Below are 60,948 nucleotides of genomic sequence, written 5' to 3' on the forward strand. Positions count from 1 at the left end.
CGTGTGGAAAGGGGCGCGGGCATCTTCGGGGTGTACCCGCGAAGGGAGCCGCGCCCGTGTGCTTTTGTGGCTAGCTACTCCTAGCGGGCAGGCGCTCGGTCTGGCCGAGTGCGGAGGGAGTGACCGTTGAGAGCTAGTGCAAGGCGCGCCAGTTTGACTGTTGGGACGCGGTGTCCCTCGCCTCTGTGCAGGCGGTCGGCTAGGCCGGCCGCGGATAGTTGTGGACGTATACTGACGTTTGTTTGTACCCATCTGTAAATAGCCTGTATAAAAGTTCGTTTCTCACTAAATTGCTTCTCCTGCAAGTCATATCATCGAGAAGCCTTCAAGCGGTGCATCCAGATTCTGGAAATCACCGGAACAACACCACCGGCAAACTTTGCTCCCATCTTTCTTCTTTGTGTCATCTTCAAAACCAATCTTTTAGAATAATGGCTGAGTGGTTAGGGCGCTCGACTACTGATCCGGAGTTCCCGGGTTCGAACCCGACCGCGGCGGCTGCGTTTTTATGGAGGAAAAACGCTAAGGCGCCCGTGTGCTGTGCGATGTCAGTGCACGTTAAAGATCCCCAGGTGGTAGAAATTATTCCGGAGCCCTCCACTACGGCACCTCTCTCTTCCTTTCGTCTTTCACTCCCTCCTTTATCCCTTCCCTTACGACGCGGTTCAGGTGTCCAACGGTATATGAGACAGATACTGCGCCATCTCCTTTCCCCCAAAACCAATTATTATTATTATTATAATAATTACATTCAGCTCATACACCGCATCCAGTGCTCCCCTTTACCGCCGGCTCAATATCTTACTTCTCCTTTGTTCACTCCAACTGAAACTAGGTTTATTAATTTATCGCGCCCGTCACCTGTTGGTGTAACGCTTCCTGTTGGTGTAACGTTAATAATACTAGATTCGCTGAACAACATAATCTTTTGCTTCCGAAAGTCAAAACTAATTATGGCAAACAGACCGCTTTATTTTCAGCAATCACTGTCTGGAACTCGCTACCCGCAATCATTAAATCATTCCGCACCGAAGCACAATCCCATAAAAACTTGAAAAACTATATACTGCATAATTGCCTTCAATTGCCACGCCAATTAAACCTGTTAGTATTGTGTACGAATTCTATTGCCTGAGTGCTTGTTCTATGTTCTCTTTTTGTGTTTGCAAAATGTGTTTTTAAAATTTAGCATGTCTAAACTGTTAGTTCAGTTCTGAGTTTCCATTGCACCTGTTTTCCGCTATGTAATTGCTATCTGCCATATGTTTGTCCTACTTCAAATATGCAATTAATTACAGGAGGTCCCCCTGACAGTTTCCGCTTTGGGACCTCCTTCTGTAATAATCAATTTATGTACATCTTACCTATGCATCTTTTTCAATAAAACCGTTTAATCTCTAATAACCCTCACGTGGGTTCCTGGGCATGCCTCGATCCCCGGTAATAAGCGCGTTCATGCGCTGGCTCAAGAACTATCCTTCCGGGCCCCGAATGATGGGACACCCAGACCCACGCAGGGAACCTCGCGCGCTCTTCTCACGTATCATCAAATCACCACTTGTCAGAAAAGCAGCCGCTCGCGCTCCCACAGCCTCACCATGCACTAGATTAAAAATACGGTGCAGTCTGGCGGCAATGCAGACAAACTGCCACATCTCACCGTACCTCCTTCATCGCAACCACCCTACCCTGACCTTCCCACTCTGCTCAACACGTGGGACGCCCAAGGTCACCTTCATACACTACCCGTGGGAATGCCCCAACCTGTGGAAGTTCCTCCTATACCCAACCCATCCACCTCCTCACGTGATGCGCCTCTGCGAGTTGCTCAACCAGCTCGCCAAACATGGTAAGTGTACAGAGCTCTCCGTGAAGGCCAGGCCCCTGGACTCTTGTACAATTTGGAGCCCACCCTTGAAGACCTTTTGGCATTTTGCTAAAATAAAGTTGCCCCCCCCCCCCACCCCCACACGTGCCAAAGGCGATACGCTGGCCACGCCCCGGTAGCACTGAACATGAGAACAATCTATAAAAACGTTATGTAAGTTTAGTAACAGTGTTACATTGAAATGTTAAATTAACGTTGAATATTATTAAATAAAAGGCTATATGTTACATCTAAAAATGAGTTTAGCATTGAAAGTAAGTAAATATTCTAATACTGACTTTTAAATGTTGTTATAAAGTTAGAAAAGAACAAATAATGATATATTTTGTAGCATAAACATTCCTTTAACGTTCCATACAAGCAGATTTGATGATTGTTTCTAAACATTACCATGTTTCAATCATAACTATAAAACATTACAAATTTATTTCGAGCACTGTGTTCCAGAGGGCTGTCCACAAATTTTATAGTAAACAATTTTTTTCAGCTAGCAGTACTTCGCAACCAAATCTCAGATTATGCCCGCCATAGGTAACGTGCACATGCAACCCCATTACTTTGTTCGAAAACTTCGGTTATTACCCTTTCGCCACAATCACTCATAGCACAATCCTCTGCAATGGCCGTATAAGCGTGAGTCTATACTAGTCTCATGTTGTGGCGTGTTGTGGAAATGAAGTATCGCCATCGCTGCTGGCCCTTGCAAAGCGTGGTTTATGGGGGTTCAACGTCCCAAAGCGATTCAGGCTATGAGGGACGCCGTAGTGAAGGGCTCCAGAAATTTCGACCGCCTGGGATTCTTTAACGTGCACTAACATCGCACAGTACGCGGGCCTCTAGAATTTCGCCACCATCGAAATTCGACCGCCGCGACCGCGATCGAACCCACGTCTTTCGAGTCAGCAGCTGAGCGCCATAACCACTGAGCCACCGTGGCGTCCGCGATCCTTGCATAGAGTTGATAAAATTAATTGTCACACTAGTGGGCCTGCATGCTCGAGCAGGGTTGCTTCATTATTTTCGACAAATGTTACACTTGTGTTGTCTAAACGTCTACTTAATGTTAGGAGAAGGTTATTCGGACTTTTATCTGTAACGTGAAGAAAATGTTCGAAAAAATGACATTAAGAACACTCAAGATTTGGCCAAAACAAAAGTGTAACATTCTTGTAATCTTTCGGTGGTATACCTGGTCAGCAGTGGGAAGTGAGGGTGCGTTTTAAGACGCCACAGGTAATGGCGATCAAGTGCCTCGGTACGGATCTCTCTACTGCCGAAGCACTAACAAAAACTAACTTTTCGGAAAAGAGAAAACGTCACTGACATTCACCAGAACTGACAAGCCCCTGCGCGCAAGAAAATGTACTGAAGTTTGCAACGTGGCTCAGGACACAGTTATGTAACTGTGACAAAACGCAGGCAGGACTCTAAATGAGACTTCCAAAACAAACCATTTCTTGGGTGAATAAGCTTTTCCCTGGAAAGAGAACCGGCTCAGCAGCGACAGCGACTCGTTCACCAGTCAGTCATTAGTATCGAAGTAGACGAGGCTCTCAATCCCACGTTGTCCAAGCAAAACTCTGATCACTCTGACCATTGAAGTCATGAACGGACACCACGGCGCTCACTGTGACTTGAAATACACAAGTTATGGACGGAGCTCCAGTCACAGAGCAGCGGTCGCCCAGCGGTGGCAGAAAGTTATGCATGCAGCTAGCAATCGAAAGTGCATAGTCTTCTACGGTGTCCATCACGGCACATTAAAGCGACCGCGTAGCGCATACCGCTCCATGGTCGACGCCGAATGCACGCGCTGAACTGAATGCTGAGCACGATTGTATACAGACTGGCGATTTGCAAGTGATCACTTCAGGCCTAATTCAATCAAAATAAAGTACTCTGACGCTGCACAATACCCCAAGAAGGCTCAGTACAGCACACATCAGCACAGCTAGTCATTAGGCTTCTCAACCCTCCACCTCCATTTGTCATTGGCGAGTAAGCGAAATTTACACTAGCAAAAACTTCTTGGTGCATTGCGGCCTAAGCGACACTTAACCTTCATGTTGCGTTAGACTTGCAACCTCTGTCGGAAATAAACAGCCCAAAAAAGCTTGTTTCTGTGTCGTGTAGTGAGGCTGTCTATAGCGATCTGGGAAGTCCTGAATTTAGGGCAGGAGAAGAACTATACAGTTCGTCTCACAGTCGAGAGATTTGCACCGCCAAAGCGAGCCACAGCGCATGGCCCAGATTCGGACCCGGTATACGTACCGAGGCTGTATACGTACCGCGTGTTTCACCTAAGAAGTTTTGTGATCTTTGATAATGGGCTTTTTGAGTTAGAGTGCTTTTTCACTATAGCATTGTCAGCAGTGTAGCGCATTAGAATACTGCTAAGAGATACTAACTAGTAGGATGGGAACTGACATAAAATAACTTTTTAATTATTACTGTTGGTCTCCTTACTAGCTGAGAGGTCTGCGCTCCCCGTAAATAATATTCATATAAGTTTTTAGAACTTAGAAAACGCCGTTGCCTCTCCTCGGCACTGTGGCCCAACATATTTTGGCTACTTAGACGAGTTACGAACCCTGGAGGGGTTGCTTCGCCTGCAAGCTTATACAGGCAAAATTGTTGGGCCACAGAGCCGAGAGTGACTGCGGTATGGTCATTACTTACGAAGGTCCGCGCGCATCTCACTAAATAAGAAGCCTAAGAGTAATAATTACAAAGTTCAGTTAACCAGCCTACTAGTTAGCACGGTTTAGCTGTACTCTGATAAGCTGCACAGGTGACAATGGTATGCAGAAAAAATCGTTCTTCTAACTCAAAAAGCCTACTTTAAAGACTTGCAGAACATCTATAGGTGAAACACACATGATGTTTTTGACAAAGGCCGTATACATACATCTTCACAAACGGTTTCGAACATTGCGAAATCATATGCGAAAAATTGCCGAGGACATTTCAGCTCTGCCTTCAGCGTATGACGCGATAGCCTAGTGGCTTAGGCTTTCTGTTCTGAGCAGTTTGACAACTTGGATTGGATTCGATTTTGGGGCTTATTCCTTATAACGGGCGGACCTTACACCAAAGTCCTAGCCAACTTTGAGACGCTACCTTTGAACGCATTTTTATTATTTAATCGTTTCAATCAATTAGATGATCAATTACACACTCTAATTTTTCTTAACTAGCATATCACGAAGCATTAGCTTTTCATTTTGAGCATTTTGACACCTTTGAAACCCTCTTTTTCCAGTTTTTCCTTTAATTCAATTCACTACACTGACTTCATGAACTCGTCATCGCTTATCACACACTAATCAATCATCGATCACTACAGCCGAAAATTACCATACGATTTTTTTTACGCAGCCCCCCCCCCCCCCCCCCCTCCATTATTTCCGACACGCTGTGCCGACTACGCAGACGGCTTTGCGACCGAACGAGCTGTATACGCTATTGCGTAAAACCGACATTTTGCCAGCCTTCCAATCACTTCTGGCGCGCATGCGCGAGCCGTGGCGAAAATACGATGCTAAGGCCGCGCGTCGGCGGTGATGAACAAGAATGATGAGGGGAAAGATAATCGCGCAGAGTGTTATATAATAAGATAACCGAACGAATCCTGATAGCGTTGTAACTCGGCAGCGCATCGCGTCTGCGACAGCTTGCAAGGTAGATCCGCCTTGCAGCTTGCACGAATGTGGTCCCGCTTCTTGCTGTGGCCGATCAAAAAAGGATCAAAAATAAAAAGAACGCGACAATGCTTCCTAAACCGACGAGTTAATGCCGACCTGTGCGAGACGCGATAGGGTTATGTATGACAGAGCCGAATAGTTGGGAATTTCACGCCAAGTGCTTGCGACAACGTTGCGAAGGCTCTCTGGTTCTGTGTACTAATTGCGACTTATTAAAGCGGCGTGGGCTCAGTTGTCAAGCTGAGGAAGAAAAATGTCCTCCGCACACAGTTCATGTTAGTGCAAAAGTGTTAATGCAACTTGAAAGCCGCCGCGGTGGCTGAGTGGTTGTGACGCTGGGCTGCTGGCTCGAAATACGTGGGTTCTATCCCGGCCACGGCGGTCGAATTTCGATGGAGGCGAAATTCTAGAGGCCCGTGCACTGTGCGATGTCAGTGTACGTTAAAGAACCCCAGGTGGTCGAAATTTCCGGAGCCCTTCACTACGGCGCCTCTCATAGCCTGAGTCGCTTTTGGGACGTTAAGCCCCCATAAACCAAACCGACTACCAGGAAATTGAGTGCGCTGGAGTCTCCGCGAAACTCAGAACCTCCTCATAAACACATGCGTGCCAGTACAATCGATATGAAAGACGGAGCACTCGAAAGCGTGCCGATGCGAGCCAATAGCGTGCCTTCCCCTGACCCAAAAACCGAAGGCTTCTCTGATGTTATGAAGGGGAACGGCTTTTCATTCTTCAGAGAACACCGCACTACCGTTTCTCATACACCTTCATATCCTCACATCCATTTCCCCCAGTGCAGGGTATCGAACCGGTATCCTTCTCGCGGCTAACCTCCCTGTCTTTCGTTTCCTCTTTTACTGGTATATACTTGAACCCATTGGTACGAAGGTTGGTTCCCTGCGGTACCGGAAAGAACAGTGCTTCTAGTTCCTAAACCTGGAGCACTCGCTGTGCGACCACTTCGGTGCTTACTTCCCTCCCTGCTTTCTAGGGCAGACGATCGCGTCGGAGCGTGCCTTTAACAACTAATCACCTGTACGCTACACATCACCGCGTACTGTATATCATTGCTTGCAGCTGTGCCACCGCGACTATATCTCCTGGGGTAAATATAGGTCGTTAAGGTATCTTCGTATGTGCGTTCAACGCATTTTCCTCACTAACGAAACCTCGACTATTGCAAAACTCGCGAATTCAGAAGTGCGAGTTGCAGAACTGAGCGATTGTAATCGCACTTACCGTTCTAGTTGTCGCGGATGAAGCTTTGGGAAGGCATTGTCCATGCAAGCCGAGTCCACCCTTTGAAGAGGCGACGCCGAAAACACCACACTTCGACGACAAGCTGGCAGCAGTGTCACTTTGGCAGACGTGCTTTCTTTGTCAGGCTATAACTCGACGATAGTTCCAAGGCCCCAGCTAACACAGGGTTTCACGACATCACAGTTCGACGATGGATGCAGGAAGCGTCTCATTAGGTCATTCAGTCAAGCTCAGTTTCTAACGACGTCACGAAAATTAAGAAAATTACACCCGAGCACCACCGAAGGGACGAAGCCATGCTGCCGCTGCTTCACTGCTGTCCGATAGGCTTAGTAGGCCCAGTCTCGCCAACTCTCGCCCGTCGTGCCGAGAACAAGCTGCTGGCCTTATCTTCAATCTTACTTCGCACGTGTTCCAACTGAGGCTATTGCGAAACCTTTGTTTCTTTTCTTTTGTAGCGATATCAACATTACGGTAGCATTTCGAGCCTTCAGCGTGGCGGCGCCGCCACGTGGTTGGTCACGTGACCAAGTTCCTCTCAGCCAGCTGTAGTTATCGCGTCCCTCCAGGTTTAAAAAGAGATAAACCACCGCCAATTTTTTGGCGGCTAATCGCATTTTTTTTTCACCTAAGTTTCAGCCCCTCGCTCAATCGCGCTGGCTTGACTTTTTTCCATCGGCTGCATGCAAATGCCACGTCACCAGTTTAACGCGATAGGAGAGACGACAGCAGAGTATGGCTGGCTATCGCCGAAACCGCGCTCACGTACTTGACTGGGTGTCCTAGACCGCTACCATAACATCACAGCAGCAGGAACAGTGAAAGAAAGCTCGTTGCGAATATCTGTTTCGTCCCACTAATTAGTCCTCGCTGGCCCCTAGCAGTCGAACAACTCTTTTCTAGCTTGACGATCACTTTCCTTAAAGGGTACACCGATGTTTGCGGGAGGCACCAGCAATGTCTACGCATTTTGTTCGGCCTTCTGGCAGAAATGAATTGCGACTTAACGCATTATTCGAGTACGTTAAGCTGACATAGGAGAGAGAGAATTTTACAGTGGCCCAGCACCAAGTGTCGAGTATACCCTGCACAGGATTAACCCAGCGATCAGTTTCACATTGATGCTGTGTCTAAAATGTTCGCTGAAATCCTGCTTTCACTATGGTGCCGAGTCCTTTGCTCTACGACGAATTTCTAGGACGACCAGTACCGCGTTGTTCGAGAAGCGAAGTCTAGCACGGTGTCGACGTTCATCGAAAAGCTCCAAAGACGGACAAAGGACGTGCAAATTTTGAAAACAGATTTTCTTAATTAGCATCATCAAGCATTAGCATTTCATTCTGAGCATTTTGACACCTTTGAGCCCCCCTTTTCCAATTTCTCATTCATTAATTTAATTATTTAATTAATTACAATAATTTCATTAATTCGTCACCGCCTGTCACATACAAACCAATCATCAACCACTAGAACCAAAAATTACCATGATACGCTTTCTTTACGCAGTCCCCGGTTATAGGTCGCCGGTTCGAATCCCTGCCGCGAGCTAAGCACTAACTTAACACGTAAGTTTATGCTGCACGACACGCTGAATCGTACGACACCATCCGGAACGATTTTCGGCGAACGGTTGGCAATGTACGATGTTTTTACGCGGCCCCCGATTATTTCCGACACGCGGTGCCGACTACGCCGACTGCTTTTCGACCGAGTGGCATTGTTGGGGAGAGGGGGAGCCACTGCGCATGCGCAAGAGGGTTCCGGTAAACTGGTATACGTCTCCGGTATGCTAAAAACGTCTACTGTTTGGGCGTAGGCTCTTTTTTTTCATTTTTAATCGGCGGCGTAATATTTCTTCCTACGCCACTGGCAGTCCACCAATAGTCCACGCAACAAGTGTAGAGAGAGAGAGGGAATGGTAACCAGAAGATTATTCTGGTTAGTTACCCTTCACTGGGTGAAAGGGAATATGGGATGCGGAGCAAGGACATCAGATGCGTGCTGCCATATCCTAACCTATATATCGCACAAGCACGACGCCTCCAGGGACCGAAACAGCTAATGCTTTGTATGTTTTCAGGACTGCCGACCAGCGTGGCCGCAGAGTGTCCTTCTCTCCGTCAGAGGACGGATTGCGGCTGTCTATAGTGCCCAACACAGCGCTTTAAGCATGATATGCGTTTAGCTCCCGTTCTCGGCCAATTAAAGCGAACATGGTCGGGAAACCGCGGCGAGCCTTCATCGGAACCTTAGGGAGAATTTGAAGTCCACCTTGAGGGCGAACTTAACCGAAATATTCTGAAACGCACTGTCGGAATGTTAGCTGCAGCAGAGAAAAACTTCAGCCAGAGCAAAGCAGATGCTGCGCAAGCAAGGATGCTCCGAAGGAGTAGAAACCATGATTCCGCACTTGAAGTAAATGCTATCCAGCTTAGACCCAAAGGTTCACTAGGAGCTGACCGAAAGGGAAAGAGAGGCTAAGGAGAGGTGAAGATTACTGCAGCTGCATGGCGACGGTGTTCGCGTGCGATGGTGGTCCCAGTGTTGATCATATTGTTATTCTGCCGAATGTTCCGCGTAGCACCTGTTGGAGCCACCTCCTCTATCTACTTCGGCGTGTAGTCAGCGCTGGTCACGCGGGTCGCTACACACCAAAAGTTGCAAAGAAATCGAGCGCGTTATTCAGCTTGGAAAGGACCTCTCGCCATACCCTTCTCCTTGCACGGTAGCCATCCTCCCCCTCCTTTTTCCACAGTAACCAACCTCCGAACGGTTACCGTGGTAACCATGGATACCCCGGTTACGCATTCCTATGAGCCCTCGAGTGGTCCCCGTGGCTACCCCTCTCTAGTCAGAGGAACGCTAGTCGAAGAAAGAGTGTGCGGGAAACTAAAGTACACCCGCCGCGGTGGCTCAGTGATTAGGGCGCTCGGCTACTGATCTGGAGTTCCTGGGTTCGAGCCCGACCGCGGCGGCCGCGTTGCGATGGAGCCTTCCTCTTTTCCCCCCTCCCCTTACTTGGTTTGGTTCAAGTTGTCACCTACTTGCCTACACTGGCATTATTCATGGGTGTTTCCCGCGGCTGTTCCAGGTTGCCGGCAGTTGAAGTCTGCCAGCGACCTCTTGCGCTGTTGGCGCGGTCTTGGACTGTACGCCCTGGTCGGGGCTTGAGATAGCAGCTTCCCATGCTTTAGTAAAACGTGGTGCTGGGCTAGTTTAGACATTTCTTTGAAACAGGTTAGCGCGTGTCACCGTTCTCTCGCCTTGTGTTCGTGTTTTTTAGCGCTAACCTATTTACATATTTCAAAGAAATTCCTATGCTTCCCTTGAGCGAGCTATAACCAGGTCTGATGGAGGCGGATCCTCCGCGCAATCCCAAATTATGTGATCTAGCGTAGCTGGTTCACCGCAGAACTGGCAGTAAGGATTTACCAGATCCAAAAAATACTCACATTGAACCATGGATTTGGCGGCGACCGTGTTTAGTCGCCTCCACGTGGTGGCTTGATCGAGGCTGGGCGACGAATGCGGAGGCAGACTCGCCCTAAGATCTAATAACTCGTAATGGCCTGGTAGGTGCCCAGCCTCTCATTTGGCATGGCCCCCATGCGTCGGAGTCCTCCTCACCAGCTAGGCTGACAAAACCTCGAGCGTACTGGTGAGCGGCCGCGTTCCCGGGGACAGCCTCATAAGACCCAACCCATGTCAATCATGCCTGGCTTTTGGCATCCTGCTGAGAATTTTGTACTCGGTTGCGGAGAATCGCCCTCGCGCAATGTTGCGGAGAGCCGTTTTGGAATCGCCAAGAATGGTGCTGGTGCCTTCCTGAGTAATTCCTCAACCATGAACTCTGCTCCCGTAACTACCGAGGCTGCTACCTTGCGGGAAATGCTCACCGCACTCATAGCAAAGGCGTTTTCTATTGGTAGTCTGTATTCCGCTACATCCACAAGTACAACGCATCCGTCCGACGAGTATTTTTCTCTAAAGAGCTGCACCCTGGCCCTCCTCCGTCCATCATGACGACCCACCTGCACATTCTTAGGGGCTGGTCCGACTAATGCATTGACGCATTTCTACGGGCAAAACTACCCAGTCGATGGAGTTTCCGTCCCTAATCCCCAGGCTTTGTAGGATAGAGTCCCACTCATGTCATCTGGAGCCTCTGCTCCTGCGGCGCCAGCTGAGCATCGTGCCATGAATTCCTCTATCGTATTGTGCACCTGAGGTGCCGTAGTGGAGGGCTACGAATAATTTTGACCACCCGGGGATCTTTAATGTGCACTTACATAGCACAGCACACGAGCGCTCTGTGCATTTCGCCTGGTTCAAAACGCGGCTGCCCCGGTCTGGCTTGAACCAGAGTACTCAGGCTCGGTAGCCGAGTGCCTAACCACTGAGCCACCATGGAGGGTGAAATTAAGAAGCAGTCACTGACAAGGAAGAGGCATTCGGTGGATGTACAGCGGCAAATCGCTGCTCAGACTGAGAAAGATGTAATTCGTGCGGGGCCGACATGTCAGTTCGATTCGAGCAAGTCCGAAATGTCAATATTCTAATTCGAGTTCTCCTAAGGCAAATGAAGAAAATATTGGATGTAAGTACCGTGAGCTTGAGCTCCAGTTAATAACCAATTTTGCTTCTTGAAATGAACCAGGCTGTACACTTTCTATTCGCAGCTATTGTCTATTAAGAGCTTATACGCTCAAAAGTCATCCAGCAAATTGAAAAACAGAAAAAGAACAATCCACAAGGCCATTTCAAAAGGGGTGCTGTGGTGGAGACAGTACAAGTGTTCACAGTTAAGCATTCATGTTTATTGAATAAAAAAGAAATAAAACAAAAAGAATCCAGTCATAATGGAGTTATTTCGGCTTTGTCTCCTGATCAGTGACACGACGTACAAAGATGGCGTCGGGTGGTATGTTATCAATCTCGCCCTGTTCGTAGAGGTATGAGGAGCCGATGGCCAACAGCGAGCCATCATGGCTGAAGGCCAGGGACGCAATGCTTGATGGGTACTTGTGGAACTGACAGAGGCGCTTCTTGTTGAAGCCGTCCCAGATGTTGACGTGACCGTCACTGCCTCCTGTTGCAAATGTGTTGTACAAGTTGTGGAATGCAATGGCGTTCACAGGGTAGATGAGCTCAATGCCATTGCTGTCTTTGGCACGGTGACACTTGAAAGCGTACTTCTTCTTCTGCACTTCGGGGTTTGGATCCAAGTACTCAACAGCCACACGCCCTGTGGAGAACCACATAATTAGCAACTTGATGCAACAAGTAAAGGCAAGACAGACAGGAGGGACAACCACCAGAAGTACTATGAGGAGTGTCCATCCTGTTGTATTCATTCATTCTTCTCAATGGTGTAGATTTTCACTAAGAATTAACCTGGACAGTAGGGCATCCTCCAATGTCCACTGTCTAGCTTTGGAGCAGTCGTGCACAAGTAGCATGTACTTTCCCACGAGTTTACCGTGCTATCCTTCAATAACAAATAAGGAGATTTGGCGTAAACCCCACAGTTTCCATTTGCAAAGCCTTGACGCACAGTCTTTCTTTCTACCGAGTCAACCTGATAATTTGCAAAGAACATCGGCAGACAGTGAAGCAAGAGCCTTGCTTGAGCCATAACTGCAGCGCAAAAACCACGAACACATAAGGAAAAAACACCTATAGAAATGAACAATCACTGCACTTAGAGCTGATTTATTGCACCAAGGCAAGACAAATATAAAGGCTGCATCGCACATGCGCGCAGAATACATAAAGAAACACACGTGCCAACAACACATTGAAAGGTACATCTTATCTTGTGGCAAAAAAAAATTCGTACTTCGAACAAAGAATATTGTAGGAACACCTACGAAGTTCTTGCCCCTTTTCGTTGCATAGTAGGCCTCTAGAAGTTCGTGTATGGTCTGTATTCGTGTATGGTCTGTACTTTGCTTTTGCCTAGCATCTTCGCACTGTCAAAATGCAGCAAACATTGCTTGCAGGTCCTGCAATGCTCAACAAAGCGCATGTCCCCGTCATTGTCCACGCTCCCTTAACCAGTGGTTGACGCATCTGCCAATTGGGCTGCTATTGGTATAGGCTTTTCCGCACGACAAAGGTACTCCATAAACCCCTCCTGATTGGAACAGCACATAGGGCCTGGAATGCTTTTTTCCACATTCGCCTTTAGAGTGTTTCTCGTTGGAGATACGAGGGCAAAGTTTAGCAAGCTTTACCAGAGCCGAAAAAACGAGCGGTACCCAAACCTGTTCACAATCTTCTTCATGTTATGCAAAACTTTGTGCAGGTAAGGGGTAACTTCCGGTCCACAGGGTCCTTTCACCTTCCCTCGTCTTCAGGCACGTTGTGCACTTCCCTTTTTTCTGGAGGGCCTCGGCAACAGCCGTCACGACCGAGTGAGGTTAGCTCGAAGCTAAAAACTCTTATCAGTCGGTAATTAAGGCTGGCTTGCATTTCTTGTCCACATGATTTCACAAGTGCTGATTCCAGACCGTCAATGTTCCTTTGATACTGTTGTATAGTTCAGAGTATGATGTTTTTTCTGCCACAAGATAAGATGTACCTTTTGACGTGTCATTGAAAGGCAAGTACAATAAATCAGTTGTGAGAAAAGTGATTGTCCATGCCTGTAGGTTGTCCTTCCTTACATGTTCATGGCTTTCACGCTGCAGTTACCTATAGCTGAAGAAAGTCACCAACTTGTCCAAACAGTCGTTTTACAAGAGCTTTGCATTTTGAAATAAAAAATAACTCTCCAGTACAAGAATATCACAGAAGACTCCAGCTAAGATGAACCAAGTTATGATAAACTCTTTGATAAGATAAACAATTTGATATACTTTGGATGGTTCCCCATAGGATTAAACGTAAAGAAATCAGCTTAATAGTAGACTCCCCTTTACAGGAACTCTGTGAAGACAAATTCTCAGATGAGATAAACAATGTGAGACCATTTGGTTGGTTTCCCATAGGATTCAGTGTTAAAAAATGCACTTAAGATGAACTGTCTCACGCGTGATTCGGGTAAGATGGACTTTTGCAGCCACCGTTAACCACGCTGACCCTACGCAAAGGCAGTCACGTGCCGTCCACACAGCACTGTCGAAGAAAGGAAAATATAAAATGCTTCCATGCAAGAAAGCACTGCCCGAAGAGACAGCCTCCTTGCAAGTTCTCTGAATTGTGCAGGGATGTCGCCTTGTGGGGAAGCTTTCTTGCCGTTGTGGAAAAGGCACAGCATCTTCGCTCGTGCCTGCGCGCGGCACAGAGATGCTAGATCTCAGTACTGTGCACGTGTCATGTGCCATGCGTTGCCAGCGGTGGACTAAACACGCTGGTGTGCTGTGCAGCTGCCCGCTGACTTAAAAACAGCTGGCATCCTAATTTTCAACATGCGTTATCACTGCGCTGAGATGGCCACATATCAGCGCCATGCGGGCACTGCCTGCGATGGATGTTGAAGCGCATTGTGCACCTGCTTATAAAATTGATACCAGCTATATTGAGGAAGGAGCAAGATCTGAGAAAGGCTCACGGCTATTCTGATGGGCACCTTGAGAGCACTCGCAGCCTCAAAAAAGAAGTCAGGGACAAAAAAAAAAAAAACCACGAATAGCAGTCGCTGCGGAAAAGAGAGAGTGACAAAGAGACAGTGAAAAGAAGAAACTAGCCCAATGATGTTTTCAAGTGGGATGATGTGACTTTGTTTCGTGCCTTCATTGTTCAGCTCAATACATGCATAGTGCCACATATGCCACATTTTCAACTGTCCTTTAGCTGCAAGGTCACATCATCTTTTGTTTTCATGTGTACCAGTTCTGCCACATTTTTTTGCACGCTTGTGCCTGCATCGCTCAGAAGAAATTAATCAACCTCAGTCACGTCTATATCCTTGTGACCAAGGTCAGTCTTTATCAGTCCCTGTACTAGCCAAGCACCATCTTCGACAGTTCTGCCTGTCCCCCCCAAAAAATTTTCTGGTCCCTTCAAGTTCCTTTTAATGGGAGTCTACTGTATTGTAAATACGCAGCAGTACATCCATATAAGGACAGCATCAACATCCCATGACATTTTCAGTTTTCAACCTAGGTAAATTTTAGATGTGGTTGGGAGATGTGGTGTTGGCAAAGAAATGGACCTTAGCTTTGCAAAAAGTGGTCACTTTCTAGAGAAAAATTAATCATATATCACATGAGGTGAAAAATATCGCTTTTGCTATTTCAGTTTGGAGCCTTGCAGAACAAAATGCAAAATTTTGTGGACAGCTCAATCTAAGTGATGATACTGGTAAATCGTGACTTGAAGCAATTTTTGGAGCAGCAAAATTTCCAATTTGGAGCCCTTTCGAGCAGCGGAACATCAATTCAGGTGCAGTCTAGAGCACTAAAATATCCAATCTCGGGCACTCTTGAGCAATAAAACATTTGACTTAGAAGCCCATTGGAGCATGTTGCTTTTAGTTTCCAAATAATCTTAGGTTGACAAACAATGCTGGAAAAGTAGTGCAAAGATGCGATGGAAAGTTTGTCACGATTAGCACAAAATCTCACCTGACAGGTCAGTTCTTAGTTTTATGCTCTATAATTCAAGATAAGACATTTCTGCGAAATATGCCACAGAATGTTTATGTGAAGAGCACATACTTTGCCTCTACTTGCGAACACAGTGGCTCAAATGTACTGTGTGGCTCCACACTTTTTTTTTTAAACTTAAAACGCTTCGATAAATCTCACTTTAAAACCTCTTCGGTTCTTTATGTCAGCCAGTTCTGCCACGTTTTCTTGCATGCTCGTGCCTGCATTGCTCGTAAGAAATTAACCTCAGTCACCTCTATATCCTTGTGAGCAAGGGCAGTCTTTATCAGTCCCTGTGCAAGCCAAGCATCATCATCTACAGTTCTGTCTGGAGTGTGCATCCAGCCTGCCCTAATGCTGGCTGATGTACAGCACTTCATTTCTTAAATAAACTCCATTCAGTTGATCTGCACGGAGTTGCTGCAAAAACTGCAAGGCTCTCAGCCTACAGTGGACGGGTGGACTACACCTAGTAGCCATTTTTGCCATCGGCCACGCTGCCTGTGAGATTTTCACAAACGGATTTTACAACAGTAACTGTCATCTATTCAGTCCAAAAACTCTACTTGACAGCATGAAGCGTTGTTGACTTGTCACCGCAGAAACCACGTGCATACTATAGCATCGGTGCAGGCTCTTCCCACAAGCTGTCACTCACTGGCACTGAAATCGCCATATCTGTGCTACGTGAATTACATCACCAAATAATATTTACCTCATAATCAAGCTAAATCGCCAATGGTTAGACTCGCATTAGGCCTAATTGTCCTGCCACTTAGAATCATGCTGAAGAAAGATATATTATAAAGACACACAAGACTGTGGACATCGATCGGCCTCCACCTTGATGCATATCCTGCTTGTTTTCTTAAGCGAAAGAGCAGCAGACAGGGACTCTAAAACGTGCGCCAAAACTTTGCCAAACCGTAGGTCACTCACGCAACTGCCATGTCACTTTCAGCGGGACCTTGAACGCGTAACTAACTCGTGCACATCATGGCAAATGATTCTTAATGATGACAAACACAAAATCATGACAGTTCATCAAAACCATTCAAATTCACTATTGAATTATTCAATTAGCAGCACAGTGAAACCTCACGAACACGTCAAAAATTGTAAAATAGTTCTGATATATCCGAAATTCATAATATACAATTTAGTCAGAAACATATGCAAGAGACGCAATTTAGTCAGTGAAGAGATGGCAATTCAGGCGATCCTTAGTAGAGAAATAGACGTTTTCCCAGGTTTGGAAGCGTTTCAGATGCACTCATGGCTATTCCGGAGGCCGCAAAAAAAACGAACACCAGTTAGGTTGGTTTCTGTGCACATCATTGCAAGCACAAGTTAAGCACCAGCTACGGTAGTTTCCCCGCATCACAGCTGTGTTGCATGGAACGCGGTACACCAGAGCGAAAGCTATCGCCGTTCTCACCACCTCTGCGAGAGCTGACATGAGCGCAGGATTGTTACTGCAAGCTTACAACCACCCACACTGCTGCTTCCAGGGAACTTCAGATGGATGCCAGAGGCGTGAACACGTGATAACCGCCGGACTACAACCCTACACTATATAAAGTAGAAATTGCATGCCTCTATCAAAAATATTTACGAAGAGTTCAATACAGCCAATAATTCGTAATATCCTTGAACATTTATCGAGGTTTGACTGCATTACGCTAACCCACACATGTTCTTGTAAATGTGTAGGTCTTCATCTTACATGCATTCAAAACATGACCACCAAAGCATCGCATACAAATGGCTATCTGAAAACGAAATCTTTGTAGTGCACCCATTTCTACCCACAAGCTCACATAATTTTATCTCTCTTCAACAAGAATATGCTTCTGCAATCTAGTCACCACATCAGGCTTATCTAATTTATCCCCTGACGCACTTGAGAACCATGCAGCACGTTTCATTTCTCATGGTTACAACCTCCATTCCAGTGTCACAAGCATAACTTATTCTCATCGCTCACAAGTTTCAAGTCGCATAGGGATACCACATTTCTTCGCTTATTGCAAAAATAAATCTACAATCATCATGCATCAACACTGCCACTTACAAGACCAATTTGCACTCCGCACCATCTGCATAACAATCTAAGCTTCCAATGTGCATTTAGCCGAACACTCACGTTTAAAACTGTTCTACACTGCCACATGCTAAGAACTGCTGGAATAGTCTTCCGGAGTGTACAACTAACATACGCGACACATTAAGGCTTGAAAACGAATTGAGGACCTCCTTGCAGTCATAATATCTCATTGTATTGTGCGTTCACTATGTGCAAGTTCTGTCTGCGCAATGCCACTAACTACTGCATTCAGTTATTATTTTTGTGTCAATATGATATGTTTTTCTTACATGTTTATTAACTGGTTGCAGTGCAAAATGTACAATGTTTACTTTTGTGTTTTTATACCTTGTACCATCCACTTCACGTCTCAAAATTATACTGTAATGCCTCCGCCTCACACAATGTTCCAAGTTCGGAACCTGTGAAGTACTTGAATAAATAAATAAAGTACACAATCAAAGTCCGCGCTGCAACGTTCGTTTTCGTAAGCCTATTTACTGCAAACTTCAGAACATAAGGGATGAATGCCGTGTGATAGTCATGTTTGTTATAAGTGGGCTTTAACAGCCCTTGACAGCATGGTGGTGAGAATTAACACTACGTCTGCCTAGACAGCTGGCGCATGACCCCACTCAACTCAAAAGCAGCAAGTGTCACAGCTTTTATCAGGATGGTGGAGCGTATCTCGTTTGGCGCAGTCTGATGCATTTGGCACAAGGATGGCGTCACTGCAACCTTTTTTCAATAATTATATGCATGTGCCACACGTTCCACACTTGAAATTTCGCTGCAAAACAATCTCAAGCTCTGCTCTAAAAGCTGTTCCAAGGTAAGGAGCTAGTCAGGACCATCAGAGAACAAGATGGAGCGACAACTTGATGCAGAAACTTTTCCTCACTATTTTTCAGCCCTTTCTGCTATACTGTCAGGAAAAATTTTTACTTTTGACAAGCAAGTTTTTTTAATTGTGTCTTGAAATTTTCCAAAAAGGTATAAAATTAAATGCATAATGCAGACCATACAACCTTTGTCCATAAAGTTCTGAGACTGAGTCCATTAAAAAAAAATTCGTTCAACATTGAAATCATTTGTACACCACCCCTTCGAAATAGTCTCCCTTGCAGTCTATACACAGCTTCCAACGCTTCTTGAGGTCTTGGAAACAGTTGGAAATCGCTACTTTTGGCAGGGCTGTCAGCTCCTTTGACGTGACATCTTGAATGGCCTCCACGATCCCATCCAGCAACCTTTTAGGGCTCTCTTCACACGAGGAAACAGGAAAAAAATCGCATGGGAAGAGGTCAGGTGAGTATGGCGGATGAGGAATTACAGTAATGCTCTGGTCGGTGAGAAATTTTGTCACGCTGAGAGCAGTGTACGGCCTTGCGTTATCGTGGAGAAGGCTCCATTGTCTAGATGCCAACAAGTCAGGGCGAAGGCGTCGCTGTGCATCGTGCATGTTTTGGAGCACGCGGATATAAAACTCCTGATTCACCGCCTGCCCTTGTGGGATGAACTCGTGGTGTATGACACCTCTGGCATCGAAAAAAACTATCAGCATCGTCTTTGTTCTGGTCTTCTGTTGCCGCACCTTTCTCGACGCTGGAGAGCTTGTGGACCGCCATTCGGCGCTCTGCCTTTTTGTTTGAAGATCGTAATGAAAACACCACGTTGCTTCTTCAGCATGATGCTCTCGACGAATGCAGCATCCTTCTCTTCCTCGAAGAGCAAATCAGCTCTCACTGATGCCCACGTGTGTCCTTCTGGTCCTGTGTGAGGTAGTGTGGCAAAGTCTGGCATTCAGCTTTCGTTTCCCCAAGCTCTCACGCAAGATTAGGTTGCAAGTTGTCTTACTAATGTCAAGAGCATCTGATAGCATGCGGACTGTAATGGTGCAGTATTGCTGTACGATTTCCCTGATCCAAGCCACGTTGTTTTCATTCCGTGAGGTTGAAGGGCGCCCCTGCCTTGTGTCATCTTCCACCAATGTTCTCCCCAAAACGAACCTCTTGTGCCACTCGAAAACAAAAACTCGCGCCCGCGATAATGTCTCGTTGTCGTAAGCATCACGAAAGAGCTCATACGTCTGTGTGGCTGTCTTGCCAAGCTTCAAACAGAATTTTATGTTTACACGCTGTTCGAGGTGGACGTCCATCTCTCCACATTCACTCACAGTAGAATGCGCAGACAAGTGACAATGTATTTTTCTACATGTAGTGCCATCTAGCAGCCGCCACAGCAATCAATATAAATAGCTCAGGTTAGCCCAAAAAGATGGCAGTACACATACGCGCCAACATTTGTTTTGGAAAATCATTTTTAGACCAGAAAATAAATCAGTCTCGAAACTTTATGGACAAAGGTTGTATTTTGCTGCCTTGCCATTACCAAAAATTGTTCATTAAAAAAAGTAATGGACATGATTGAAAAGAATGAGCTCCGACAAAATATCAAGTTTTGTTCAGCACGGCTCAAAAGTTTCAATTCTGAGGAAAAATGAAAATTAAAATTGGTTTTTGGGAAAAGAAAATGGCGCGGTATCTGTCTCACATATCACCAGACACCTGACCTGTGCAGTAAGGGAAGGGATAAAGGAGGAAGTGAAAGAAGAAAGAGGCGGGAGGGCTCTGACCACCTGGGGATCTTTATCCAAACCACACAGGAATTGCAAAAACAACATTTTCCACCTCTCATAATTTTATTTTTTTTCCCTAGAAAATCAGAGCCTCATTTAAATAAAACTAAGGCTTATTCCTTTTTGTCGACCCGGTTGTCCTTCAATGTAAGTACACATCTTGGATTTCTCTAATATGGCAGTGCCAACTGATGCAATAGAAATGGGTGCCATAGTGTGCACACTGCATGCTCCAGCAACATGTGTTTAAAACGGTATGTGCAAATTATGTTTCCTTTCCTTGTTTTTATTTTTGTCTGGCTTTTGAGTGAGAAAAAGGAGTGAGAAATGCATTTTCTAGGTGTGTCAGGAAAAGATGGAAGTACGGGCAATAACTACGAATGCTCTTACCTTCGATGGAGCTCAGCACGAACCCCTGCTGGTTGGGGAAGCACCGGATGCACCGCGTCTGGTACTTGAGGTTGGACTCGCGCCTCTGCTTGACATACCCCATGTTGCGCAAGTCCCAGACAAGCACCTTTCGCTGAGAGGTGCCCACCACCAGCTTGTCCCCGCACACGGCCATGGTGTACACCTGCACACAACACCCAGGCAGCAGGTGAGCCACACAGGCTTAGCAAGCGAGGTGTAGTCAACACTTCCACAACACAGTTGAAAGATGTTTGCCAGGTGCATAAAGCAAAGCTGAACTGGTTTACAAGGATTGAACCAAATTCACAGATTCGGATACATATATGAAGCCTGTAGGTAAAGCAGCCAAAGGAAAGCGGAGAAGCTTGGTGATGACATCATCTGTGGTGACAAGTCAACTTTTTGCTGCCTTTGCCTGCACCCTGCTGTGCATCGTTGGATGTCACGACACAATGCTCCGCCAGCTTTTGCCTTTGGATTTCTTCCTTCAAGCCTTCAAGTGTGTCTACATTGAAAATGCGCCGTTGAATTAGATCATGTCAACACTGGGCCCCCTAACCAGCATCATGCACTGCAGAGAAGCTTGAACATCACCGCGGCTTTACTTAGGACTTGTGCCACCATTTCAAATGCTAGCACAAAAAGGTTCCACATTCTTAACCCACAAGTTTCACACATTTGATCAATTAGAGATCACTGACTTCTAAAACCTCTTCAGTTGCTCTTAAAGCTGTATGAATAATCTCATAAAGAAATGCTGTGCAAACAGAACCTTCACCTATAAAGCAGCGAAACAGAAGTGCACATTGTGGAGTAAATTACAACGGTGAGCTGCTTCCACGATTCTTGTACACAGTCAGTGTTCCATTGCTAATTCTTTGCCTTGGAAGAAGGCAAAAGGTCGGGAAGTCTTCCTATAAACCAACGCCGTGTTTGCAAACATAGGGGGCCCTCATGAATGCCAGAGGCCAGAGTTACTGTATAGGAAAGAGTTACGCACAAGGTCCGCAAAATTGCTCTTTCACGCATCCAAATTATGAGGGAAAGCCTCAACTTGGCGCAGTGGTTAGAGCAAGTGCAGGCTCAATCCGCTTGATTGTAGCTGTCAAACTAACAAAATACCTGCCATGAGGTGGGTGGCGCCATCTGTTGTAAGCGCCACAAATCACTAACGTTTTCTTTTTAACAATCAGCCAACACTTGTGATAAAATTGTCTGTTATTGATAAGAAAACATTGTTTACAGTGAATATGTGAATTTGGACAAAATAAAATTCCGCAAAACACGAGAACAGTAGGCGTACGAATGGACTGTCAGCAACAGTCTAGTGCTAAACAACGAAAAGAGTTGGCTTCTCTGCAATGCGTGGCTACTTTTAAACCATGTGGTCACGTTTAGGTAGTAGAGCCACAATCCATACAGAGAAAACAAACACGCAACTCTTGGAACCTCTATAGTAACTCTACCAGAGGCACCTGTGGGTCACCTGCACTGTTGTCTGTCTAGGTTGAATGACTGCAATTCAGAGCAAATGTAACGAATCACTATACTAAGTACATTTTTGTTTTATTTTGCACGTTGTGCATATTTCGTGCATATAACTTATGAACAGTTGACGAATGCAAGACACGTACAGGTACCTCTGCAATATGAAGCAATATGAAGGTTATGGCTGTAAGAAACAAAGAAGTGCTTCTCGCTGAATTTGGGTTGTGAGGACTGTAACTTGGCCAAGACTTTCATGGCAATACACTCTTGATGTATTTACTTACAATGCTCATGGTTTGTTCAAGGCTGTGCCAAGACGACTACAGTCTGCCAACCGATTTTTCGGAATCAAAGGGACCCGAAAAATGATCCGAATAATAGAACAGTCCGAAAAATTCGTGAAGTACAAAAAATCACTTCATTGAGATGAAATCAGCTCAAAAATGTCACTGATTTTACCTTGCGGAAAATTTCTCTTGCTGCCGACAATTTACGCCTGTATTTGCGCCAAAGTTATGCTTTCACTGTACACGCTACACAGCAAGGTCACGGCATTTAGTTAAATACTTCCCACGCTTCTTTGACGGACCCGGCGGCACCGGCGGGGTCATGTTGTCCACAACCCGAGTGTGCACCACACCTCTCGTCAAACACACGTAAAGACAAGGCACTTTTCGTTCAAAGCGGTGGAACCGCCGGACGCAATCACAAAACGGTGAACAGATGTAACTTCGTGAAGACGGAGCACCACTCGGTCGGAGAAACCGAAGTGACAAAACGGCGAATGGCACCGCGGTGGCTCAGTGGTTAGGGTGCTCGGCTATTGATACGGAGTACCCAGGTTTGAACCCGACCGCGTCGGCCGCGTTTCGATGGAGGCGAAACGCAAAGGCGCCCGTGTCCTGTGCGATGACGGTGCATGTTAAAGATCCCCAGGTGGTCGAAATTATTCCGGAGCCCTACACTACGGCACCTCTTTCTTCTCTCAGTCCCTTCTTTATCACTTCCCTTAATGCGCGGCTCTGGTGTCCACCGAGATGTGAGACAGATACTGCGCCATTTCCTTTCCCCAACAACCAATTTTCAATTATCAACTTATGAGGCAAGCGATAACTGCCCGTGAGCCCGCGACAACGTTCGCCAAAAGAAAGTTGAGGGCGATGACAATCTGACTGCCACCTCGAAGTGTCAGAGATCGCAGGGACCTCTATTGGCAAAAATGAGGTACCGAAAGTATCAGCCAATCCAACTGCAGAGTAAGGATGCCATTTCGTCTCTTCAGTTTGGCCCGAACTCGAACCAGTTTCTGTTGGTTTCTTCGTGGGACAAGACAGTGCGTCTTTACGATGTCAGCAGCAACACCGTGCGCCTCCAGTACAGCCACAAGGGACCAGTGCTAGACTGCTCATTTCAGGCAAGTGCAGAATGCGCTGCTCAGCATACAGCTTAGTTTTGTGTGCTTTGCTTGCAGGTTCATGTTGCCAGGTGTGCTGGCCCCATTTGTATTTTGAATGACAGACAGCCAGTGACGTCTGTTTCAACTTCAAGCTTTATCACTCGCTAGAGTTTGTTGGATTTAAAACATTTTACCAATTCTTAGTGCTTGTCACATGGCTTGGCAGACAGGGAAACATTGTTGAAAATTTATGAATACATCAACTTGTACTTGCATTAGTTTTCTCGAAATGCCCTTTCCTGGAGATCTTGAACCTCTGATTTTTTTTTTTTTACGATTTGTGAAAAGTGCTTGTCTCAATATCAGAAAACAATTTTAACGGGACTGCGTTAAAGGCTCCATAGTCCAGAAAATCCGGTGCCGGCATTATGAGTGAAAAATCACACAGGTGGTGTCTAGAAAGCAACCTAGGAGGCCTAAGTCATGGGACCTTGCAGCATAATCAAAACATGCTCACCAGATAGATAACTTCCCACAATGGTAGGTGGCAGTTAAATTAATGATTGGTTGCTCGGGAAGAGCAGTTTGGGCCGCACAAGTCCCACCGCTGGGAGCACCTGCCATCTCAGGGCAGTGGCACATTGCTGAACTGCGGCACCGCTGTGCCAGGAGTATTATGAAAACTCCCAGGGATCTATGAATGCAAAGTAGATGGTTTGTGTTTCATGGGGTTTAACGTCCCAAAGTGAATCAGGATATGAGGGATATCATAGTGGATGGCTCTTGAAATTTTATCCACCAGGGATTCTTTAACATGCGCCGACGTTTTACTACAGTACACGAGCCTCTAGCAGTTCGCCTCAGTCGAAATGTGACTGCCGCAGCCGGGATCAAACCTGGGTCTGACTGCCACCTCGAAGTGTCAGAGATCGCAGGGACCTCTATTGGCAAAAATGAGGTACCGAAAGTATCAGCCAATCCAACTGCAGAGTAAATCCACCTCAATCCAAGATGGCGCCTTTTGCGCCGGCGAAAAGCCGATAAGATGGCCGATTTTGGCCCGCAGACTGAAATTAGTCCGAAAAATCGAACTTTCGGACTTTTGAAGTCCGAAATATCCGTCGCGAATATGAATGCGCTTCTATGGGGTGACTGATGGTGCCTCATCGAAGTCCGAGATATCCTACAAGTCCGAATTATTGGAGTTCGAATTACCTGTCGGCTACTGTACTATCGATTAAGAGACTTAAAACGTACGAGTTCTATCACCTTTCAATGCCAGAACGAAAATGTTAACTACTGAGCCAACAGATTTGTCACACACAGTGATGTTAGAATGATACAGCATATGAGCAATGCACCAACCCGATACATGCCAACCATAAGTAGCAAGCAGAATAAGCAAAACACGATTCTGAAGTTCTACTACACAATAACTGAAATGCTGGCATTCTTGTTTTCTTCACATAACATACCTCAAAGAAGCCTAAAGCTACTGCATAATTAATCAAACGTCACTGTAAAGTAGGCATGTCGCATTTAATTTTTTACGGGCTACGTTACAGCGCAGAAGCATGCCTTAGCACCAACAGTAACTCCCTATTCTGCTTGCAATAACTGTTTCTAGTACTCTCTTTTTCCTAGCATTGTAAATTAATTGAATAAGCCTGACAACAATGTAATTTTACTGCCTTCTTTAAACTTTTTTCCTCACACTTTGATTCGCAGGTTTTAGTGTGACCGCATCCTGTTTTTTCATACTGGTACATTTTGTAGCATCTGATGCTTTGTGATGAGGTTTATTTGCTTTTTACTGTTTTCTTGGCACTTATCAAGCATTACGCACCATAATGTATTCCAACCAGCTAGAATCCCAGCAAAGATTGGAGTATTTCTAAAAAAAAAATTAATTATTCCTCATAGTTGCCTGCAGTACCTGTTGCATACGCCAGAGCCAGACTAAACTGAACAACAGAGGCTCACCTGTACAAAAAGAGAAAAGAGTCACTTCACCAGAGACATGCCGCTGACGAGAAGGATATGATGATATGACTATATGTCTGAATCTTCTTATTACTGTCAAGGTAAGTGCAGCAGAACACTGCCTGCAAGGATAATTTGAAACTGATGGAAATGAATTCCCCGTAGCTTTTAAAGCTCCATGCCAACCAACCCCTTCAGTTAATGTGTAATGCGGCAACTCACACATCGTTTTAAACATATTTCTCATCACTCTGAAAATGACACAGGTCTTCTTGTCAAATCTAGGCCAGGCACTTAGATATGCTGCTTCAGTCCAGTGCCAGTGTTTAAAGAATGAAACAGAAATGATAAACCAGCTTAAAATTGTTCGTACATGTAAATGATATCTAGAACAATGGTGTTTTTCGAGCGATCCCAGTTATCCCACATTGCCTACATGTTCTTTGTGCGCAAGAGATTCTTTGTGAAGAGTGTTATTTACTAAATTTTGCTGTACTGGCAGTTATCTTCTTGGCTGTTCTTATAATATTGCCCATTCTGCTTGGCCCTTGGGCTGCAGTATTTTGTAAAAATAAATGAAAGGCAATTACACTTACCAAAGGCATGTCCAATCACAGTTCAGCTATTGTTTGCAAACAAATAGAGGCATGCAACAAATAGGGCAGCATGAAATACCCTCTCAGCCTGAGAACTCGTGCCAACGCAAGTCGAAGCCCTCGGGTCCCACAGCTTGACAGTAGTGTCCCAGCTGCCGGAGATGATCACGTTGACGTCGGGGCAGTATTCAACACACCGCACTGGTTCAGCATGTTTGCCAATGACTGTCTCTGCACTACAGTTGAAATCAAAGGATTTGACTTCACAGTCGACACCTCCACTCCAAGCATGGACAGCATCCTGAAAGGAGAAATGGAAAAATGAGAGGAAACACTTAAGCGCCACCTTAAGGATGTGGTGCAATAGCATAACAGATTAATTCACATATATGCAGGTCATTCTCTACTTTGCATTCAGCCACAGCGGTGGCTTATAGGTTATGGTGCTTGTCTGCTGGCCCAAAAGACCCAGGTTTGATCCCGGCTGCGGCAGTCACATTTCGACTGAGGCGAACTGCTAGAGGCTCGTGTACTGTAGTAAAACGTCGGCGCATGTTAAAGAATCCCTGGTGGATAAAATTTCAAGAGCCATCCACTATGATATCCCTCATATCCTGATTCACTTTGGGACGTTAAACCCCATGAAACACAAACCATCTACTTTGCATTCATAGATCCCTGGGAGTTTTCATAATACTCCTGGCACAGCGGTGCCGCAGTTCAGCAATGTGCCACTGCCCTGAGATGGCAGGTGCTCCCAGCGGTGGGACTTGTGCGGCCCAAACTGCTCTTCCCGAGCAACCAATCATTAATTTAACTGCCACCTACCATTGTGGGAAGTTATCTCACTATCTGGTCGCCATGTTTTGATTACGCTGCAAGGTCACATGACCTAGGCCTCCTAGGTTGCGTTCTAGACACCACCTGTGTGATTTTTCACTCACAATGGCGGCACCGGATTTTCTGGACTATTCAGCCTTTTAACGCAGTCACATTAAAATTGTTTCCTGATATTGAGACGAGCACTTTTCACAAATAGTAAAAAAAAAAAAAAATCAAGAGGTTCAAGATCTCCAGAAAAGAACATTTCGAGAAAACTAATGCAACTACAAGTTGATGTATTCATAAATTTTCAACAATGTTTCCCTGTCTGCCAAGCCATGTGGCAAGCACTAAGTATTGGTAAAATGTTTTAAATCCAACAAACTCTAGCGAGTGACAAAGCTTGAAGTTGAAACAGACGTCACCGGCAGTCTGTCATGCAAAATACAAATGGGGCCAGCACACCTGGCAACATGAACCTGCAAGCAAAGCACACAAAACTAAGCTGTATGCTGAGCAGCGCATTCTGCACTTGCCTGAAATGAGCAGTCCAGCACTGGTCCCTTGTGGCTGTACTGGAGGCGCACGGTGTTGCTGCTGACATCGTAAAGACGCACTGTCTTGTCCCACGAAGAAACCAACAGAAACTGGTTCGAGTTCGGGCCAAACTGAAGAGACGAAATGGCATCCTTGGGAGCATTCTGGAGACGAAACTCGTTTGGTACTTCCGCCATGGTGGCTGGTACTGATCAGTCCTAAACAGAGAGAAAAAAAAAAAGAGTATCCGTATCTTATTCTACACATGATAGTGGTGCTCTCCGCTTAAAGTAATACAGCTTACACATCAATTTGACGTTAGACGTAACAAATCAGTCAGCCTCGATAGCCACTACATTCGAGAGCAACTAACTCTTGTCGAAGTTATTCGCAAGCGAAGCAGGCCACACTATGCTTTCACAACTCATGCCTCAGAACATCACGGCGACCTCTACTTCAGAGCTGTCGAAAGCAATGATCACCAAGGAATCATCACCAAGGAATCATCATAGCCCGTGGCGCGAGCGCGTCAATTTACATCACTGCAACCATTTTAAAGTTGGGAAAGTGTCAGAGAAGAAGACGCTATTGGCAACGTAGCTTGCGCTCATTAGTGCGCTTGTATTAGATGATTCTGCGATGCGTCAATGAAAGAGAATCAATTCAAATCATCTCAACCACATACGTCACTGCCTTTCAGTCGCACAACTTTGTGTTCGCGGCGTGGCTCGGATCAGAAAGCACCAACTATACGGCAGCCGCGGCACTCAGTCACTTAAATTCAAGGATGAAACACGTTTAAGCTCACAGTCACATCAGGAATAACATTCAGCATATTCAATTCGAGGCGCTGGCACAACGCGCCTTCTTAGCAACACTGTAGACAACGGCCGCCGGCAAACACACTGCAGAGCGAGCCTAACACTAGTTGCGAAGCCCTCCGCAAGTTTGAACCTCCATTCAGCAACAGAGGATTAGCTCAAAGCTAAAATGTACATACAATTTGTCGAGTTTACCGTGGACGGAAAATACTCTGCTTCTGAACTTAAAATTCTTTGAAAATCGTTTCGCCAACGAACACATGCGAATTGTAGTTCTTCTGCTAGCATCAAACAAATTAAAGAATTACTGCAAGTTTAAATATAGAGGAATATAACATTTTTAAGTATTGCGCGGCATTATTCAAGTCTTATGCTGTTTTATGCAGTTTAAGCAATTTGTTGGCTCCGTAAAGTCTCGCTTGTATGCGCTGCGTTCGCTTTCAAAGCGCCAAATTCAAAAATAGGACTCGGCTGGATAAGGGCGGCTTGCAAGGTTTCTTTCAGGCCGCACGAGCAATCACTCCGGCACGGACGGGACGCTTTGCGAAACCCCTCTCCCTTGGGGGCCCCCTAGGGCTGACTGAGGGAGCGGAGGGGCATCTACATCGACGGCAATAAAGTGAACTTGGCGGCTTGCAAAAGGGGTGCCATAGATAGTGTTTGGTCTGCGTGAGGTGGGATTAAATACCTACTTCCCCAATAATTGTACGTCAGGAAGGCCCAGCATTAGGTCAGGGAACATGCTGTACACATTTGAACAGTTTGAACCCGGCAGGTATCCAGCAAGAGCATGTATCGAACCCGGCACCTCCCGCATATGAGGCGAAGCTGGAACCATTATGGCAACGCTGCAATGCTGCCTGAACGAAAGCCCTACGTAGGAAACGATATGTTTACATCACAGATGCTCTTTCGGAAAGCGTCCGTAAAGCATGCCAATGCGGAAAATCCGCCAGCTGGTGCGACAGTTCTGCATGTTGAAAAGGCTGTGGCCTGTATTAATGGATATGATACCTTCCGAAACTGCCCTTTAGGGAAGATCAGGTGGGGGCACGGGACAGAAAAACCTGTACATGTGCTACAGGCATGAACAGTTTCTCCTGTGGTCGCTCGCTTCAAAAATACAGTGGTTCGCATCCACTATGGGGTCTTTGCCGAGTATTGAGCAGCTATCAAATAAGGCACAGTAAAGAATAGGCGCCATAAAAATTGTAACGCCTGAAAAATAAAGACGACGGCAGACCCGCCTAGACGATGTATTTTCGGCCTCCACCGGGCGAGCGTTCTTTTTGCCTTTATGACCGACAGGAACCACCTGACACCCACGAGAGACTCGAGCTAAGCTCAGCTGCGCTTCGTCGTCGTCTGCTGTGTAAGGCCGGCGGTGCTGCTGCAAAATAATATCAAAATTCGCACAGACCACAAAAATCGGAGGTCCAGGCACCGAAGTTGCCAGTCAGATCTGACAGAATTGCCCCCATCTTCCACCATGGCATGCAATGGCTAGCGCCGCCCCATAATTTGGTGCGTCAAGTCAGTGATGATGTTCTCGGGCGATGAACGTTCCGAGCCCCACACACATTTCTTGTTGTGCCCTTGGCATCTGAGTCAATACTACTTCTTTATTAACATTCGCACTCCTTAACAGGTGCATGGTTGTATTCAATGGCACAACAGTGCACGTGCTGGGCGGCACGCGAAGAGCGCGAGCCATGACCTAGAAGAAGAAGAACGCTCGACCAGCAGCCGGAAGCAAGTCATCACCATGGCAAGTATACCGATTACAAAATCCTCTGTTCCTGAATAAAAGCACGATTTAATTGCAGCGCATTTAAACCGTTGCAGGTGGAAGCCAAGGCTGGCGCAGGTGGTAGGACCGCCTGCAGCTCCGACGAGGGCCGTCGTCGCCGCTTCTCCTTCCGCATGTCAGAGAACTCCCTCAACCTGTGCCTGGTGGGCGCGGCGGCCGGGGGCATGGCGCTGGGCTGGCACATCCGTCACCACGGCGTGTCTGGGCGCCTACTTAAGCTGATGGACTTCCCCGGAGAGCTGTACATGCGCATGCTCGAGTGCCTGGCCATGCCCGTGGTGACGTCCAGCATCGTGGCCGGCCTGGGCAGCGTCGACATCCTGCTGGCGGGGAACATCGGCCTGATCGCCATGTTATACTTCGTCGTCGCCACTGGTATGTGTGTGAGAACTTCCGCAGGCACTCGCCTCTTCTGCTTGGCGTGCTTTGCCGGGACATTCCAGGGGACATCAAACTGGGCTTTGATTGCGTTTCACTTCGCTAGCTTCCTTATGAGAGCTTCCTTACCAGCAGACCCTGCTGGAAGCCATTGGAAAGGTGTGAAGTTAAATTGTCAACAACGCAGTGACCTGTCACCAGGAAACGAAAAAGAACACTGGTTATCGGTAAAGGAAAGAGCTCAGTATAACTTTCCCACTTCTCGGTGGACACCTCAACCGCGCCGCGCGGAAAGGGATCAAGGTGGAAGTGAGGGCCAGAAAGTACTGGTGCAACGGGCGAAGCAGGCGGGCCATCTCCAATGGGGTCCTGGACTAAGGACTCCACTTACTATTTCTTTTTGCTCATAAGTAAAGTTTTATTCATTCATTCACTCGCCCAAACGAAGAGAACAGGGGCATATGAGACAGATAATTGCGTGGATTAGAGAAGGAACTCGAGTTAGAATATCAAAGCGGAAGTGAAGAGAGGAAGATGTGCACGAAAGAGACATGCATATAATTGGCAGGGCACGTAACTGATGGTCTTTTACGGTAACAAACTGGACTGAAGGGAAATTACACGTATCCAGGGGTTGCTCGGAGTCAGGCGGAGTTGAACCCAGTTAAATCCACTTGCCGAATAAGGTGGAGCACCGAGCGGAATCTCGTTCAGTTGCTTCATATGGCGCAGACTACACCCCTCTGGGACCTCGGGACACCAGAGGTGCTAGACTAGTGGAAGATTTCGTGGCCTTAAGCCGCTAGTTATATTGATGTGTGATAAAACGCCGGTAATGCCTTCCTTGCCAGGCAAATTTGTTGCTCCTATTTCTCGGCTTATATTCTTGATGCCACGCGCAGTCATGGCGTCGACCATCGGCATCGGCGTGGCTCTGTTCCTGGGCCCCCAGCGAGAGGGCTGCTGGCGACGCCAACGGCTCACCCACGTCGATGGATTCCTCGACCTGCTCAGGTAGTATGCGCATATCGGCGCTGAAAGCACGTTGTATTTTCATTTCTCCGGCTGTTTGCTCGCTGAAACAAAACTATTTAGTTTCGTATTGTAGCTTTGTTTGCTACAATATAGATAAGTTACCCCACATCACTTCTTTTAACCCCCTAGCAGACTTGAACGAGCCAGGCTCGTCATAAGCTTGCTGTTATTCCCGACAGATGGAAGCACGGGTACTAAATGATCATTTTGGTACCATTTCGAGAACAATAAATGTGTCCGTTAGGGACAACGAATTTAAGTTAAGGGCACAGTCTCGTGAACAACTTCTTCGGAAGCAGCCGTAAATTCTTGAGTGACTCTTGCTGCGAATTATTTTTGTTTTTTATTTATTCCTGACTTTTGTTTTGTTGCGCGATTGTCGTTGTGTTGCATAGGCGCAGATAGTGGTGTGCGGCGTTTTCAAGACTTTGGTGACTGCTTTTAATGCGATAGCATCACTAGTTCCATTACGAGACATGCTTGCGGCGTGTCTGTGTGTGTACTCGCAGACTACAGAAAATCGCAGCGAGAACGGGAGGTGCAGTAGTGGAGGTCTCCGGATTAACTTCGACCACCTGGGGATCTTAAACGTGCACTGGCATCGCACAGCACACGGGCGCTTTTGCGTTTCGATGGAGGCGAAACGCGGCCGCCGCGGTCTGGTTCGAACCCGGGGTACTCTGGCTCAGTAGACGAGCGCATTCCAATATGTTCCAAATACAAAACTGAAACCAAATGGACAAGCGAACTGGAAAGCCCAGTTGCCTGCCGCTGGCGAGACACAGATTTGTTCGCGCAGGTGTGTACATACTTCGTTCGGATTTTTCTTTTCCACGTTGCTGCTCTGTGAATGCGCTTTTTCTTGCGGACCGATGTGAAGCTCAACTCATTCGGTGTCCATTTACTTTTCAGAAACCTCTTCCCCGATAACTACCTCGCCGCTTGCCTCCAAACAGTAAGCGAATTGCAATCAGGGCTGGAAAAGCGTGTGGTTGTGACGGTTGCGAATGCGTATGATCTCGCAACTATAGGCGACTTCGGTGTATGACGAAGTCATGGAAACATAAAAAATATGACATGTCCCAGCTAAATATAACCTAGCTTTTTTAAAAAATTCGCAGAGTATCAATCGCAGAGTATCAAAATGTTGAGGGGGGGGGGGGGGCGACCACCCCCTTGCCCCCCCCCCCCCCCCCCCTGTTCCGGGGTCCTTGGTCATCTATACTAAGTACGACAGTTTGTTTTCACTTAGTGTGATACCCCGCGTACAACGTGGTCATATGCACTTCTTTTCCAGCACGATTATACTTCAGCGGGCAAAGCATATGTGCTTGCACGCGACTGCTAATCATTTTTCTCTTCGAACTTCCGCACGGTGCTAAACTTGAATAATTTGAACAGCATAATTTTTTTGTAACTCCTGAAGTATTGCGAGAGGAAATGCTGCTCAGTAAACAGGATCAACGCCAGTGTGGATGACTTGAAAACCTGACGCTGACGCCAGCGCACGAATACCTATATCTGATTCTGACGCCGTACTGCCACTGTAAAAGCCTCGTTTTCTCTTTGATTGCAGACGGTCACAGTTCCGCAAAACGTGACAGGTGAGTAAATCTTGGGGGTCCTCACTGCGCAAAGGGCTACTAATAAGCGAAAATTTGTATAGCTGAGCTTGCTTAGCGCATTAATCAGCGACAGCTGCTATAGCTTTGTTTTAGCCATTTCGGCCTTCATTTGGCCGTGGATTTACGTCGCTAGCCGTAAGAGAAAGCTCAGCCGTGCTTATGCGAATTAAAGAAATCTGATCGGGCCATCCGTCGTCTTCCACCCTCTCCCTTTCCCTCTCGAACTTGCCCTCTTCCTCCTTTCCCCTAAACACGAAGAGGAAGATGTCACTCCCTCCACTTTGCCACCCATTCAAATCAATAAAATTAAACTGCATTCATTAATATAAATTCGATTAATTCACTAAGTAACTTCTTACGGCTGCTGCTGCAGATTACATGGCAGAATGCAGAGCTATATGGTTAAACCAAAGCTAGAACAGCTTTCTCTGCAAAAGATGCTGCATGCTTAGGGAATGGAACTATAGAGCAGCATTTACAGTGCGCTTAAAACAAACAAGTGTGCTCTTTACAATTTAATGCGGTAGAATTGCGTCATAGGTCTTTAAACCCCATCAGCTCGCAAAATTTTCGAGAGCTTTAGAGCATCAAGATACTCACAAGGTGGCGCAGTTTTTGCTGAGGTAGCTTTTCAGGCAGTGAAGAAAGCGCGCTAAATCCGAGACGTTCGTGGTATATGAACCTCTATTTTGAATATCCCTCGCCTGGTGGCGCTTATCCTGGCGCTTCTTTCCCTCTCCTTTTAATTGAGACAGACAACGGGCAGTTATAGAGCGCTCGGCTACTGAGCGCCAGAATGCCGGAGCTAAGGCAGGATACCCGTGTTGGAATCCGGCCGCGGCCTTCCACTACGGCACCTCTCTTCTCTCTCTCCTTCTTTCATTCCCACCTTCCTCCTTTTCTTCACTGTGTGTTTGTGGTGTCCACCGAGAAGTGAGACAGTTACTTTACGCTATTTCCTTTCCTCAAAAACCATTAAGTTTTTTTTTTTAGAAAAACAGAGAAACGAGAACTAAAGTCGCGGTTTATAAATGGGTCGTTAGCGAAGGTGACCTTACGGGGCTGGGGTCTAGGGGCTTTCGCACATGTCGCGAGGGATCATTGTCACCGGGGGTATCTGTTGCTAAACTTTCTTTCAGTCTTTCCTCTCATATCTCTTAACTTTCCTATTGTCTGCACGTGGCAGCGATTGTGGCTCAGCTTGTGCCAGCCTGCAAGCCAGTGCACTTTCCTCTTCATTCTTGCTGCAGTCGCAGCAACAACAGCAGCATGTCTTGACGCGACTGCATGACTATTCTAGGCACTATAGCATGATTTTTTCCCCTGCCTTCCATCTATTTGACCGCTCTCCTCGGTACTTTCCCCCAACTTTGTGCTCCCCGGGAGGTGCTTCAGCAGACGAAGCGCCCTTCACGACGGTCTCCGAGTCTCGCGCCAATGTCCTGGGCCTTCTGTCGGTATCCGTGATGCTGGGCGCCGTGCTCTCGGTGACGGTGAGCGAGTCGGACGCGCTGCTCAACCTGTTCGTGGGCCTGAGCAACGCCACGGTCACCGTGTCCCACCTGACCGCCTGGTTCTCTCCCGTGGGCGTCTTCTTCCTGGTTGCCACTCGACTTACTCAGGTGAAAGACATGGACCGGGCCTACGGCGCTGTGCGGTCCTTCTTCCACGTCATACTTGCCGGACTGGCCGCCTACGGGCTGGGACTGCTGCCCGTGCTCTACGTGCTCGCCACGCGCCAGGTAACACGCTCGCATATCAGCAGCATCATCATCATCATTAACCTGCCTAAATCCACTGCAGGACAAAAGCCTCTCTCGTACCTCTTCAGATAACCCTGTCCCATGCCAGCTGCAGCCGCCTTGTCTCGGCAAACTTTACCAGGTTTACTTTCTAATGGCGGCCTGTCCGGAGCAAGAGATCTTTGCATGCGAGTTAAAGGAGCAGAGACGCCAAAGTTTTTGATGTTTTTAGTATAAAGCATTTCTAGCCGCACTGTTCGGGTTTCTGAGGTGTGTGCCTATAGACATGCGTGTGTGTGAAGCCTCTGAGTAGTAAGTGCAGCTGGCTCACTGGGTCAGTGGACGCCTTAGTAGGACCGTGAGCAGGTGAAATGAAATAATAATAATTGGTTTTTTTGGGGGGTAAAGGAAATGGCGCAGTATCTGTCTCATACATCGTTGGACACCTGAACCGCGCCGTAAGGGAAGGGATAAAGGAGGGAGTGAAAGAAGAAAGGAATAAAGAGGTGCCGTGGTGGAGGGCTAAGGAATAATTTCGACCACCTGGGGATCTTTAACGCGCGCTGACATCGCACAGCACACGGGCGCCTTACCGTTTTTCCTCCATAAAAACGCAGCCGCCGCGGTCGGGTTCGAACCCGGGAACTCCGGATCAGTAGTCGAGCGCCCTAACCACTGAGCCACCGCGGCGGGTGGAAATGAAATGAAAATTTCCCTTTTTTCGAACATTTCGTGCTTGCAATGGTAAACTGCCAACCGGTGTTTTCCCCCTTTGGAATGGTGCGCAAGACACCATAGTCCGATACAACTCAATATTGAAGCGTGTTTTCCCCGTGAAGGGACCCCCTTCCGGCCATTGGCGTCGGCCGATTCTTATGAGCCTGCTAACGTAACAATGCAGGGAGGGGCAGATGAAAGGCCCATAGCCGCTCCTTCATGATCAGGGATAGTCCCCTCCCTGCAGTGCCAACATAGCTCCCAGCATTGTCAAGCTAGCAGACTCACGAGAATCGGCCGATGCCATTGGCTGGAAGGGCGTCCTTTGTCGGGGAAAAGCCGCTTCGTTCGTGAGTTGCCCAGGTGGTCGAAATTATTCCGGAGCCCTCCACTACGGACCTATTTGTTCCTCTCTTCTTTCACTCCCTCCTTTATCCCTTCCCTTACGGCGCGGTTCAGGTGTCCAACGATATATGAGACAGATACTGCGCCATTTCCTTTCCACCAAAAACCAATTATTATTATTATTATTCGTGAGTTGCATCCGACTATATAGCATACATTAGTGCCGATGTGGAGTTCGTATGCGCTAGGTGAATAATATATAATTAAAAGTTTCTCTCCAGCCATTTTGGTTTCAACAGCCGAACGATGGCTGTAACGTAACAGATGATTTAGGAAGCGAGAAAGTTACTGTGCCTTTTTCTTTCTTCAATTTTTCTGCCGCAGGACCCCCGCCACTTCCTGCGCGTCACGCTTGCGCCGGCGATGAAGGCGTTCCGCTCGGCGTCTCGCACCGTCAGTGTGCCAGGCACGATCGAGGCCCTCGAGGAACTGGCCAGCCTGGAGCCCCGCATCGTACGATTCGTAATCCCCGTGGGCGCCAACGTCAGCATGTCTGGCACGGCGCTAGTTGCCGCAGCCACAGCCGTCGTACTGGCCCGCCTGGACGGACTCGAAGTGGGCCTCGAGGAGCTGCTCATCATCGGGTAAGGGGAGAGGGCCCAGGCGGAGGACGTCGGAGGGCGTACTTTTATCGGCCCTTAGGCGGCGAGTGTCCAAGCTATAGTTTTCCGCCTGCACATAGCAGAGGCTCAGTTGTTCTATATATACGTACAGAACGAAACGCAGAAGTTCGCGCCCTGCGAACGCCGAAGTGGTTAGGGCGCTCGGCTACTGATCCGGAGTTCCCGGGTTCGAACCCGACCGCGGCGGCTGCGTTTTTATGGAGGCAAAATGCTAAGGCGCCCGTGTAATGTGCGATGCCAGTGCACGTTAAAGATCCCCAGGTGGTCGAAATTATTCCGGAGCCCTCCACTGCGGCACCTCTCTCTTCCTGTCCTCTTTCACTCCCTCCTTTATCCCTTACCTTACGGCACGGTTCAGGTGTCCAACGATATATGAGACTGACACTGAGCCATTTCCTTTTCCCCAAAACCGACTATTATTATTATTATTATTATTAACGCCGAAGAAACTGGACAGCACACTCTACTTGCATGAAGCCCGGCGCACAAATTCACCATCTATATGGCAGGAAATATGTCTCCGTGTGGCCTTTTGTGGAGAGTATCGGATTGGCCTGTTCACTCAGAGTGTCTGAGATTTGAGAGCAGCTTTGCAGTTGCTCAAGACCCCTATACGTATAAAGTGGCCTGAGAACTTTTTTTTATATTTTACGCGCGACTTTGCTAACTTCCGGTCCGCGAAGGTATGACCTGCTCCCTGGCGGTGTTTCGCAGCGCTACAGTGGTGCTGGCCAGCCTGGGCGCGGCGAGCATCCCGAACAGCAGCGTGCTCACCGTGCTCATGATCCTCATGGCACTGCAGGTGTCCAGCCGAGACATCAGCCTCGTCTTCGCTCTCGACTGGGCCGTGTACGTTGACACTGCATACACCGTTTGAAGGGAACGGGCCGTGTCCGAGTGCTTGCGTGGTTTAAACCTATTTATCACACAAGGGAGTTGACGAAACGCCTTCTCTCAGGGCTGTTTTGAACCTGTTTCTCTGCCGCTTCCACTGTCACTAAAACGCAAGACTTATCGCGAATTGTTAGGTTCCTAAAGTAAGGAAACGTTAATTACAAACTGACACCTGAACCGCGCCATAAAGGAAGGAGGAAGGAGTGAAAGAAGAAAGGAAGAAAGAGGTGCCGTAGTGGAGGGCTCCGGGATAATTTCGACCACCTGGGGATCTTTAACGTGCACTGACATCGCACAGCACACGGGCGCCTTTGAGGAAAAAACGCTAAGGCGCCCGTGTGCTGTGCGATGTCAGTGCACGTTAAAGATCCCCAGGTGGTCGAAATTATCCCGGAGCCCTCCACTACGGCACCTCTTTCTTCCTTTCTTCTTTCACTGCCTCCTTCCCTCTTCCTTTATGGCGCGGTTCAGGTGTCCGATGATATGAGACAGATACTGCGCCATTTCCTTTCCCCAAAAAAACAATTATTATTATTAAACTAGCATTAAAAATAAATGAACCCGTCAGGACAACAGTCAGTTAACCCTGTGTTCTGTGCATGAATAGCTTTGGCAGCTTATGCGCCATATCAAACTCAACACAACAGCGACAACAGCTCCCGTCTGCGTCACCTGCGCAGCGACCGTTTCCGCACGACCGTGAACATCTACAGCGACTCGGTGGGCTCGGCCATCGTGCAACAGTTCGGCCGCCTCGAGCCCATGGAGAGCAGCCAGGACAACAGCCGCGACGAGCGGGCGGCCATCGAGACGGCCACGATGCAGCTGCGTCGCAGCACTGTGACTGGGTCGGACCCAGACACGCCGCCGGAGCCCGGGACCGAGGGCACGCGCACAGCTGACAACTGCGAGGAACCGCAGCCGCCGAACACCTGGCAGCAGTCGAGCCGGGTCACGCAGTCGAGCTTCGCCTCAAGAACAACTGATCGCCTCCCGTCCGCTGGCCAGACAGAGCAATGGACGTCTTCCAGTCGCTGCGCGACCACCTCGTTGAAGGGTATGCTAGTTGCATTTCTGAAGCGAAAAGCTTCACTAGCTATAGGTAAAGCAGCCGTCGCGTAGGCCGGAGATTCACCTTGAGCGACCTTCATCCCAACCAAGTTAGCCGTATATGACCATATGTGGTACAGTTATGGTGTCGAACCCTTCAGCCCTGACCTTGACCCGCGTGACATTTAGTTGACTTTTGACATTGGGTGACCTTTGGGTTGACCTTAAGAACATCCGACGGGGTGATGTGAAACCACGTGATGATATCCGATGGGGGTGTCGTAAGACCATGTGATACCACGTCATAGCCACGTGGTCGTGTCGGTATACCTATATAGAACGGCTGTTGCGAGCGTGTAGCGGAGCTGCCATGGACGAGCCTCAGACGCTTAGCAAGCGTGCTTGCTTTTCGCTGAATTACAGGGTTAGCCAAGTTAAGCCACTGGCAATTTTTGTTTTTGAGGAAAGGAGAGCGCCAAGTAACTGTTTTAAGAGGCGCCGTATAGTGGAGTGCTCCGGAATTATTTAGACCACCTGGAGATCTTTAACGTGCACTGACATCGCACAGCACACGGGCGCCTTTAGCGTGTCGCCTCCATCGAAACGCGGCCACCGCGGTCGGGTTCGACCCCGGGGTACTCCGGCTCAGTAGCCGAGAGCTGTAACCACTGAGTCACCATGCTGGGTCAACTCATTGGATGAATTCTGGATTAATTTACTTTGTTGCGTCTACATGTCACCGCGAGGTTGATTCATTGGCCTTAAGGTTAGCACTGTTTATCACAACGCCATGAGCTGTTGCGCGCCAAGGTGTCATATACGTCAAAGGTTATAATTACTGTTCCCTCGTGAGGTAGCTGATAAAAGAGGCGTACACGGCCTTCGATAGATATATGCCATTCAAAAAGTGACTAGATAAAAGTATATCAAACTCCTTGTAGTAGGACATGACCGCTCCATAGGTGCCTCGAAAGGAGGTCTCTGTTCAGGGCAGGTGGTGGTGATCAGAAAGCGTTTCTACTCTTGTGCTAGGGGTGGGAAACCATCCCGGGAAAAACAACTTTAAAGTGCACTTGTTCGACAATAACAAGAGTAAGATAAGTCGGAGACGATCATTGGGGTATACAAGTGTATGCATTAGCATTAGCCTTCCCCCATGACGGTGACGTGTGCCGTGGTTCAGTCCATTAATCACCGTGTTACGCGCCGTACCCCCTCTCGCGTGACCCGCTCGCCTTACAGCTGGACACTGATTGGAGACCGCCATTCTCTCGCCACCCTTCCTTTCACCCTCTTTTCAATTCTCCCTTTCTTGCCCTTTCTCTCTATCTATTTTGTCTCCTCTCCCCTGAGGCTTCACACGCTGCCTCCAACTCCGGGCACTTTTTGCCCTAATGGAGCAAGTTCTAATGCTAACGCAACTAAAATGTTTGCTTGACGCTGATTATAGACGACTGATGATGCGCGTCTTGACAATCTAGTCCCAGTAGAAATAAGTACAAGGTTAACGGGACATTGTTTACCTCCAGTGCCACCGGCGAGCATGGCACCCGGTGCACCTGGTACGTCTAGCCAGAACGAGGCTGCACCAAGGACGGAAGTCGTGGCCCTTGATCGGCGAAGCCCGGAGGCCTCGACCTGCGGGTCACCCGCCTCCCGTCACGTCTGCGAACAGCCCCCGCCCTCGGCTGCGACGCACTGCGGACGTCACGAACCGCTGGATATGGCGTCTAGTGACGTCGGTGCGGCCAAGTCGACGTCGCCTGCGCGATGTCCGTGTCTCCTGGATGCGCCAGAGGCCATCGCGGTTTCACGTCGTAGAGGCCTCAAAAGCCCCAGGCGTCAGGCGTTGCTCGCGCCAGTCAATGTGGTCGGCAACCTCGAGACCATGCAGTTCGGGTTGCGACCGAAGCCGAAGTCTTCAGCGCAACCCCGCTTTACGGCTACCTCGCAGGCTGAGGTCGTGGGGCAGCTCGCCTTCTAAGACAGCTCGTTGTTTCAGCGGCTGGCGAGCTGTTGTGCTTCCAACTACACCTTTTTTCCTGTTTATATCCATAATTTCTGCTTGTCGTTAAAGGAACTAGATGTTGCAAGGACGAAGGAAACTCCTTCTGCATGTTTTACACTTTGTTATTTGTATGAAGAATTAGCAATTATTTTTTTTTCCTGGTGTACATCGCTTATGCGTGCTACAGCCAGTTAGGATACGTGTGTAGAAATGTATGTAAACGACAACTGACGATGACTACATCGAAGCTGCTTCGCAAGTTGTGCGCTTGGGACATGCGCGCCATTCCAAGAGCCTTGGCCATTCCATTCGTTTCCATCTTCGCCCGAAGATAAGTGTGATCCTCTACGTAATTGTATTGTGTGATGTTTGCCGAGATTCTAGCGTGCAACGCGGCCAGTTTTTGCCAACCGCCTATAGCTGAAGACGCGGTCATGCGAATTATTTGCGAATGTGAAAGCACTGTGCGCCGCTTCAGAAGCTTGGGAAGGCCGCGACCGACATCTTAAATTAGTTGTCGAAAGCGGTTTGCGTTCTCAATTTGGCTTAGTGCTTCGGAAGACCACAAACATTTTGCCTTGAAAGTTGTGTCATATGTACCAAGTGTCTAGAGCAGCTCCAGGTGAAGATGGTAGTGCCTATATGCAGTGCGGAGAAAACGTGAACATGCAAATATTTGCCTCGTCCCAAGGTTCATGACGAAGGGACAGCGGGAGTTTCGCTTCAGTCTCGAACCCTGCAAGAACACTTCGATCATATACGCTCCATTCAGACTGCATTATGCTGCGCAGTAAAGCTGAGCATGCACAGTCTTCATTCACTCCGCCAAAAAAAAAAGGGGGGGGGGGGGAGAGGATACCCGTAGCTTAATGTAGCGGTCATTCGGTCTGCAGCAGCCTATTCGCCAGCGTCTCATGAAGGCTGGAGTGAAAAATGCATGTGAAATGTGCCTGTGAAAACAGGTCAATTTACATTTAATGGTATCACAGAGCACGTTTATTGTCTCCCAATAGCAGCACACCATGGAGATTCTCTAGCATACTATACGTATTGTCGAGAATTCCGTATGTGCACAGCGCGGTGATCGTATCCCAATAGCATCTTGAACTGGAGATGCTACATTTCTATTAATGAGGATTCTGTGTTATGCAAGTCTCGTGCAGAATGACAGTGTAAAGTGCACCTTGTTAAACGTTGCCTTAACTGGAAAATACTAGCGTAAAAGCAGTGTTCTCTGATGTGACATGTCGGCAAATGCAGTGCAAGGGCCATGTGTTAAAGCTCCCAAAACTATCGTCCATTGCACAGATTCCAGAAATATGAAATTTATCGAGCCGCTGCGCTGTTGTATGCCTGCTTCGTATAAATGCAGTAGAACTCCGGTAATTCTAAGTCGGGAGACCGCAGAACTATTCGAATTAACCAGGTGCAAGCACCGCAAAAAAAAAAGGGGGGGGGGATCCGGGCAAAACATTTAGTTGCGGGAAACTGGACGAACTTTGCGATTACCGTTTGAAGCCACGTATAAGTTGACCAAAGTTGACTCCAAAGGTAAGTTGACGCATCCCCCCCCCCCCCCCCAACATCAGTGATGTCATCCTGGCGTGTACGCAACTCAATGGAATAAGCACGAACTCGAAAAAAAAACCGGCCTCCGCCCTCCCGCACTCATGTGCGGCCTGACCGACTAACAACAAACCGAAGTGCAGACCGTTCTACGGACATCCTCATATACAGCGACCGCGCGTGCCGTGCCCGCAACTGCGCATACGCAGATCGCCCTTCGGTGCCAGATGGCGCTGCGTTCCTGCCAACAGGGCCTGAACACATCATGCTCGAATGTCATGGTATCCATCCGTATGTCGATACAGGCATAGTCACTCTCCCTGAGGTCCTAGGGTCATGTAAATAAATCTGCGGTAGAAGTTAGCAAAAAGCGGTTGGAAGATCGGTGGCTCAAAAGCAGGCAGGTGACATAAGGTGTTAGACGTGCAAGACTGAAAACGTATTTAGAGATTGATCCCGAGGCGGGACCAATCAGCGCGTGCGCACGTGGCAGGCCCAGGACGCGCGGTAAGCGGTAGCAGTATACGCGCTATGCTACAAGTCGGAAGTTTGTGAACGGCGTGACAGTCTAATTTCCAGAGCGGAACCGATTTACACACGAATTGAGGACGCCTTTTAACTCGTAGAGCCCCATGTGTCCTGCTGGGAATGGGAACCGGCACGAGGAGCGTACTACTACTGCCCTTCCAGAACTAGCTTAGTCCCCCTTAGTTTTGGATGGTCGTTGTGATTTGTTATATTTATTATTTATATAGATACTGCAACCTCACATTCTGGGAATTTTAGCAGGGTGGGAGAAGAGCAAACTATAAAACACAATAAAATGGCAAAGCACAAATAAACAGTGGCAGGTTGAAGCAAAATAAGCAACATCATCTTTTCCTTTCTTTTTATAGGGGTTTAACGTCCCAAAGCAACTCAGGCTATGAGGGACGCCGTAGTGAAGGGCTCCGGAAATTTCGACCACCTGGGGTTCTTTTACGTGCACTGACATCGCACAGCACACGGGCCTCTAGAATTTCGCCTCCATCGAAATTCGACCGCGGCGGCCGGGATTGAACCCGCGTCTTTCGGGCCGGCAAATAAGCAACAACAAAAACATCAGTATCAAAGAACATTACAAAAGGAGGAAGTCAAATGATGTCAGCGATGGCTGCATAACTCATTAACAAGCACAACTGCCTCCAAGGTTGATTGCTGTGTACAGGCAGGGACCTTGTCCGCAGTCGTCGACAACATATGGTTGCCACGTACAGTACAAGCCCGGCTTGTTGCTTGCGCTCATTTCGTCGCGATACTCGGATGCAGCGGAGGATGCCGTTCCTCGGGGTTTTGGTAGCCTGTCGCAGGGCGCTTCGAGTCTGTGGCTACGTGGCGGCCTCTGCAACTACGGTATAGCGGTTCTGTCGGACAAACCTCGAGGTTGCCATCTTGCGGGGTGACCGCAGAGCGAGCATTGATGTTGGTCGACTAGTGGACACAAATTTGTCCTGTCCCGATTTTGTGACAGGTCTCACATATGACAGATTTCTGGTGATAAGGTGATACCGGCAGGAGTATGCTGTATAGATGGATCTTGCGCGAACGTCTGGCGCTCGCAAACGTGATGAGAGCTGCTTCATTCTTACCCGTGGGCCTGGCGTTATCTTGCATGACTAGCGCGCGAGGCTGGCCATGAGTCGTTCGCTTGTTAACCTGTTGGCGATATTTGACACCGCGGAACTGGCCGGGGCGAATGGTTTCATAAGCCTGTATAGGTGTCGCCTTTCCAGAAATTAAGAGAGACCGTAGTCCGAGAAGATGGTCCCTGGCATGCGTGCGATATGTCTACTGCAAACTGATTGCTTCGTTCAAGAGGTGATTCCGGAGCCCTCCACTACAGCACCTCCTTCTTCCTTTCTTCTTTCACTCCCTCCCTTATCCCTTCCCTAACGGCGCGGTTCAGGTGTCCAACGATATATGAGACAGATACTGCGCCATTTCCTTTCCAAAAAAAAAACCAATTATTATTATTATTATTCAAGAGGCCGTACTTGAAAGCCTGAGTGAAAATGCATTAATGGCTCCGTGCAACCAGTGTTCGGGAAGTGCACCTAGTTGTACTGGTGAGGTTAGCTTAATTATAGCAGTCTGTTTAACACCGATTGGATTGGTAGCTGTAGCTTTGTTCTTTCACCTAAAAACCTGCCAATCATCCTCTTAAGAATTGTCATTATCAGCAAAGAGAACGATTCTGCCCAAAGTGGTGACCATGGGCGCCGAGGCAGAATGCCGCGATCGAAAACGCGCATCCGCGTAGCGAGAATTTATAGCTGCCGGCGAGCGGCCAAGTTTTACGCCGTGTCGTTTGTTCATAAAGCTGGCGTCTTCTAGCGCTATCTGGGAAGTGCGTAGTCTCATCCTAGGTTGCTTGGCAGATTTAGAAAATGGAAACGTGCGAGACCTTACCTGAGAAAGGTTATTTCCAGGCATGTTTTCCGTGCAAAGAACAGAGAAGGAATTGGGAACAGGTATCGCCGCAACCACTTGGCTGGAATCCTCATCCGTCATGCTTGCGTCGGCGTCAATCGCAGCGATAGATTGCGCCGCGTTATCTGCGCCGCTGCGGAGCGACGTTGCTGCCGCGTCTGGCCGAGGCTGCCCGGGAGCCATGTTGGCGAGATCGGCGATAGGCGTATCCGATGTATCGGGATGGTTTCCTGGAAAAGTCTTCGACGCAGAAGCTTCGAAATCGTTGTCCACTGGTGGCGAGGAACAAGATGGTGGCGGTTCATCAATTTCTGGGAGCGTAGCTCAAAAACGACCGGGCCAAAAAGCTTTGAAAAGTCGAAAAGTCGGAGCGACGCGAACGTGCGTCTGGTCAAGACGGCTTGCAGCGCCCTAAATAAAAGAGCGAATCACGTGGTTAGTGGGCAGCTTCACCAAGTAGCACCGGGAAATTGCATCCATTAAAGTACCGGTGGCTTGGCTTCGCTTGATCGTGTCGCACTGATGTGAAGCATTGCTTCTTTATAAAGGCGACATATCAGCTGCTTCCATGGATGATGATGATGATGATGTCCTCAGGCTGAATGACACCCACAGCGGGGTTGGACAGGCTGCAATGCTGATACACATGGGTAAGGAGTGGGGTAATTGGATAATTTTGTGACGAAGGCTCGCTTCCATAGTTTAGCATGCAGTCTGCATTTTTTTTTACGGAAAACCCTCGGCTAAGGTTGACCCGATGAGTTTGGATTGTATTGTAAGCGTATTTCTTGCAAAAGGAGGATAAACTTTATTTTCCTCGACCAAGGTAGCAGTTGGCGTGGGGTTATAGCCCCATCAAGTGGCCATGAGCACGTGGCGTTCGGCGACTTCTAGGGCTCTTGTCACAACCCGGATCTGTGTGTCCGAGTCAGAACTGAGCAATGCGGCCTCCCACTGGTCTGGATTTGAGAGCTGCAAACCTCGCGGAGGGGAGTCCTGAGGGCAAGCCCGGAGTATGTGGGACAGAGTGGCATGTTGGCCACATAGTTGACAGGAGGAAGAGTAAACCCCAGGGTATATGCGGGCATATATCGCGGGGTTCAGGAAGGTGTTCGTTTGGAGTTGCCTCCGCGCAACCTCTTGGGGTTTGGTGAGAGAAATATGTGCGGAGGGATATAGAAGTCTCCCTAAACGGTAGTTCTTGCAAAATTCAATAGCTTAAGTATACAGCGCCTGTATGGATCAACATCTGCTTTCAATAAGTCATTTCTACCAATCGCAATACAGGAATAGAATGAATTGCCAGATTCTACTGTCATGGAAAGTGACCCTGTGAAATTCAAAGACCGGTTACTGTCTTTCTTTGAACATTAAATTTGTCTATATTTCTTTTCTCGCCCATAGTTCGATGTGCTTGAGCCACTCGTTTGTAAATCCCCTTCTCTACTCGACTGATTTTTTTAACTGTTTTAATTGTGTTCTCATCTGATGTTACTGATTGTATTCGTTGTCCTAATTGCCCTCATTGTATGTTTATATACATATGTTTTACTAGATTTGTTCTTTTTTTTCATCCCCCTTTGGCTTTGTTCTTGTATTGTCCTACGTACGTCGCCCCCCCCCCCTTATGTAATACCCTGTGAAGGGTCCTTAAGGGATCAATAAATGATGATGATGATTCTCCAGAGTTCTCAAACTCCCTCCTCGCGTTATATCCGTGCAAATAAGCAGACGGTAATTTTCTCATCACATTATCATTTCTGGCAGGGTTTCAACGAAGCTAAACGGAGTAGACGTGCTAAAAAACGTGTTTAGTCTGGTTGGCTCATTGTTTTGCTTTGCTGGGTCATCAGCACGTCTGGCGACGGTATTAGACTCAGGTTAAGCTCAGATCGAGCTTAAGCTGATCTAATCTGTTCGCGCCGCTGATAGAAGTTGATGAAGACGATGATGTGCAATGCACAGCGCGAGTTTGTTTCAGTTTAACATGAGGCGTGGTCGGCTGCGGCGAAAGCATAGCGCTCCCGTGTAGTGGCCAGCAAAGCTGGTCTGCCGCGTCGGCGGCGGTTTGAATCCCAGTCGCGGCAATATTTTATTCAAGCTGAAGGCTTCACAGATTCATCGGCTTTTGCTGCTTTGGTACGCCCTAAAGAGAGAAGGTGGCTCTTAGCACAAAACTCTACAAAACTGCTTCAATCAGAGGAGGAGGAGGAGGAGGAGGAGAAAAAACCTTTATTGAGCTCTAAGACAGCGGCGGCTGCGTTTTTATGGAGGAAAAACGCTAAGGCACCCGTGTGTTGTGCGATGTCAGTGCACGTTAAAGATCCAGGTGGTCTAAATTATTCCGGAGCCCTCCACTACGGCCCCTCATTCTTCCCTTCTTCTTTCACTCCCTCTTTTATCCCTTCCCTTACGGCGCGGTTCAGGTGTCCAACGATATATGAGACAGATACTGCGCCATTTCCTTTCCCCCAAAACCAATTATTATTATACTCTAAGATTGGTGTGATTCGCGGAATCAGATGGTGTCTTCCATCATCTTAGCAGTGGCCGTCTGCCCCTAGTCCAGGGCTTCGCTGGATGCTGCTGCCAGCTGAGCCCGTCGGATTAGCCCAAGTTGGACGTCCTGACGGTCGCTGGAGAGCATTCGTTCCCACTGCCCCGCACTCGGGTTTGGTATTAATGGTACCGCATCTACCTCCTGACACGCCCACGTTATGTGGAATAGCGTGGGTGTTTCTTGGCACCATGGGCATTTGTCTGTGCTTCAATGGGAGCGTTTCCGCGGGAATATAGGGGCTTTACCCCATACCAAGCTAGATATTACTTGCCCGAGGAAGAACGATTGTTTTCCATGTTTACACTTAAATCGATGGCGTACACGTGAATTAAAATACCTATCACAAATGTAGCCATTTTGTTATCGGGATCCACATTTCTGTGGGCTAAGAGAATTGCAAATCTACAAAACCTTGCATAAATCGAGGAATCGACCCGCCTCAACTGACGTGTACGTTACCAGGGATGTGAACACAGTCTGGGTTTTATTTCACAAAAACGTTTCGAATGCTACAACTTCGCATATGCCATCGCTTCACATTCCTGACCATTGCATTCGTAATTCTTGCCTAATATTTTTAGCGCTAAGCATGTACAGCGCTGGGACAGCCACTGCCCTTCACCATTGATGCTGACATGCACAGGCGTTGAGTTTGGGGAGCTCCAAGTCGTCACTATTTGTCGCTATATATGCAAGCTATCAAAATCATTCTTCAGAAACAAGTTGCAATTACGAGGACTAAATATCGCAAGAGTTCTATCAGAAGGCACTGAAGCACGATAATGAACGATAGTCGCCAAAAAAACACATCCTGCGTTGAAGTCAATAGTGAGCATCGTGGTGAAATCGCGTGTCCAATAACATATACGCGCCCAAGTTACAGGCGCACTGCGTGCAGCACAAAACATTACGAGGCGGGGGCTAGAGCAGTGTCCCGCAAGTGGATTACTTTCACGCAGCAGGCACTGCGTCACTCGACCGGGAGCGAATCGCCTTGAACGCGTGGCGGGTCCGCCGGTCGCTGCGGAGCACTTGGCAGAAGTCGCCGTCGCGCGCAGTCATCGGGCTCTGACCACGGCAGTGGAACGCCTCGGCGAACCGCCTCGTGTGCCTCAGCGGCAGATTGACGCGCTGCTCAGCCGGCAGCAGTTCGCGGTGGATGTCCGGGTGCGCGTATTCGCAGTTGTCCAGCGCGAAGTAGGTGAAGAACAACTGCTCCGCCGACGTCCCTGGCAAATCCGGCAGCCGCAGGTCCAGCTTCCAGATTCTCCGCACGTTGTACAGCTCGTCGAACGCCTTCAGCGACAACTGGAGCGCTGAAGTCCGGTCCAGGAAGGTCCTTCCCAGGTGAGCCTCGTACGAGCCCTGGAGGCGAGGGAGGACCCTCCGGGAATCCTTGCCGAAGCATTCGACGAGCGCCGCCTGGCGCCAACGAGACTCGTCCGTGAAGCCGAGAGGCACCTCGCGCTCGTACGGGTTCTCGTAGAGAAGCTGCACCAGGGCCCGGTAGAAGCGCACCGCGACGCGAGCCAGGTGGAAGACGAATACGGAGCTGTTGGTCGGCACGGACACGTTGAACAGCGCGGCCGGGACGTGGATCATCTGCAGCCCGGGTAGAAAGGTTGCCACTCCGGACAAGTCGGATACGGCGGTCCGCTTCCGAAGGACCGAGCTGTTGGCTACGAGGCCCTCGAGCATCCGTTGCTGCTGATGTTGCGACACGTTGACGAAGAACAGCACCGGGTCCTCGGTGTTCATTCGCTGTCGTGGAGCACACTGTCGCTGCTCGCCGGAGAGCTGACCGAACTGCGTCGTGGCTCGCCTCTTGAGCAGGTAGCGTACGAGGAGAGAGTTGAGATCGTTCATCCAAATGAAATCCGCGACGTGCCGCAGGAACACGGACTCCAGCTGCGACAGCCACTCGCGCGCCGGGACGTCCTGGTTCGTCGACTGCCGCAAGGTCTGCGAGGCCTTGACAAAGCATTCTGGCAACACCCACTCAGCGAGCCGCGAGCACAACGAGTTTCGCTCATTGGCGCCCGCCGTGTAGCCCATTCTGGTCTCGGCGAAAAGTAACCGCGCCCTCGTCACCTTATTAATGGGAAGGAACGGCGAGACGTGGACAAATACGAGAAAGCCCATGTAGTTTAACACGTCCAGCGGCGCCATCTGGTTTAGCTTCCCGTCCAACTCTTCCAGCAGGTAGGGCGCTGAGCGCAGGACCACTTTCTCGTACAAGTTTACTCTGCTACGCACATTCGTCAGCAAGACACGCAAGAACTCGCGCAGTCCTGGGCCGAGTTGTCCAAACTGGCGGACGACGAAGTTGACGTGGTCGTCGTCACTGTAACTGTATGAAGGACGGCCTAAGGAAGCGAGGGAAGCGCGAGCTTCGAACAGCTTGTCCACGAAAAAGGCAGTAGACGTGCCTCCGAGAAAATCCATCGCCTCCTGAACGGCACCCGCGAAAAGCTCTCTTATATCTCGGTTATCAGAGCCAGCGTCTCGCAGAAGGGGAACTGGCTGGCCGAGCTCCACCAGCGTGGCATCCAAGCTGTCAGGGTTGACGCCCACGCTGGCAGTAACGATAGTCGTTAATCCTATGTCTCGAACAAGCTCGGCCGCGAAACGCCAAACAGCAGCAGCGCCTTCCGGTACTGCGGCGGTGCGCGGCCAATCCCCTATCGTCCACTGCGAGAACACGGTCTTGAGGTTTTTGTTGCTTGGGTCATTCGACCGACTCCAATCGTAGCAAGCATTGTAGAGTTTCGCCGCAACCTGAACGTCTCCATGTTTCGCCGAAAGTACGATGTCGACCAACTTGTTCAGCAGTGCGTCCTGCACCAGCGTGTTTTCCGAAACCAAGGACGCGTGCAAAGGCACGTCTGGGACGTGGCGTTCTACCCAGCGAGAACAGACATGTTGGTAAAAGTTGTCGCACGGGTCCTTTTCACGCTTCAGGAGACTGCTGATGTAACGCCCCTCGCGCTGGCAGTGGTCTGACGAGCAGTGGTAGACTTGGGTATCCGGTGGTGGTGTTGGTACTGGCGTGGACACGGTAGCGGGCGTAGATCCGATGGTACCTGGATGTGTCATGCTAGTCCATGGCGTTCTCGGAGGTCTTTCGCTTGAGGTCCCGGTTCCTGTCGTGTAGGCGGTGGTCGATGGCTCTGGAGGCACGGGGCCTGTCGGAGGAGACCTGAGGAGGAGCGTGTAGTACAGCAAGAAAACGCAGAGGACGATCATAAGAATGATGACAAGGCATGTGAGCGCAAGGTACCAATAGCCCCTTCTTTTTCTTGCGCTCGAGTAGGCCTCGGCGATATACACGTCGGACTTTTCCTTTCTTCTGTGCCGTCGCTTCGGTGAGCGCGACCTTTTTCTCGGCGACTTGCTTCTCCGTCCGCCGCGTCTGCCGTGTTTTCGACGCCTGCCTGACTCTCTCCTGTGCCGGCGCCGCTTCTTGTGTTTCTTGCTCCGAGAGGATTCTCGGGATTTGGACTTCTTACTTCGGCTGTGAGACTTTCTCCCGCGTCTTTTGCTCTTTGATCTTCTGCCTTTCCTTCTTCGAGACGGGCTACTGCTACGAGGGCTCTTGCCGGATCGCCTGCTGCGCCTGCTTTTGGATCGCCGGCTTCCGCTCTTTGATCTTGAATGTCTACTCTTAGACCTTGTCGACCGAGAGTGACCTTTTCGGGACTTTCTTTCGCGATGTTTTTTTCCGGGCAACTTTTTCTTGCTTCGCTCACTGCTTGATGACTTAGACGCATACCTCGCTGCCTCTTCGCCAGTTGTTCCCGGTGACACGAATGCGCCCTGCACGCGTTCGAATGCTGCCACTATCTCCGGCTCACTGGCCTGAGTCAGTTCTGGACGTGGCAGTGTGCCGCGAGTGACGGGACGCTGACGGATAGCGAAATCGAACTCTCTGCGTCCTGGCACCCTGGTGTCAGAAGACAACTTCCTTTCCACCATTTCTTCTCGAGGCACTCGCTCCTGGCGGCTGTCCAGATCTGCCTGATCGATGGGTCCTGGAGGTGCGGTTCGTCGACTAGCTGAACTCGAGGGACTAGCAGTCTTGGAAGGGCGCTCACGGTCGAGCTTGCGTTTCGAGGTCTTCTTGCGCCTCGCATGACGTTTCCGGCGTTCGCGTTTTTCATCTTGAGGCGACTCTGCACCAGGTGCAGAGGCCGTAATCAATCCCGACTCGCGGGCTTGTTTGGGTTCTTGCCGCGTGAGCGAGCCGGTAATCACTGGACGCCGGCTGATATCGAAGTCGAAGTCACGGTGTTCCTCTCCGCCAACATCTTTAGCGGAAGCCTTCTCCTCGGATTTCTTTTTTCGGGTTAATTGCTCCTCCGCGCTCGATGGCGATTTTGGACTCGACACACCTTTGAGGCTGTCGCCAGTAGACCGGGATTTTTTGTCATGCTTGCGTTTGGTGGCGCTCCGTTTGCTGCTACCACTTTTCCCACTGGATTCTAGCTTACGGTCTTTGCGCTCAGGCGACTGGGCTCCGCCGTCAGCCGTCCGCTTATGTTTTAAAGGCTTACGCTTGCCCTTTCTTGAACCACGGCCGCCTTTGCGACGTCGAGACGAAGCTTTCGATCGACTTCGCTTTTTCTTGGAACCTTTCGACTGAGTTCGTTTCTTCTTGGAACCTTTCGATCGAGTTCGTTTCTTCTTGGAACCTTTCGATCGCCTTTGCTTTTTCTTGGAACCTTTCGATTTACTGCGCTTTTTCTTCGAAGGCTTTAAAAGATCTTCTGAATTTTCTTCTGAACGAAATCGTGCTCCTTTCTTTTTCCCCTTTCCTGTCAACTTCTTGGCTTCGTCGTCAGCTGCGCCGTCGACGACATGTGTACCAAGCCTCTCTTCCGGCCCTTTCGAGACGTCCTGTTCGTGTGCTTCATTCGCCGCGTGCATGTCCGAAGAACGTGAAGGCAAAGCGCGGGTTCTATGTTTCCTTGACACCTTTGCTTTCGTCGGCGAAACGTCCCCACGAGGGGATTGTGGTTCGACAGAGTGCGGTCCAGTCTGCATTGTGCTCCAGCAAAGTGGGCGGAGGGGTGTCGAATATTGGAAGCTAAAAGGTCTTTCCTCTTCTGCGTTGGAAGTGCTTTTAGGAAGTTTGAGAGAACTCTTCGATCCGCGTTCACGGCCATCCTTCTTTGAACCGTCGTCGCCTTCGGGAGCTTCTGAAGATCGTTTCGATCGACTTCGCTTTTTCTTCGAATCTTTTGATCGACCTAGCTTTTTCTTCGAGTCCTTTAACCGACTTTTTTTCTTTTTCCGCTTAGGTTTCTCCGGGGACTCGCTGGTGACGCCACTCTTAGGCCCACCGTCAACATCTGCAACATGCTCTTTCGCTGGCCCTTCCGCGACGTCCGCAGCACCAGCCTGCGCTCCATCAGCTTCTTCAGGTGAAGGCAATTCCGCAGAGCTTCTCGGCAAAGCGTGGGTTCCTTCTGATCCAATCTGCATTGTGCTCCAATTTAGTGGGCGGTGCAATTCTCCAGCCGAGGTCGGGACATTAGAGGGGCCCAACTCTTCTGTTTTCGAAGTGCGCTTAGGGTGTTTCAAAGAACCTTCCGACCGACCTCCACGCTTGCCCTTCTTTGAAGCGCGGTCGCCTTCAGGACGGTCTGAAGAACTTTTCGGTCGACTTCGCTTCTTCTTCGAACCTTTTGATCGACCTCGCTTTTTCTTGGAGTCCTTTGATCGACTTTTCTTTTTCCGCTTGGGTTCTTTTGGGGACCCTTCGCTGACGTCTTTCTTAGGCACACCGTCGGCATCTGCAGCAGGCTCATTCTCCAGCCCGTCCACGGCTGGGACCGGAAGTTTATCTTCTCCATCCGGCGGAGGGAATTCAGAAGAGCTGAGGGGCAAACCGTGGGTTCCGTCCTTCGTCGACACTGTTGCTTTGATCGACCAAGCGTCTTCGCGAGGGGAAGGCCTTTCGCCTTCGTCCAATCCGAGCTGCATCGTGTTCGAACTGAGAGGGCGGCGAATGTATTCAGGGAAGATCGGAATGGTAGCAGGGCCCCAGCGGAAGAGAAAAGGCATTAATTCTCCTGTAGTGCCTCTATCAGCCTCTTTCTTCTTGTCCTCTTTCAGTTTCTGTTTTCTTTTCTCCTTTTTTCCCTTCGCACTTTTCTTCTTACGTTTCTGTTTCTTTGGGGCGCTTTCTCCTTCTCTCTCTTGATCTCTGGGACTGGGTTCTTTGTCTTTCTTCTCGTGGATATCTTTTTCGTCCTCGCCGCCACCCAACTCTTCGGGCAACTCCTTATCTTTATCGTCCTCTGGCTTTGCTGCTTTAGATTCTTCGTCCTGTTTTTCTGATGGCCTTTTGCGCTTCTTTCCTTTCTTCGACTTGGACTGTCGTCCGGACTTTGCCTTGGATCGGTCCGCTTTTTTGTCCGCAGCACCGCTGGTGCCGCGTTTTGAACCTTTCTTGCGCTTACCGCGTTTTGTCTGCGGACTGGGTCCATCTTCCCCGATTTTTTTGGGAGAACTTTTTGACTCTTTTGGTGCGGGTGGCGGGGTTACTTCCTCTTTGAGGTCTTCCTTAGGTTTCGTCCATGACTGTTCACCAGAAGTCACGGCTAACTGGGATGGATGTAGCAACGGCGCGCCGGCAGTTTTTAATTCTTTACGAGCTAACGTTCCAGTAGTGTACGGGCTCAGGGTCATACCGAAGTTGAAGTCGCGACAGCTCGCTCCACCAGCGTCGACCACAGGGGCCGCAAGACACGTTTGCGTCTCAGCGCACCTCATGGAGACCTCGACGCTTTCGATGTAGTCTGGCTTCGATTTCTTTTTCCGCTTCTCTCTGCCACGAACGGAGGACTTGCGACTGTCGCCCCTTTTCTTAACACTCGGTCTCCGAGAACCTCGATCCCCACCTTCGTCGCCTCGTACCTTCTGCCTATGCTTCTCAGCGGTGTCCGTAGGGCCAGCCTCGGGTGGTATTTCACCTGCAATCAAAGTGGACACACCCGCTCCTTTCACAGGTACGGGGCTTCCCATCTTGCTATCGCCTGCCTGAGCTTCGACTTCGCCTGAAGTGACTGGGTGCTTAATCTCCTGACCCACTGTGCGCAGCTTCTCATTGGCGTCTTCCACATCTTGTTCCTCGTGTGCCTTGCGGTCCTTAACACGCTCCGGCTCTAACCCTTCGGCTCCTCCCTTTATCGACCCAGGACGCGTCTTCGACTTTCTGCTGCCCTTCTTTTTGGAGGTACCTTTACCATCGGAGACGCCATGTTTACCCTTGTCCACTTCCGCGGCCGTATTTTCTTCTGCAACTCTGGGTGGTTTTTTCGCAACCGCGTCATCCTCTTTGGTAAGCCCACCATCTGGAACCATGGCCGCATCTTCACCTTCTTTCTTTACGTCAGGAGCCTCACGGTGATCCTCATGGCTTTTTTCACTTTTGCTCTCGGTGCTGCGTTTTCTTTTACTCCGCGTGCTTTCAGACACTCTGCGCGAAGTACGGTCCTTATTTTTCTTCTTACGTGCCTCTCGATCGCCTGGCTTTGAGGAACGCCTTCCTTCATCTAGAGACTGTCTCTTCGACGCCGGGGAACCAGGCGAAGCTTCAGCCTTCACGTCAGCATCGTAAGTGTCGCCTAGGTGACCGTCCTTTCCTTCCTTCTTGGGAGCCTTTGGTGAAACGGCCCCTTCGTCTCTCTGTAGCGCTGCAGCAAACCGCTCGTCGGCGGTTTTGGTAGAAAGGCGCCGTTGGAACGGTATAGCGTGACTTTTAGACTTAGCGTCTGTGCGTAGGATTGACTTGCCAGCTTCGTCCGGAGACCTCAAGCCTTCTTCGTACTTTCCATGTTGCCACTGACGCGAGGATTCTTTCCCCGGTTGAGCCACGGCCATTTCAGCATTTTCCTGCGCGGCGTCTTTCAGGTCCGAATCTCTCCGGGTCCTTTTCTTATCGCCAGCGGACCCCCGCCTACTTTGAGTGTGAGGCTCGAAAGCGCCAACTGTTTGGGCGTCTTTCCCGCGGTCGTCTCTACCTTCCTTCTCTGGCGTACGTTTCTTGTACAGTTCTTCTTCGCTGCCTTCAGCAATCGTCTTCTCGGTGACATCTGATCCACGCTTACCGAGTCGTGCTCTGGATGTTTTCTTCGCACCGCCTTTGGATGCGCTTCTTCTGTCTGTTGGAGATGATGCCGCGCTGTGGTCCGTGTGTTCCTCCGCAGAAGCACGTTCTTCGGAGAGCATTTTCTTGCCGGACGAATTGTCTGCTAATGGACTTGTCTCGACTTCTTGAGGTAGCGGCTGTACGAGCTGTTCCTGGTCCCGCGATGGACGTTCTGGTGCCTTTCTTCCCTTCTTCCTCTGCTTTGGCAGAGGAGTCTTTCCAGTCGCTTCCTTTCTGAGCGGCGGGACCTTATCCACCATCTCTTCAGAAGTTGAGTCCTTAGTGGATTGTGGTGAGCGTCGCCTTTGTTTATCTTCCAGCTTGTGCTTCAAGGAATATCTGCCTTGTGGCATTCCCGCCTCGGCAGGTTTCCTCACTGAGACGACTTCAATGGATATGTGAGATGTACTCAAGCCTCCGGGCTGCTGGGCGTGACGAGTGTGGGCATCGCCCGAAACATCTGTGGCATTCATTTCGATTTCTTCGCTTAACTCGGCTGGTAGCATATTTGTGTGACGATCAGCTCCTTTTTGCGTTGCGTTGCTGGAACGAGGGGCCGGTGCAGGTTGCTCGGATCCCCGGCGGAAGAACTTGCCTAACGCAGCGCTGACGCTAGTCGAAATGGTCTCAAGTAGGGAAGCCTTGCGATGCTGAATACTCGTGTCCACGGTCAGCGACGCTTCCGACCCGACGACGCTGCCATCTTTCGCAGGCCCAGGGTCACCTGTCGTGCTGGGCAGGTTGCACGTACGGGTAGCTTGTTCACTTGCTACCAAAGCGCCGCCGCCGGATGTCGCCCCTGGTTTCCGGAATTCGACGTAAACGTTCATTTCTCGTTTGTGCGTGACCAGCTTACCGCTTCTCTGGGCGACCTCTGGACGCCCTGCACTAGTGGTGGCAAGCATGCCTGGTGGATTCGCCGTACCTCGTGCTTTTCGTCCTTGCGGCGCGTCTCTAGGTGCTGAGAAGCCCGGATCGCCACGCGAAACGTCACTGACCAGCAGAGCCGCTGTAGACTCATTGCCGTCGGGCGATTCTTGTACCGGCGCTGCGACGTACGGGGCATCTCCCATTTCCCGCTGAAGCCAACCGGCGGGTTGTTGGAAGGAGCGCTTCATTGGCGACTTGGCTGCCGTGGGCGCCATCTTCGGTCTCTGAAGAGCCCGAGGTTTCTGCTGCGGCCGTAACTCAGATAGTGGAGAGACCCGCGCGGGCTTCCCTGACGATACAAGTACAGCTTTCTCGGACTCGTCAAATACGCTGGACCCATTTGACGCTGCGTCGAAGTCTTCCTCGTCCCGCGTCTCCGTTGCCCAGGGCGGCAATGGCGGGCTCCTGGTGCGCCTCGGCGCAGGCGAGGGTGTCGGCCATCTTCCCCGGCTGCTTGCGACCGGTGATTCGGCACCTCGAATCTGCTGACCAGGAGGAGAAGCGAGATGACCGGTTGTGCGTGGGACGGTGGGCGCTCGTCCGTCCATGGCGGAGCAAAGAAATGGTGGTAACTGGCAATGACCGCAGGCGCAGCTAGGGTTCGAAGCCAGGCGCTCGCGCTTCCCAGGTTCGTCTTCTTCTGCACGGGACGAGCGCGCGAGCTTTGCGCTTCCTCTGATGCTGATAGCAATTAAAGAAAGCGTCTCGCTCACCACAAAGAAATTTAGATTTGTTTCGCTTAGCGGCGTGTTTTGTCGCTTACATAATGCATATTACCTATCCCGCACGCAGCTGTTAAGTTTCACTTGGGAGCTCATATTGGCTAGAGGATCACGTCTCTGTAAAGCGACATCATAACTCCCGTTCTGGAGGGCGGAGACATGCATGTCGACGCCGGTTTCCCTAGTTTGCTCACACGCGCCGACACCGGGATTTTGCGGAATGCCGCTATTACCGCTGTCGACGTAAAACCGCAGACGAGCGCTATCAAAAGAACAGGGCCCTGGAGTGGCAGACGTCGAGAGCGTCTTTTTCGTCCTTGTGCTTCGAGCTTTACCAACACGCAAGGCCGGCGTGCCTATCGGCTCCCTCTTTCACTCGAAGTTCACAACATTTCCGTGGTGGATTGCTCGACTACTCCCTTTAGATAAGTCTGAATCCCCATGCATGGCCTACGAAACCCATGTTTTGGGACTCGCTCATGACTGGTTTATTCTTGTGCACAGCCTGAAAGTTTTGTGCCAGGAATCTGCGTGCTGCTTTGGCCACTGTCAACAAGTTTACTACCGCTGTACTTCTAGAATGCGGCCCTGAAATCTACCCTCGTCGACTTTAATCCACCATTTCTTATTTGCCAAAATCGAAAGCTTTCTTTTTATTGAATACTCAGTTTTGGCGCTAATAACTACAGTAGAACAATTTTAAAAGCTAATTTTTCCGCTTGCTAGCGTTGCTTTCGCATGGTAGTCGGCGTCTGCGAACCCTGACATGGGGACACGAGCTATGTTCAGTATACTGGCTATGCAATTCTATTGACACGACAACTGCCGCGTCGTCTACAAAGCGTGCAATGGTGACATTCACCGAGATGCACAAGTTTTATTAGAACTGCGGTTGATAGCACTATGGTGGTTTAAACACACCCCGGGCAGCACAATAGACCAGCCCAATATTGGGCACCACATTGCCAATGCCACTCCATTACGCCTCTAGTGACGATGGCTCTACTTTTCCGCTGTTGTCACCATGTTGGCAATGCCAACCTCCAACGATGGCCTTATTTTATGCCCATAAAATAATAATGGCATGTCTATCACAGGTACCAGCAACCGCTTTCGCCGGCTATCGATGCCGATGTCAGCACCGCTGTAAGCACGTTAAAACGTGCAAGAAACGAGTAAACGTTGCAATGCGAAAAAAAATTTGACTGAAATTTCTTTTCGTTCAGAAAAACTGGCAAAAAAACTCAATTACTACTAAGTGTCATTGCTTGACCGTGGCTTGCTCAAGAAATATAATGACGAATATAGGAGTAATGGGCCCGTTTTTAGTGCCAGATATACAGAAAACGATTATTACTATAATATAAAACAACTACAGTTAATGCATGCTTGCAGTAAGACACAATGCTGTCAATATCCTCCATGCGTAAAAGAGGTGGTTCATTTATCACCTTGCCTTGAAATTTCGGCAGTAGCCCTGCGACTTCATTCTTAAAGCTGGCATTATCCAGAAAGAAAATGAGAAGGTCCAAGTTCTTGTCTGGCATCCTTTTTACCAACCAATACTGTATGAATGCACCCAGTCTTGACTATATGTGTCAAGTGCACACCTTTACTGCCAAATTTAAATTTATAGGTCAGTATGTCTGAAGAGTATAAGGGACACGTATATCTTTGCCTGCGCCACCAGTAGACAGCAGTTTTGCAAAAAGTAATAGTGCATGTAAGTTTTTAAGATATTTTTAAAGATTTTATTCTTGCTATCAACTAAACTGATTAGGTTATCAACGAATTAATGGCTTGCAGACAGCTTTAAAATGGTAGTTTCCAGCCGCAATATAAAGCTTATGAAATTATGCATCCAACAAGAAATGGTGCTGAAGCATTTGTTCCTCACCAGAGCAGTATCCTTGCACCTTTTACAGTCCTGAGCATGCTATGCCTACATCACAGTAGACGTTCTGGGAATGATTGAGGTTCTGGCGCCATTCTTCTTATATTTCTGCGATGGATTGTAATTTCTGGCATAGGTTAATATCGTGCGCCTTCACAGAAAGCAACTCAGCGCTTGAAAATGTGTTTTCCAAACGATGACACGATTAAAAAATCTGAAGGCCTCGCCTTCTAGGGAACGGGATTCGCGAGCCATATGGTCTCGTCCGACGAGTGACACACCCACAAGTCAGCATAAAATATACCGGTTTATTCCGGACCAAACCAACGCTTTCGATGGATGGAAGGTAGCAGCGTCCCCTTTGAAACGGGGTGATGGCAGTTGCCACCATGCTCAGCTTTTTTTCTCTCTATTTTTGTTTAACTGTGTTGTGAGTTATTAACATTTTCTTTAAATACGTCTTCCTAAACTTTTAACATTGTCACCTGTCTGCTTTTGAGCCACCAAATTTCCAATCACTTTTTGCTTATTTCCAACGCATGTAGATTAGATGCCTTGTTATCTCGAAACACTAGGGCCTCATGAAGAGTGACTGTGCCTGCATCGACATCCGGCTGGATACCATGACATTTTTTAGTATGAGGTGTTCTACTGTTTATACAGATTCACCACACACAACACATGTTTCATCATCTTCGTTAAATTTCTTTTTACAGCTGCGCGTTCTAAAACGCCCTGACCTAGCTTCAAAAAGGAGGGCACTGCGTCTTGAGTTATCATAAAACGTTTCCTTCCTGGACTGTCTTTTCCAGTATCGATATAGTTCTACACTAATGTTTATTTTCCATTGAATCTATCCAAGTTTTACCTTCCGCGTTTTTACCTCTCGTTTAATGCTCTTTCTTTCTCCGTCCTCGTGTCTCGCATACTTAATGGTCAGCAAATTTTCCGCTAATTTGAGTCAATGCTCTTTCTGTACAGGTATTTAAATATCTTAGCTGCCCACCTGTTATCGTCCAATTTTCTCAGGCGTTCTTCGTATAGTACTTTACTCTGAGCTTCCCGTGCTTCGAACGTTGCCCAGCCCATACACCCCTGTACTGCCTCGTTTGTGGTTTTCCCGTGGGCACCCATAGCGCTAATCTTCCAACAGTTCTCTGATTTACTTCTTTTCAACGCGGCATAACAGGGAACATAGCGGCCGAGCAGAGCATGCTGTCTAGGCTCCCGAGGGCGCAATGCTAGGACTAAAACAAAACGGGCGCTAATACCTGAGCTCTACAAAACTAACACGCTGAGGCGCGTAGTAGCCACTCACGGCAAACAGCTACTCCGTCTTCCTGGTAAGGGGCCGCCTCGTCATCCGGGCACATCGCGACGGCTGGCGCCGGCCGCTGAAAGCGTGACCGCGGCCCAGCAGCACGCTCTCCAGAATCACCCGCGCGCTGTTTTCGCCGCCCTTATCAAATCAGCGCATAGCTATCACACGGTGCATCACACGAGCAGCAGTTCTGTCATGCACAGTTGCGCTGCACCCCCACGCGATGACTGGAAGACAGCGCGCGCAGTTTAAATGGATAAAAAGGTTTGGTTTGGTTTATGGGGGTTTAACGTGCCAAAGCGACTCAGGCTATGAGGGACGCCGTAGTGAAGGGCTCCAGAAATTTCGACCACCTGGGGTTTTTTAACATCCACTGACATCGCACAGTACACGGGCCTCTAGAATTTCGCCTCCATCGAAATTCGACCGCCGCGGCCGGGATCGAACCCGCATTTTTTGGGTCAGCAGCCGAGCGCCATAACCACTGAGCCACCACGGCGGCTATTGGATAAAAAGGAGCCGTAGAGCCCCACAAACTTTAGAACACTTGGGTCTCCTCTTCGATAGCAAAGGGCTATGCGCTCATCGAAAAAGAAAGTGGAAGTGGTGCCTGAGGCTCTATAGAGCCAAGAAATATAAAGGAAGTGCAGTTTTTTTTTTTATGCCGTTCCGAGCGTTCTTTAAGAGCATTACATCCGCTGTACGAGCTGTTGAAGCAGCTAGGGGCGCTTTTATGAAGAGCAAGGTCATGTGTAGAAGAACAAGCACTGTGCTAAACCAGAGAGATTTAGCACACCGAGACCGGCTTCCGCGCGCC

General features: G+C 48.8%; 3 protein-coding genes across 3 annotated transcripts; 1 reads left to right on the plus strand and 2 right to left on the minus strand.

Annotated features, from left to right (window-relative positions):
- Nucleotides 1-11,650: 11,650 nt before the first annotated feature.
- On the minus strand, nucleotides 11,651-28,214 carry Bub3 (mitotic checkpoint protein Bub3). The gene is made up of 5 exons (XM_077642265.1): nucleotides 28,092-28,214; nucleotides 27,406-27,624; nucleotides 26,127-26,348; nucleotides 20,564-20,747; nucleotides 11,651-12,100 (listed from the first exon to the last, which is right to left on the minus strand). Exons 2-5 carry the CDS (start codon nucleotides 27,601-27,603, stop codon nucleotides 11,721-11,723), a joined length of 984 nt encoding a protein of 327 aa, XP_077498391.1. The 5' UTR covers nucleotides 27,604-27,624; nucleotides 28,092-28,214; the 3' UTR covers nucleotides 11,651-11,720.
- Nucleotides 28,215-29,159: 945 nt separating this feature from the next.
- LOC144110964 (excitatory amino acid transporter 3-like) lies at nucleotides 29,160-40,490 on the plus strand. The gene is made up of 10 exons (XM_077644037.1): nucleotides 29,160-29,186; nucleotides 30,073-30,412; nucleotides 31,318-31,429; nucleotides 32,363-32,405; nucleotides 33,027-33,054; nucleotides 34,462-34,817; nucleotides 36,264-36,523; nucleotides 37,277-37,411; nucleotides 38,137-38,513; nucleotides 40,036-40,490. The coding sequence occupies exons 1-10, from the start codon at nucleotides 29,160-29,162 to the stop codon at nucleotides 40,488-40,490; spliced, it is 2,133 nt and encodes a 710-aa protein (XP_077500163.1).
- Nucleotides 40,491-47,799: 7,309 nt separating this feature from the next.
- LOC144110967 (uncharacterized) lies at nucleotides 47,800-56,409 on the minus strand. Its single transcript, XM_077644038.1, has one exon. It carries the CDS (start codon nucleotides 56,407-56,409, stop codon nucleotides 48,061-48,063), a length of 8,349 nt encoding a protein of 2,782 aa, XP_077500164.1. The 3' UTR covers nucleotides 47,800-48,060.
- Between the last annotated feature and the right edge of the window lie 4,539 nt (nucleotides 56,410-60,948).

This window comes from Amblyomma americanum, chromosome 11, assembly GCF_052857255.1.
Source record: "Amblyomma americanum isolate KBUSLIRL-KWMA chromosome 11, ASM5285725v1, whole genome shotgun sequence".
Taxonomy (NCBI): Eukaryota; Metazoa; Arthropoda; class Arachnida; order Ixodida; family Ixodidae; genus Amblyomma; species Amblyomma americanum.

Bases quoted from the DNA above. Each gene is read 5' to 3' on its own strand.
- Bub3 (XM_077642265.1), bottom strand. From the start codon at position 27,603: ATGGCGGAAGTACCAAACGAGTTTCGTCTCCAGAATGCTCCCAAGGAT. The intron at 26,349-27,405 runs GCAAGTGCAGAA...TTCTCCTTTCAG, and splicing joins TGCTGGACTGCTCATTTCAG to GATGCTGTCCATGCTTGGAG. The intron at 12,101-20,563 runs GTAAGAGCATTC...GGTTCTCCACAG, and splicing joins CGTGCTGAGCTCCATCGAAG to GGCGTGTGGCTGTTGAGTAC.
- LOC144110964 (XM_077644037.1), top strand. From the start codon at position 29,160: ATGCCAATGCGGAAAATCCGCCAGCTG. The intron at 36,524-37,276 runs GTAAGGGGAGAG...GGTGTTTCGCAG, and splicing joins GAGGAGCTGCTCATCATCGG to CGCTACAGTGGTGCTGGCCA. The intron at 38,514-40,035 runs GTATGCTAGTTG...GTTTACCTCCAG, and splicing joins CGCGACCACCTCGTTGAAGG to TGCCACCGGCGAGCATGGCA.
- LOC144110967 (XM_077644038.1), bottom strand. From the start codon at position 56,409: ATGGCGCCCACGGCAGCCAAGTCGCCAATGAAGCGCTCCTTCCAACAA.